Genomic DNA, 61,444 nt, shown 5'->3' with positions numbered 1-61,444 from the left:
ATCTCTCCTGTGTAGGATCAGGATAGAGATCATTTTCGTCTCCAGCCTGGATACTAGCCAGCTTTTCCCACAAAGAATCTCGTGATGACTCTGAGTAGATCTTCTGACGACTCCGCCAAGTGCCTTACCGCTCCGAAAGTGATCAATCGCCGAGGATCTCAAATGTATCACTTGAAGTAAGACTCGGCGATTAGATGCTGTGATTCTCGACCTGAAATGGAGGAATGATCTCTTTCAGCCAATATTTCCCTATTGACGTGGGCTGTAGGCTTGTCGGGCAAACGAAGTTGTCTCCAGTCTGCGACGGTTTACGATACAGCCGGCTGGAATGCAACCTGCTCGAGGAGTGATGGCAAAATATTATAAAACACAGACCGTCTTTGCTCTCGTCAGGGATCCGCTGCAGGACAACGAGGTCAAGCGAGCGAGTCCCGCGGTGATGACCGCGTCACCGCGCAAGGAACGAAGTTCCGTCGAGAGCGCTCAAATTCTTCGGGAAGAAGCCTCTACAGCGGCCTGGACAGCGACTCACCCTTTTTCCGCAGGTTCCTGTCGGGAAGTTTCCCTGATCAACATCGGGCTAGATTTATTCAATCTCCAATCAATGATATCTATCGTTTTTTGTGGACGGAATGTTCGATGTTGATTACGAGAAGCAATCGAGTCGCATCTCCAACCCGAATGGAGATCGGTTCTCGCTCTTCCGATCTGGACGAAAAAACGGATGGGCGCCGCTTTAGAGCTTCCCCAAGTCTGCCAGTTAAACGAATAGACCGGAGACTGGGAATCACTCACTTATCTGTCCGTAAGCCGTCCGTTGCTTCAACGTGTAGGCTCGTGAGCCAGGGAAAGCATTCGAAGGTCATATCAGTTGTTGGTGGTTTGTGTCTGCGCCGCCCTTGCGATTCAGAAATGGTCGAGCCGATCTGACCTGCTTAAAACTTTTGATAGCCGCCGGAGCGGGTAGAATGTAAGGTTTATTTCAGTAGCGATTGCGGTCTTGTTTCATGAGCCAAAAATCCGAAGGAAGCCCGAAATTGATTCGAGAGACTGGATGGGCGAGTCCCGGTCAGGCGAGGGGAGCGTGAGTGAACTTCGCGAATCTTATCGAACGCGGTAAGCACAGAGTATTCGCACGACTCGGGGGATGGGCTCGCTTCCACCTCAATGATGGACGTTACAGCTCACGTCTTGGACATCGGACCTCTAGAGAGAATCGGAAACCATTTGACAAGCTCCACCCGAGTCTTGCTGGCGTGATAAGGGAATATGCGAACTGAATTCCATCAGCATGATCTGCCGACGATCGCGCCCGCGAACGAGATTTTCCCAAAAACCGCTGATTCGCCGGTAAAATCGGATAAGCCCCCCTCTCAATACCAACCGACCAAGCTTTTAGAGACATCCTCTTCCCGGGAGCACCAAAACAGCCGGGGGAGTGGGGCGAACATTTCGAGAGAAATCGTCCTCCACTCTATCGGTGAATTAGCATCCATCGTGGAATCTTAAGTGTAGCCACAATACTAAAATTATGGTCAAAACGCACACGGCACTCCAAGACGTGCTGTCAGGGCAAGGGTGAGGAGGCTTTCTGGCTCGCTAGCGGCTGAGGGAGGGAAACTGTCAGACTAGCGGCTATCGCGCGGCAAATATCCCAATAACTTCTTCTCTGTTTCGCACAGTGCTATAGTCTTCGTTGAGCAGCTTCTAACTACTCGATCGTCAGACCGGTGACATCGCTGTCATTCCCTCCGTCGATTGTGCAGTTCCGTGCTCGAATTTCTCGAAGCTGCCAGCTGAGCAATCGAGTCACAGAGCAGGCTACCCACGATTCCCGGAGTCAAGCGTACCACTATCCAAGCATGATTAATCAAGTGAACTATCAATATCAAGCTGTGAGTACAAATCAAATTGAACGTTGAATCCTCACATCCAGCGGATGGCTCACTGCATTAGCAGAGAGCTCCAATGATATTTACATACCGATGATTGCCCATGATTCAAATTTGGAAACTTCTACTGATACCGTCGTGTTCCGGGACAAACATGTAGCGAAATCCGCAGCGGACCGCGCGAACTCTTTTCACCTCCGAATTTCGCTTCAATTTGAGGGAAACTTCCACTTCAATTCAAGTCATTAGCTCATGAGGGTGGCGAATCGGTATCGACAGCGCGAAAGACAATCGATGGAGGTCGCCGGGTCTCGACTCGACCAGTGTTGGGGCACAAAGAGCCCAACCATTGTCCGAAAACGTATCGTAGTTGCAGATGCATCATAGCTCGAGGCGCGAGTCTCGGGAAAGAGATTTTCGCTCGGAGGGGGGGCACATAATTTGATTGACCGTTGCGAGAGTCTCAGCGGCTGCTAGTTGACCCTCGTTCGGCTCGATATAAAAAACGCAAGGCAGTCGCGGGATTCTGATGGGGTTTGTATATTTTCCCAGAAAATTCATGTCAATCTCCCTCGAGCGATATTTGATCTGGTCGGATCTCCCGCTTTTTTGACGATTAGAAAGAAACGCCAGCGCAAGAAGAGCGGAATACTCTTTACCACAATCGCCCGGAGAGTTTCATTTGACCGCAGATTTTACAACATGGCGAGACATCGCCACTCTCGTGATTCTGATAACAGAAGCTGAAACAATAATCGAGAGGTGTCGCTAAGAACAACATTTATCAACAGAGTCATATAATGATGATCGCCGAATCACCAGCCTCCGTATTCAGTTTCTTATCGATTTAGCGGGACCCGATTCCACTCAGGTTCCGATAGAGCTTGCGGCTGTTCGAGGGGCCCAATTTTTCGGAACGCTCGCAACGAGGGGCGGATTGATAACTTCTCAGAGAGCTCACGGAGTCTCAGCTCACGGTCCATTCGTCTTGTTTGTTTTTCTCAAGCTCAGTAGGGTCTCGGGCCCTCGAGTAGGTATATTTGTCCATGAACATAGCTTGAGTACACCGCCGGATGCACTCAGTTTCCGGATACCGAATCCAGGTCGACGGTATTGATGCATCCCATCGACCGTCTAATCGCTCGATTTCCAGCAGATGATTGTGAGCGGAACAGAAGATCATTTTTCGAATCAGTTCCCCGCGATTTGGCTCGATGCATTGGACTCTTTCCAAAGTGCGCTCCACTCTCAGTTCATTCGTCCAGGCTTGCGAACAAAGGGAGAAATCTGTCTGGAAACGCCACGGTGCACCTTCCTGTCTCCGTCCCATCCTAGGAAGTCTCCCTCAACTCCCTACTCGCTGTACGTGATACCCAGGTAGAACCGAATATCAGAGTCGGAAACTCGCTCTCCGTCTGCCCGTCCATGCAGATTCATCTCTACATTCAATTCTGGACTCGCTGGAGAAAATCTCTACTTGTAGCCGAAGCAGTCCATTCGGGCAAATAATCCAGATCGTACCATCGAGCACCGCGTCGAGCCAAGTGAGGCTTTCAGCAGTGACTGACGGAGGGGTGCTCTTTGAGGCGGCGCAGATCTGATCGCTGCTTTCCTTCATTCGGAAAATTATAAGTTCTGATTGCGCAGCCGTGGCATGACACGAAACCCGAGGACGACTCGGGCCGTCGACCGAACTTGTGGAGTCTCCACGGAGGGGGTTCCTCTTCAAATCGATCTCCCCCGGAAGAGCAGCAGAGCTCGGCTCTCCAAGTGCGTTTAATCAATCGGTCGCCGCTCTTTCCCTGGGGGCGAGTTCGGCCAGCTTTCACTATCGCAAGAAAGATGTCAGATCAACCATGTTACAAATTGCTTCGCATCTTGGGGGATCGCCTCCCTTATGTTCATGACGAAAGCTCGACTCTTCAGCCCGCGCTTTCCGAGTCGCAAGTCGCAACTCTCTGGGGCAGACAGAGTTCGAAAGAAAAAATCATGAATCATGGCGCCCCCAGAAAGAATCATCCGATTCCCAGGCGGCGAAGCTATTAAGGATGGTTAGATCGTTCAAGTCTTGCAAGAACGAGTCGAAGTATCGGAGACGATGGACCCGACACACGAACCCCGATATCGGTTCTCTAATCTAAGGGTGAGCGCTTCCGGAGCGTCAGGTTTTTCTTCGGTCGCCTATCCGTAGGATTTTCCCCGGGTCGATCCACGTGCAGGTTGGTTTTGTCCTCGCGGTTGACATTGGACTAAAGTCGGTCTGGCGGGCTTGGATGTTCATCTGACTTGAGTCGTTCGAGGATAGAGTGTTATCTGGCTCCGATATTTTTCCGGATTTAGATTTTTTCTTCCTCGACTCTGAATAGGAGATATGGTCAGTGACAAACCCCTGAATGAGGCGGAGAAAGACGCCATCCGAAAGATGAGGTGACGTGGAGCTCGTCTATCAACCCTCTCGGATGTCGCCCTAGATGAAACCGATCGAATGAGCGAGGCTCCGCTCATCGACGTGTCTCACTTAGTCTAAAGAGGAGAGTTGGTGCGCGCCGGCGGTCAGATCGCGAGATCCAGTACTATCTTCCGCGGACGATTGACCGAATCACAGCCTCGTCAAATTCCGCACTAGCTGGGTGCTCAAGGTCTGATCCAGTCGGAGGATCTTCCTTCCACTTCCAGAGTGCGGGTGCTGCGCCCTTTGCTGCTTACATGCTGCCGGAAGTCCAGCCTTGGATGGTCGCGGCGGGCAGCGACCTCGTGTTCCGTTAGCCTCTCCCAAAAGAGCTCTCTCGCCTTTTTGATGAACAACTCTCACCCTCTTAATCAGCTGATGCTCGTAGCCACAGTGGAACACACGAAACTTTTTGCATGAGGCATCCGTATGCCGTCGGTGAGCTGAGAGCGTGCTTGATCGGATCTTCAGATTGGCTGGATGGCTTCCAGAATACCGAAACCAGAACCGGTGAGTTCTAGTTGAAGATTTATCTTACCGGCAGAGTGAGGCAACTCTCTTTCTGCCATAAATTCCCGGAGGGGCGATAGTGCTCCGATTCGAACGTTCGAGCGGACCTCGATGGACACTGGATACCACCCGGTGGAAATGATGGCGATCGAGAGTAGCTGTCAGTCGCGACAGCGCGGCGACTTCGCTACCGGAGTGGTGCGAAAGGAGCAAAGTCCCGGCCATGTGTATAGAGCTAGCCATCCATTTCCCCCTTCGAATGCGCTGGGAATATGTGACCATTGGAGGGCTTTGAATCCGCTGGAAATATTCATTCTCGCGATACGATAGCCCCGCATATTCCCAAAAATTTTGGAAGCTCGGACAATTATTCTTTGGGTTACTTCAATGCTTATTCGGGACCAGTCTCGTAAAGTGTTATGATTCGACCACTCTAATTTGCGAGGAATTTCCGGAGTGCCCCCGGAACTTGGCTAGATTCCGGAAAAGTCTTCACGAAGTAGCGGGAGTCGCGTAATGTTGGCTCCAGTGATGTTGGCAGGCGCCGCCATTTTCATCAATTATCCGGATAACATATGGACCGTGACGTCCAACCAGGACGCCGTGCGAATCAGCCTTGATCGTCCACTTATACGAGCAATCGAGATATGACTCCTGTTACGCGCGTCCTTTTATGAGGGGCGATATTAATTCCGCCTCGCATCGATCCAATAGTTCTACCTGTCCATCGGAGCGCTCGGAGTCAAATCCAAACATGGCGCGCGCTGTCCCCCTCGATTCGGGGCACAGCAGACTCATCGAGGATTCTCAGGCATTTCTCGCACAAGCGGCATCTCGATACAATCTGGGTGAACCTGTTCAACCTCATCAGATTAGGTGGATACCGAAATCACTCTGCGTATCGTATGCTGCGTTCAGCATCTAGGACTGCCGAGGCGCTCCACCGCTCCGCGAGGATTCAGATTAGACCATCTCCTCACTACGTGGAATATGTGCTGATGAACAGAAATTAGTTCCGTGAAAGATGATGCTTGAGATCGAAAAAAACGCGGCTGTGCCGTGAACAGGCTCGTTCCAAGAGAGATTCTTATTTCTCGCGGCCGAGATTAGAACGGAAGGAAAACTATGTCATGAGACGGTCGTTGACGCATCGAGTAATTTGTCAAGGGGAAGAGGACGTATTCTGAGATTCAATCCCTTAAGGCTCTACGCTGATCGCTGGTGAGAGTCGTTTCTGGCATCTTCCGGAAGGACCAGGCTCTGGACGGCTATCGCTCGCGTACCATATTTTCACGCATGACAGGTGTATAAATTATATGGAAGCGCCGTATTCATTTCGCTGGCCGCCTTGATCTGGACGAGAGCCGCATCGTCCCTGCCGCTCCCGGTCCTTCGAGCGCCGAGATCTCATACTCATGTTCCTTGTACGTTCGATATAATTGGGGAACTCCCTCCCTCCTCCACCATGATCTGTCGCGGGGTCACGCCTCGGGTTTCGCCTTCTGAAATTGCATTCTTCATCGTGTAATTTCGTTTATTGAGCCTAGTCATGCGGTAGACGGCGAATATCACCAATCAAAACTCCACCCGACACTCGTCGGTCACCTTTAGAGGACTTTTCTTTAGTCGGAGAACCCCGAGAATCTCGGCGCATGATGTCAGGCGGCGTGGCGGGAATACCTTTCCGACGAATTCCTTTGTTCAACGAGGACTGGTAGCGAGCAGGCGAACAAGATGTCGTTGATGATCAGCTGCATCTGACCAATTCGCTCATCATGTTTCCAGGGTCAAAAGGCTACAAATGTAACCTATCAGCAGAATAAGATCAGTCGCGACAGTCGTGCTAAGATCCTCGGGCAAAGGGGAGGCTTCCGAGGATGCACGATATGGTTCACGGGTGAGTTCAGTAATAAAAGAGTGTTATCCGCGACTTTGAGACAGCAGGTCAGTTGGAATACATTCGTTTCAGGTCTATCTGGGGCTGGCAAGACGACGCTAAGCTTCGGTCTCGAGGAATTCCTGAACCAGCAGGGCATCCCGAGTTATACACTAGACGGAGATAACATACGTCACGGATTGAACAAAAACCTCGGCTTCAGTGAAGAAGACCGTCAAGAGAACATCAGGTAATTCCCGATGAGTCGCGTCCCGAGCACAGAGTGAGGATTCATGGATGCACCGAGTCTGAGCAAGTCTCGCTCCCGGACGCGGGAAAACATCGGAGCCGAGGGACCCCTTCAAGCTATGGCCGCCTATCGAAATACTGATTTCTCGTTCGGTTCCAGACGTGTTGCCGAAGTTGCCAAACTCTTCGCGGACAGCGGCGTCGTGTGTATCACGAGCTTCATTTCGCCATTCGCAAAGGTGATTCCGTAATTCTCTATGCCAAAGAGAATAAAGCTATATTGATGTCCCTGCTCTCTTTCGCTGTCAACTCGTGCGGCCTCGACCCTGACTGGGGGTCGGAGTCGGTCTCGGCTGAACTTCCGGAATCCAGTTTTCCGATTGAGGGCGACCGGAATAATTCTCAGTCTCCTTGTTGCAGGACCGGCAACTGGCACGAGAAATTCACGAGCGAGACGGCTTGAAGTTCTTTGAAGTCTTCGTCAACACGCCTCTGGACGTCTGCGAAGGTCGAGATGTAAAAGGTCTCTATAAAAAGGTGAGATATCCTTTCGCGGCAACTGCCTCGAGCAATGTATGGACTCGAGGGTCCGATTTGTTGACCTCAAATTGTAATCCCCACACCGTTCCAGGCTCGCGCTGGCCAGATCAAAGGTTTCACCGGTATTGATCAGCCCTATGAGTCGCCTCTGAATCCAGAGCTCGAGGTCAGGACCGATCTAGAAACCGAGAGAGAAAGTGTCCACCGAGTCGTCACCTTGCTCCGAGAAAGGGTAAGTGATCGAATTCGTGTGTGGAATGCCGTCTCTGATGGGAAGCTCGGGAAGTTGAGCCCCTATCGATAAATCAACTAATACCAAGTGGTATCTCAGAAAATCCTTCCCGAGACCGTGGGCGATGCTGTGGATGAGCTCTTCGTCGCTCCTGAGAAGTTGGAAGCCGCCAAGAATGAAGCTGAATCCCTGCCCGCTGTGGAAGTAAGCTCCAGAGTCGCTGCTTCGACCTGATCAAATGATTCAACCCCTACGTACATATATGTTCTTCCCCCGAACCTAATTGAACCCGCGAATGGCGGTGAAGATACGGAGTGTAATGCACCTTCACCCTGCAGATCACCAAGCTCGATACCCAGTGGCTACAGGTGCTAAGCGAAGGATGGGCCACACCTCTCAAGGGTTTCATGCGGGAGAGTGAATATCTCCAATGTCTCCAATTCAACGTGTTATTCAAAGGTGAAGCACGGCCACGAATGAACGCCTATATGTCGCTCATGACCAAGAATATGTCGTCCATACAGTCACTATCGCGGGCATATTCTGATGCCAATGTCTATCATGTTCTTCTTCAATAATACTCTGGAATTTCAGAGGGTTTCACGAATCAATCACTGCCAATTGTGTTGCCCCTCGCTACAGAAGACAAGGAACGACTCGTGGACCAGAAGGCATTCACGCTCAGATACAAGGTAAGGGCCGGGAACGGGCTGCGAAACCGCATTCAAGCGACCAGACAGTGTTACTAGACGTTCGTTGCCCCACACGTTTCAAATCCGATGTTATTCCCTCGCAGGGGAAAGCGCTGGCTATCGCGAGAAATCCCGAGTTCTACGAACACAGAAAAGAGAACAGATGCGGCGCTACTTTCGAAATCACTCACCCTGGTCATCCGTACATAAAGGTAAGGTCTGGACTTGGATTGGAGGCATTCGCTTCTCCGTATCATCATTACGCACGGCGAGTTCTTCAACCCGTCATCGCTTGATCCGCGCTCCAGATGATTATGGAGAGCGGCGATTGGCTCTGTGGATGTGATCTCGAGGTTCTCGAAAGGATACGCTGGCACGACGGCCTTGATGAATACAGAAAAACTCCCAAGGTATGCGCGGAACTTGCCGACCCGAGGTCATAGGGAATTCGGAGTTACTCGATCTTCTCTCAATTTCCTTGATCTCGGTCTTCATCGCTGCGGTCGAGAGTGCTTTCGACCAGAATCTCACAGTGATCTGTCCATTTTTCGTCGTTCAGGAATTGAAGGCCCAGTTCTCGAAAATGGGCAGTGATGCGGTCTTCGCGTTCCAATTGAGGAACCCAGTGCACAACGGACACGCTCTGCTCATGCAGGTTAGTCGACGATGCGGCATATACTCACGACCTACGCTCGTCGGAGCGGGGACATCGAGCGATCTACTGATGGTTTGAGACCGGCAACTGAGATTCATGTTCTATGGCAGGATACCCGGAAGAAACTACAAGAACGCGGCTATAAGCGTCCGGTGCTCCTGCTGCACCCGCTTGGTGGTTGGACCAAAGACGATGATGTCCCTCTGGCTGTTCGAATCCAACAACACAAATGCGTTCTCCAAGAAGGGGTTCTTGACCCAGAGCTGACAGTTCTAGCGATTTTCCCGTCGCCAATGCACTACGCCGGACCGCGAGAAGTCCAATGGCACGCAAAAGCTCGCATGGTCTGCGGAGCGAATTTCTACATTGTTGGTGGGTGTTTCGGGAGTCATCTTTCACATTTCGATCTTCCTCCCGATTTTCGGCTGGGTTCTGACACCGGAAGTTTTCCCAGGTCGAGATCCAGCAGGAATGCCCCACCCTGAAACGAAGAAGGATTTGTATGAACCGACTCACGGTAGCAAAGTCCTCACGATGGCACCCGGGCTCCGTGGTTTAGAAATTATCCCGTTCAAGGTTCGAAATGATAAAACAAACTGATCTGTCTGTCCCGGTCGTTTCCTTCCGGATTCCATGGCCTTCAGAAGTGATTCGACAGACTTCATGAAGCATTCGATATTCCAACAGGTGGCCGCTTATGACAAGAAAGAGAAGAAAATGAGTCTTTTCGACCCTGCCCGGAAGGAAGATTTCGAATTCATCTCGGGGACCAAGATGCGTAGTCTGGCGAGATCAAATCAGGAACCGCCCCAGGTAGGCATCGAATTATAACTTAGAACACCACACAAGATCCAGATCCAAGCCGTCCTTCCGGTACTTGATTAGTGATCGGTATGATCACCAACTCATCAGACACAACTTCTCGATTGACTCCTCGAATCATCGTTCCAGGGCTTCATGGCTCCGAGCGCGTGGAAAGTTCTGTCGACGTACTACCAGAATCTGGTGAACAGCTCCAACTGAGCGATGTTGCATTCCGATTCTTTATTTTTTATATATAAGCTCATTTGGAACCCGGTAGTGCGACGCTCGCGGGCGTTAATCCCGCGCGGCGATACGGTGCTTTTCAACGTGCTCAGGTCGAGTCGCTTCCGAGAGAAAAAACGAGTCCTTACCGTCGCTTCCGACTCCGCGAGATATTTTGCTGCAAAAGTGAGGACCTTACCCGCGATCGACCTCCGCGTCTGAGGAATCGCCTCCTAGACTTCTTTCACCTGTCGAGGATATACAGAGACATTCGTGATTCGCAATATAGGTACAAGGGAGAGTCTTATCAATCCGTGGGTGTCTCCGTCGCCAACCCGGAAGTCCGGTGATGAGTTCATTGTTGCGCTCGCTGAGCGGTCTCCGCGGCGGATTTGGTTCACGGGAGGCAACGGAAACGCTCTTGACCACTTTCGAATTTGTTCCCTCTTCTTAATAAACACGAGACAATCGTTTGTTATCTCTCTCATTGTGAGCTCAGAACTCGGCTTTGCAGCGGACCAATAATATTTTCTGGAGCTCTATGTCCTCCACTCCGGAAAACCGTTAAACGAGTTGAACGTGGGACTTATTTTCCTGGCGGCCTTGCATCAGGAACAAAAAAGTCCCGACTTCGCGAGAGAATACAGCATCCAAACCCTTTCTCTAATCGTCCGAATCTCTGCATTCTCCCGATTTCGCCCTCAGACATCGAGACCTCCACCGGGATGAAACGTAGCATCGAATCGCTAGGCCTCAGACGTTGCCCCTTCACTGAGATGCGCCTTGCCAGTAGCTCCGGTTCGTCAGGGACAGGTAGATGTGACTCTTGCCGGCACACTGCCGAGAGAGTCTAGAGCTCAGATTCTGATTGAAAAAAATCTTCCTCGAGCGCGCTGATGAGCGTAGGCTTGGATGTATGCGAGTTGAGTCCTGCTGGTGTTGCTTTTCGGAATCTTGGAGTCCTTCCCCGCCTTTAGACAGACAGATTCATGAGGGCGAGAGGGGGCTCTGAATGTATCCTTTTCGGGGGTTTCCAGGAACGCGGCACGGAGTGCTTCATGATCTCCCTGAAGCTCGGTGAGACCCGAGCGCGCCCTACGAAGGCTGTTCGAGTGGGTTCCTAGGACGATTTCCCCACAGCCACCTCTGAGGGAAGTCGAGTGTGCTCGCCGACGAACGTTTGGGCTCCTCTAGGCTCATGAATTCAAATTCGCGCGCCTCCAGTGACTGCCAGCAGCGGCGGAGGCTCAGCATGTCTTCCAAAGAGTGTGCCGCCGACAATCCAGCGGAAAGGAGCCGCCGCTGGGCTTCGAGCTTTCAACTTTCCGAAGTTTAGCATTTGTGGGACAGGTGTAACTCTATCTACTTTTGATCGTATGGCGTGCTTTCGTGTTGGAGCGGGAACCTTATACTGAGCATCCGACACCTTAGTGAGGTACGAACTCGAATTTCTTTGGCAGACAGTTCCCCGCCGCGAAAATCTTAGGGAATAGGGCGTGATGGATCCTTCAGGTGTGAAGTCCAATTTACGCTATCCTATACTTCCTTCGACGATCAGACTGCTCTCCAGCAGTACTCTATAGGATAGGCAAACATCTCAGAGAAGCGCTGAGATATTCTGCCACAGGATCTTATATTCGTTGGCGCGTCGAGATAATCGAGAAGGTTTCGCGGACGTCTGATTGAGTCACAGATGTTACGGTCTGCTTGACTGGGCAACTCCGGCGTTCGTGGCTTCGCCCCTTCGACAGTTTCTGCCAAAAGGGAGTCGGGAAAATTCTATCTCTTGAGCCATCCTGAGTCAGGGCCCTCAAGCATCGAATTGAGTCCTTGGGGCGTGCGCGAGAACGTTTTCCCGATGGCCGTCAGCTACAGCTGATTTAACCTCACGATCGAGGTTTCATTCCCGTGAAGACTGCCGTTCGGCCGAAAGTCGACGGAGCCTAGCTGCGAAGCGGATTCTGGAGAATCCCAGAGCTGCTGTTTTCAAAACAGATTTTTGTCGTTATGGCGGAAATTGTCCGCGATCGTCACTGACGTTCATCTGTATCCTGCTGACTCCGATTTTGAACTGGAAATCATACTAGTCTGCTCAAGAGATTATCGAATCTCGGGCGACGACCTCTCCCCCCCTTCCGTATGAGTTGGACCACAATATGTTGGAATCGATTCGTCCCGGAGATGCCCTTCAGACCATCTTTTATTCAATCGATAAAAACGCAATAAACTGTAAATTGCCCCAACCAAATAATGTCTCCGCTTTTAGCCGTACCTGGGCAGTCGTGTGCCATGGTTAGCAAGCTGTGATCATTGCTGGACGGGACGTGGAAAAACTACGAATCTGTTCGTGAATGCTGTCTACGTGAACGTGCGCGAAAACCGCCTCTGGATTTTCTTAGGCATCGACATCATGATTGCCATGAATCAGGACGAGATTATTGCGAATACGAAGACCGTCATCCAGGTGAGCCCGGTATTACGTCCACATGATGACAGTATCTGGTGGCGAGTGAGCGGCTGAGCCGGTGTGTGAATCGAAAGAGGGAGTCCGGACGAGGCTGATCGATCTTCTTCCCTCCAGGGTCTTGAACAGCTCAAAAATGAGCATAACTCCATACTCGACGGCCTTTCCTCAGTTCAGGATGCAAACAACTCGGTTGTTGATGAGAAAGTAAGTCGGATAGATTGACCTCCCTCCCCCCGTAGGCTGCGAACGCGAGGGAGTCCAGCCAAGGGTATATGATGCGTAAATCGACGATTATTCATCATCAGAGATAGGAATGGGGAGTTTCCATTTTTGATAAGACTTCGATTTGGTCAAATCTTCCTTAGGCTACGTTCCTCCGACGGAAACTGGAATCTTTGGAGCTCGGCCTCGGTGAGGCACAGGTCATCATGGCCCTCGCCGCCCATATACAGCAGGTATGGAGAGAGAGGAGACCACTGGTTTCCCAGTTCCTGGCGCGAGTTCCGAGCTCAGAAATACGAGATGTCCCGATGCGACTGAATGATACCGTCTCCAGGTCGAAGCTGAAAAACAGAAGTTGAGGACGCAGGTCCGGCGGCTGTGTCAGGAGAACGCCTGGCTCAGAGACGAACTCGCAAACACTCAGCAGAAGCTCAGGAGCTCGGAGCAAGTCGTCGCGCAGTTGGAAGAAGAGAAGAAACATCTGGAATTCATGAATTCCCTGAAGAAGTATGATAGCGACTCGGGCGATTGTGATACGATGAGTCCTTCGAAAGGTCGAGAATCGACTGGCGCGACTGACGGAAGCGCGAATGCGGGAGAAGGAGAATCGACTCCTGTTGAAGGCCTGTCGAAGAGCGTTTCAGACGCTGATCTCGGTTTCCCCGAAGACGACAACAGCCAGGTTCGTGAAAGTCCTCATCCAGTTGTCTCATCGTCAAATATTTCCGCTGATTTTTCATAGGGCTCACCTGACCGGGCTTGCAGGACCACCAGCAATCCCAACAGCAGATCTCGGGCAACGAAATTCCGACACGTTTGAAAACGCTGCACAATCTTGTCATCCAATATGCGTCTCAGGGCAGGTCGGTATCGCGAAGGTCGAGCTCGTCGCGGCTGGGGACCCTGATGAAGTTCGTCTTTTTCCTCCAGGTATGAAGTTGCGGTTCCGCTCTGCAAGCAGGCGTTGGAAGATCTGAAGAAAACCTCAGGTGCGAACCATCCGGACGTTGCCACGATGTTGAACATCCTCGCCCTTGTCTATCGGGATCAGAACAAGTTCAGGGATGCCGCTGATCTTTTGAACGAAGCTCTAGAAATTCGAGAGAAGACGCTCGGAGAGAATCATCCCGCCGTGGCCGCGACGCTGAACAACCTCGCTGTTCTCTACGGTAAACGGGGCAAATACCGTGAGGCCGAACCTCTTTGCAAGAGAGCGCTCCAGATCCGAGAACGAGTTCTGGGCAGTGATCATCCCGACGTCGCGAAGCAGTACAACAATCTGGCTTTCCTTTGTCAAAACCAATCGAAATACGATGAAGTCGAACAGTGAGTATAGCGGACGAGTGACGGATGTCTCCATAGAGCACAGGTCGATCTCAAATCACGATATTGGGAGTAATTCTATGAACGCCTCGACAGATATTACCTGAGAGCTCTCCAAATCTACGAGAAGGCGCTCGGACCTGATGATCCGAATGTGGCGAAGACGAAAAACTCCCTGGCGTCCGCCTACCTCAAGCAAAGAAAATACAAAGAGGCCGAAATCCTTTACAAAGAGGTTAGCACTTCAGGGACGAGCAACGTCTCCTCGTCTGCCGTCAGGTGAAATAGGTAGTGCAATTCTGAGTGGGTGGAGGGAGTGGAATAGGGTTCGATCTCGGAGGTTGATACTCCGCCCGAGCATCGGTTTTTGGATTCTTGGTCTGTGATCAGCTTAAGTCTGAAACTGTTTAATTTTGGATTTATGGGGTACAAGTCGTTCCATTTACCCAAAGATGCCTGCACAAAACCCATAGTTGTACAGCGGACGCCCCGTCGCGCATACGGGATTTTTTTTCCGAGTGGTAGATAAGCTTCTCATTTTTCTCAGTTTTTTACCTAGCGCTTGTTGATGGCAATTTGATTCAGAACTACAATAAACCTGGCTATTTTGGTTCGTGGCGTCCTTCTTGCTAGCATTCACTCTGATGCAGATCTGGATCCGAAGTGTCGTCTTCCCATTTACTAGAATTAGGGAGCAGAAAATAATCAGCTCCATGAACAAAGGGGGAAGGTTGCCGAAAAGTCGAGGAAGACATGACGCATTCATTCCTCTCCCAACCTGTCGTACTTTCCTTGCTTTCACGCCCGGGGAGTCGAATACTCGAGCATTCAGAATTCGAAGACGCCTACCGCATGCAGAGCTGACCGTTTGCACACTTTGCAGGTATTGACGAGGGCCCATGAACGATGCTTTGGCCCAACCGATTCCGAGAACAAACCCATATGGGAGTTGGCCGAAAGAAGAGAACTCGACAAAGATACGGATGGAATCGCAATCGATCCCCGCTACAAGGAGACCGTAGACAACGCGATCGTGGCGGCGACTTTGGAAAACCTCGGCGCCATATATCGCAAGCAAGGCAAATTCGAGGCCGCAGAAACCCTCGAAGACGTGGTGCTTCGGGCGAGGAAAGAGAGACAAGTACGCAACCTCAATCGACGGACGGGGGGGCCATGAAGCGACGACCAATGAGCCTCTATGAGGGAGAATGGAGCGAAGACCATACGGTCCGACGGAATGAGCTACTTATCAGGTTCCAAGCGTCGAACTCTAGAAACGTGTTGCGCTCTCTTCCTCCCGAGAAGAGGAAACGGCTCGTGACATATGATATATATGCTTTCGGGAGTTTTCCCGCGAACCAGGCAGGATCGCTGTCAGATATGAGTGCCTTGCGAGTTCCGCTTGTGGCTGGTGCGGTGGAGATCTCGACTCGACGTCGATATATTCTGTCAGGATGAGAATCTCTAACCTTTCTATTGGTCAGTTGTGATAAGAGAAATGATTCAATCTTTTTCGGACGGAATTCTGGGGAATGCACATAACCAGAATCATCAGCTCTCCTCGCGGGAGCTTTCGTGAAGGTGGCCCGTCAACATCCATTGCGAATCCTTCGGATCTGCCACTCTAGTTCTGGACTGCAGAGTGCGCTGACTTTCACCCGGAATGCGTACGCTCGCCGCAGGCGTTCGCCAACTTTCTGAACGATACCTGTGACTAACTGTCATTGAATCCAACGGCTTCGCCGAACAAGGAGTGTGGGAAATTCATGGGCTCCACGTGATGTTGAAGGAACGTTTCCTTTGTGGAAAATAATAAATATTCTCCATGTCGTCATCTGGGTCGATTTCTATGCAGAAGAAAAACACCGCGGAGGCTGCTTCCGATAGCGGGTTTTCCTCGTCTCCACACTGCTCCATCTATACGTTCCTGGACGACACGATGCGGTTTCAAAACTACATACATATGAACAGTTTGGTACCTTACCCGCATTCTCAGCAATTCCCGATTTTAAAGAGGACCGATTTGATTATCATGTATTCGAACTGATCTCGAGGGCTCCGCGCCTCCCTTTGGACTGTAGAATCTAAGCTCGTCAAAAAACTGCTGTACTCTCCATAATGGAAGGTCTCCAACCTTTTCTCTCATCGGTTGACTGTGAGTTCCTCATTCTGGACAGCGCGTTCTGGGGATGCGGAAGAGCACCGAGGGAGCGCCTCTCCCCATACCCCATGTTTGGCATTTCCGCGCTGTAATTTTTATTATCGCCCAAAGGACCGGTACTGATACCGTCCTGTCTTCCTCCGCAAGCGAATAAGACACCGAACACCGTGCTCCAAGACTACCCTCTGCGTTTTCGAATTTTCCCGCCTCTTCCGCTGTCCAACAAAGTAAACGTCAAGAGCGCATGCGCCTGTTGTGTCGTCTTTTTCTCTCGTAGAATGACTCACAATATGGCCGCACCCCTCCTGTGGACGACGGACGGTCTCTTTACATTTGAGTGCAACTACGAGTTCCGTGTTCATCCGATTGTGTAGTGTCGTGCGGAACTGAAAATTTCGAGGTAAGTACCCAAACACTTGTCTGCGAATCGCATGGTATTTCCGAAGCAGACATCCCCGGGGTGTAAGACTTTCTATGGGTAAGACGTGGTGAATTCGGCATCAACAGCCCTTGGGAAGTCTTCTCTACCCTGTGGCGTACGATTTCCAATGGAGCCGTGAGCTAAACAGGAGAACCTGATTTCTCTCAAACATGTATTCTTCGCTCTACAGAGGCTGAACGATTGTTTTCCGAGTTCATGCCTGTCAAACTTGCTTCCGAAATCGACGCACCGATTCTGTGAAGGTGACGTCGAGTGGGTTCGACACTGAGACAGATGTTACCGGCTAGTTGATTAAAGTTTCCTCTGGCTCAGCTCTGCTCGTTCGTCAATGTCGGAATAGCGCTGTTCGTAATTGGAAGAGCTGGTTCCACCTGATTCATTGGAATATATTAGCCGTTTCTCCCACTTCGGTCCGTGGCCGTTTTGCGTGGACGACGTTTATGTGGCCGTGAGCTGAGTCTTACTTCTCAGCCACTTCTATTATCCAAGAAGATTAGCGTCTGTCCGGAATTCAACCAAGCGTTTCTCTGTAGCGGGAAGAAGTGAAGTGGTTTTCTGCCGCCTTCCCGAGATGAAACCGCTCTCGCTGCAGAAACTTCGCACGATGTCAACAAAATTCCATCCTCGGCTGCACCGATCTCGAGCGTGAATTTTTCTAACATCCTCCCGCAGCAGATCATTCACCCATACGTAGATCCCTCCGAATGGAAAATACTTTTCCCGCGTCGCCCAATACTTTTCGCGCGAGCATACCCGATCCAATCCGATGCTCCAACGAGCTCTGAACGATCGAAGAATGCGGGAACTTTCGCCGTTCCCGCTGTGAACATTGACTAGAAACTTTCTGGAACGCGCATATGTGTTACACAGGAAGCTCCGACAAAGCTGCCAAGGCACTCGTCGCCAGTCCTGATCCGTCGAAGTGCTTCCTTTCTGTACCTTTCCTCCGCTCACACGCGCCTCGGGTTTCCGAGTCAAGAGGCTCTCGACGCGTCTCTGCACGACTCAATCCCTGACACCCGCGGTATTCCTAGATGCGTCGGGGGAAATCAATGTCTCTACCGTCTCCTGGAATCGTTCGTTTGCATAGATGACACCTTACTAGGAATGTATCTCTCTTCCAGTTGTTGTGGTCGCTAAGTATGGTCGCCAAGCTGTGATTCGCTGCTCGTAGGGAAGGCGGAAAACCTTCGGGACTGACAGTTGATGGTATTTTCGGAAACGTTGCGCGCTTATCGTATCCGACGGATTGAAGACATCGGCAAAATGACAGCAATGAATCAGGACGAGATCATCGCAAATACAAAGACCGTCATCCAGGTAGGCTCAGAGTGTCGCTGCATCCTGATCCGCGCGATGGAGAGCACGTAGAAATCTTTATGGATCAGAAGCCGGTGGTGCAAGTGAATCTCAAGGTTCCGTTCCTTTCAGGGTCTAGAACAACTAAAAACGAACACAATTCCATCCTCGACGGCCTTGCCACCGTTCAAGATGCGAACAATTCGGTTGTTGACGAGAAGGTGAGTTCGAATGGAGCTCACCGCCTGAAAAATTCCTCATCCTGCGTCGGTGGAAGGAACGACGAACGTAGCAAAATCTTATTGAAAGAAGCCGTAGCGCAACGTCAGACTTCCGCTGGAGCCACTTATACGGAACGTCACGACCGTGTGATTCAAAACGGGCATCGACCCGACGAACCTGTTGCTACAGCCTCCATACTGGAGGAATCGACGCGATTCAGCTCAGTTTCAGCTCGCGGTTCTTGTCTCGATCTCACGCTGTTTCCTGCCCAGGGAATACGGTTCGGTCCCCGTCCTGGACATGCCGATGGCTCAAGAATTTTTACTAGTATTACCGCTTCTGGAACAGATTCCTCATTTACCCTCTTCTAGCCGAATTGAGATGAGCTGCTCATATAGAGAGAGGTTGTGGGAAATCACATTCAAGCGGGACCTCAATCTCGATCCGTCGATACCTCGACCTTCACCGAGTCTATAGGCGCTCGTGAAGATCGTTCTATTGCATTTTGTTGATTTCGAATGATTTCACCTATTCACAGGTTACGTTTCTCCGACGGAGTTTGGAATCATTGGAGCTTGGCCTCGGTGAGGCGCAAGTCATCATGGCACTCGCCGCTCATATACAGCAGGTAACAATAAGATCTCGACTCCAGTCTGTGGGAGAGCCCACTGGCGACTCATCGAATCTGGTGCACAACTTATCGCAATCAACTGTCCCGCTTTCAGGTCGAGGCAGAGAAACAGAAGTTGAGGGCACAGGTCCGGCGGTTGTGTCAGGAGAACGCGTGGCTAAGGGACGAACTCGCAAATACCCAACAGAAACTGCAGAGCTCTGAGCAAGTCGTTGCGCAACTAGAAGAAGAAAAGAAACATTTGGAATTCATGAACTCCTTGAAAAAGTATGATGGCGATTCGAAGGACGGTGATATGATGAGTGCCTCGACCACTGGGGATTCGATGGGCGCGAACGGCGGCTGCCCTAACAATAATGAGGGCGGATCAACGCCTTCAGGGGGCATGTCAAAAAGCGTTTCCGACATCGATCTCGGATTTCCCGAAGAAGACGAAACTCAGGTTTGTAGGGCTTCCGTTCAAGGAGCGTGGGCTCCGTCTTAAACGTCTCGTAATCGAGTTCGAGGGGATTGAGTGTGAACTCGAGCCCTCCGAATTTCAGGATCAGCAACAGGCCCAGCAGCAGATCTCGGGCTACGAAATTCCGGCGCGTTTGAAGACGCTGCACAATCTCGTCATTCAATACGCATCACAGGGCAGGTCGGTATCGCTCCTAGGCTCGATGATACCTGTGTTCTGACAAGACGGGAACCCTTGATGAACGAATTTAATTCTCACGATCCAGGTACGAAGTAGCGGTTCCGCTCTGCAAGCAAGCCTTGGACGACCTGAGAAAAACGTCGGGTCGCAATCACCCCGACGTGGCCACAATGCTGAACATTCTCGCTTTAGTCTACCGAGATCAGAACAAGTATCGAGATGCCGCCAATCTGCTCAACGATGCTTTAGAAATCCGAGAAAAGACACTCGGTGAGAACCATCCCGCCGTAGCAGCTACGCTCAACAATCTGGCGGTGCTCTACGGTAAACGGGGCAAATACCGTGAGGCCGAACCACTCTGTATACGGGCGCTCCAGATCCGGGAAAGAGTTTTAGGCCGCGATCATCCCGACGTCGCGAAACAGTTGAACAATTTAGCTCTGCTGTGTCAGAACCAGTCGAAGTACGATGAAGTCGAACAGTGAGTTTCACAGACGTCTGACGATGACTGCCCTCATGTCACCTAATTTATCTTCCGGGAACTATCGATCCCCGTCGAGTTTTGATCAGTTTTCGGCTTCTGATCTGAGTCCGCCCGGCATTTCAGGTACTACCAGAGAGCTCTACAAATCTACGAGACAGCGCTCGGACCCGATGATCCGAATGTTGCCAAGACGAAAAATAATCTGGCGTCCGCTTACCTCAAACAAGGGAAATACAAGGAAGCCGAGTTACTCTACAAACAGGTTAGCAGTCTTGAGGCGAACGGCGCAGCTTTTTCTGCCGCTAGCTGAAATAGAGAATGCCTGCGACGATAGGAAAAAAAACCAGCTTGGAGTGGCATCTGCCTGGGATTGAAAGTGCTCATGCTTCGCCGACAATTAATTTTTCCCGATATGTATTTAATTGTATGATACGTATACACGTATGCAAGCATGCATGAATGATCATTACTATTCGCTCCGGAGAGAATGGCGAATGTACGATTTTTGGTTTCAAACGATACATGCGATGGCGCGATATAGCACGGTAAACACCGTCGAGACGCAGGAACGTCTCCGGTGTTCTCGATTTCATGCTTATTCCCGTCTGGACTTGCTCGCATCTCATGTTGATGGCGATTCTCGCTCTGAATCACAATAAATCTGAAGGTTCTCCTCGAAAGCGCATTCTTTCTTCGCACCAACTGCACGTTTGAGACTCCCTCCCTATCTCCCTATCCATCCTGGGGTCAGAGTTGATATTCCGTGTTCGAAGTTTGTGGCTTGCGGTGACGCCTCGGTGTGAGTCTTGTCGCGAGTCGAAATCCGGAACGGAATATGAAATTGATTGCCCTCAAATGGGGATCGCACCTTTTGGGCCGAGGACTTATACGATGTGGGAGCCTCGTGAACCCGAATGCAGTGTCTGATGCAGAGCTGACCGAGTGCACGTCTTGCAGGTGTTGACGAAGGCCCACGAACGACGCTTCGGTCCCACTGACCCCAAGAACAAGCCCATATGGCAATTAGCCGAAGAAAGAGAACTCAACAAAGATATGGGAGGAATCGCGGCACCCACCGAACCTCAATACAAAGCCACCGTCGACAACGCAACCGTCGCAACGACCTTGAAGAATCTCGGCGCCATCTACCGTAAGCAGGGCAAGTTCGAAGCGGCAGAGACATTGGAAGACGTCGTGCTCCGCGCGCGGAAAGAGGAACAAGTTCGTAATCTCAATCGGCGGAGACGGGGAAGTCGTGAAGGAGTTAATGAACCTCAATGAGCATCGATTGATGTGACGGGGGAAGCTTTCATATTCATAAAAAAAGTTCGATAACAAACAAAAACAGGAAGATTAACAAAATGGTAGAGTGATAGATCAGGAGGGAGGACAGAAGATCAATGTCATAGTAGGCACAAAATCAAATGCTTTCACCTCATGAGTTCGAGGTCGAGTTCTACACGATTTCTAATCCTTTATTACTGATATTATTGATAATATTATCGTAAGTTTTATTCTCATCGAAATGATTATTTGTGAATAATTATCATGGAACGATCCTTTAGCGATAACTTTTATCGTCACTGGCAAAGAACGTCCGTGAGAAAACTGGCTGCGCTAGTGAGTCCGATCTTTGGAGTTTTTCCCAGTTTTAGGTAAAGTTTGCAGAATAATAAGTTATGACCCTGCGCCAGTACCGTACGCGCACAATGCGCAAGCTCTCTCTGTCATGAAGAAACTCTCAAATTAGAGGGCAGTCAGAATCCGTCGTGACCCTAGCAAGACTTGCAGCCATTTCAAATGCATTCAGAAGGAATTCTGCAGGGAAGCGAGGGTCAAGTCTGTGGAGCGGTTGGGAAATGATGACGTGGGGACGATTGTGTGAAAACATTCCCAAAAATCGGAGGCCATCTCTCATCTTGTGTATTGGGCTAGCTCTTGCGGGATTCGTCGAGTCAGTCGAGGAGAGAATCAAAACGAGTAGTCAAGGTTACCACCGGCCTCCGCCTAGGCTCGTCTGCGTCGATCCCCCTGATCGGAACTGAGGAGAGAGTAGCGGAGCAAAATGTTATATGGAATCAGGATACGTATGAATGTATCGCGGACGAGCTCAATCTTGACGTGCCGAGGAGAAGCGGCAAGCCGCGTCTGATGAGAATGGAAAATCTGTTAGAGAAGAATCTTTTTACAAACATGCGAGAAAATGACCGGAAAAAACAATGATTTCGAGACAGATTACCATTGCTTCCAAGAGGCAAGCGTCCACGGGGCTCTTCACCCTGCACAATGTCCCATCTTTGAAGTTCTAGTACTTATCTCTCCTTTGGAAGCAATCTCTGTTGCCCCGGGATATTCGCCCTTCCCTTAGTCGCAGGAGCTCATACGGAGGAGTTTGACAGTGGTTGACATCGGGACTATATGAAGCCGGCCTGCAGCCTTTATGCCGAGGCGGTGCATGTTCAAATTGTATTCAAATTTGTGCTAGAATTCGAATTGATTTTTGTCTCTTTTAGTGAATAAATTCCATGGCTGAACATCGATGCGCCTCCTTCTTGCAGATCATCCATAAGACGGGCTTGCTTCGCGAGCCTTGCCCTGAATCAAGCTGGAGGTTTCGTTTGGACGAGACGTGATGAATCTACCGTATTTCCACTAACTAGAGGGCATTGTCCATCGAGCGTCGAGCTCCCTATAACCGAGGACTTTGAGGAAATGTCGCGACGATGCGGAATTTTCCGCAACCGCTTATTCGCGCCTTGTGAGTCTGGGAAACCCGGGATCGATCTTTGACGGGAAGAGCTTCTCTTCAGCTCTCTACGGAACGGGAAAGACCTCCCCGGGCTGCGAGAGCACGTGAGCTAGATAAAAATTATTGAAAGTTGAATTTATTCCTCGATTATAATGTTCGAACATTGTATGCCAGTCCGACTAAGCCCATCGGCTGGCTACCTATATCGGAACGCCGATCACGTGAGATGCGGGCGGGATAAATCTCAATGAGACCGCCCCGCGGATTCCACCGGCCTGCACTGAAAGCATTCGAGCTAGCCGGAGATCTTTGTACATTTTCCCAACTCTCATCGGACGTCGCTGCTCGAACTTCCGTCGCTGGCGAAATCGATTCCGGAGAGCCCAAGCATGCTCCCGGAGGATTTCTGCGGATAATGTCTGAGGCGCAAGTCCTCTCGCGCGGAAGTCGACGGTGCGGCGATGCTCAATGAGACTTCCGAGATGGGAGCGATCAGAAGTGTACATAAGTAATTGTACGAATAATCATAAACGAACTTTCGAGTTGATCAGATGTAACGGCGGGTTCGGATAAAATCATTCGGAAAATGTGGTTTATATCAGAGGACTCTAGCCCTATAGGCCATCAGGCGCTCTTCCTTCATCGGTGGCTAGAACATGCGGTCTCTTCATTCGGAAGCGGCAAGTAAGGAGGACTCGAATCAGAGGCACGGGTATTCTTGCTTGACGTCGGACCAGGGAGGGGGGATCGCCTCTTGTTTCACTTGGTAAGTTTGATTGTAGAAATAGCTCGGGTTCTGCACAGTGGTCATCATTCCTTGAGGCTGAAAGCAAAGGAAAGATATGACCGATCATCCAGATATTTTTCCTGTAGCTCATCCGCGTACTCAAATCTATTCTCGTCGAGAAAAGGCATTGTCATTAGTCATTAGAGAGGTGCTCGCATACCTGGGGAGCCATTAATTGCTGCTGGTTCTCAACAACGGACTGCTCCCTGTAATATTCGTACAGAGTCGTAGGAACGCAGCCTTGATATGCTTCTGGTGGGTACATCGGGTACGCGGGAGGGGGTCCGTGCTGGCCGACCGGCCCGTGGGCGGCGTAGTCCATGAGGCGGAAGGGACCTTGTTGACGTTTCATCCGTCGTCGTCTCCTATTCGAAGGAACTACTGTGAAGAGGGATCTCTAGGTATGATTTTCCCAGCTTCGAAATCGCAAAAGCACGCCGATTGAAGGCGCTCCGGGGGAAGGAAAATAGATTCTTCTTACTTGTAATTGCCGTCAGGAAACATATCGAGGAACGCGGGGTGTAACGTCCAATCGTTGCCTTTCCCGTCACTCGCTCCTTCGCGTGGGATTTTCATGAAACACGGGTTGAGGGACAAGTTGTGTCTGATGGAGTTTTGCCAACCCTTGCGCTCCTTCTTATAAAACGGGAACCTTTTCATGATGTACCTGGCGATGAGAATCGGCGGGAAAATTTAATTGGGCAACCCGACGAGGAGCCAATTTAGATCGATCATCTTCCTCGCAAAGCCATCCAAGGAGAGCTCGGGAAGACTCGGGCCGTTTGTTGCTCGCGACTTCCCGGAGAGAACTTCTCCTCTTTCCAAGAACTTAAGGACGAACATACCGGTAGATTTCATTGAGAGTCCGCCGTTTCTTCGGGCTGTCTTTTATCGCCATATCGATCAGAGCCACATACGAATAAGGGGGTTTGTCTTCCTGGCGGGAATCCTGCGGAAATTTTTCCTGTAGTGCCGCACTCGAGTTGGGGTTGTCCATGCACGGGAAGTCGAGATCACGGCGCCATACGCGGTGGTTCATCTCTTAAGCAAGCGAGATACCGAGCATGGGAGGGACACCGAGACGAAAGTTTTCCGTACCTTTTTTTTTGGTCGGTACTGCTGCCGCTACTGCTGGAAGCGATATTAATGCTCGTATCGTAGTCGACGGAGAGCGTTGAGATTTCGGGGTCATCCCTGAAAAGGGTGGCATCCCTTGAAGCTCGGTCGATCTGCTCGAGCTTCAAAGGCTTGCTGTCGTAGCATTCGACTAGAGGCGAAGGGACGTCGCTCGTCCCAGGAGTTTCGCTCGTTTGTTGGAGGCTGCTTTCATTTCCCATCCAGGCATACCCTAGCAAAGAATAGTCGCACATTGAGAAGATGGCCCAAGGGGATTTGACGAGGTCGACCTTCCAGTCGATGAGCGGAAAAAAGCTCAAATGATGGCCATCACTCCGTATTCATGATTTCTCATTGAGTTCGAGGAGGCTGAACTTCGCAAACTTGGTAGAATCGCCGGCGGAGGATTTTTTCCGTCCGAGCCCAGATTGAGCCCGAACTTGATTTTCCACCCACCTCTGATGGGGGTCCCGGTTCCCTGTGTTATGAAGTCTAGAGGTGGGAGCGGTTGCAGGTGATGGCTGCTCGGTGGCTGCAGTATATGGTTGCCGTAGAAGACTTCGTATTGTGGATCGCTCGGATGGAAACCGTAGTCTATTCGCGGCTCAACCGTTTCAGTAGACGTCGAATCTGGAACTAGTAATGCTAGAGATCAGTGACGTATTCGATTCCCATCGCATTCCTTCTCGAACCCAGGGACGGATCACCGTTCGATCCTGGGTCAGAGTCAGACTCTGTCGCGAGAAACCATGAAACTCCGCGGAGTTCGATCACAACCTGTTGCACATGATGGGGCTAGCGCATCCCATCTAGAAGTTGCATTGCTCTTGCTGGCAGACTGATAGTTTAGCCGAGAATCGTATTTGCCTAAAACTGTTCTTGAGGGAAAAATCATCGAATTTATCCCGGAATAGCCGCACGACATTGAGCGGGGTCTCAGCACCGGAGCCCAATGTCCATGAATCCCATGTGTGTAGTGGTCACCTGCTGCAGCGCATCGGGGTAGTCGACGACCGTATGTTTGTGTGTGAGTGAGTGCGCCTCAGCTCGGATGCATGTCTACTCTCCCACTCAAGTTCAAGGGATTCGACACCGACGACAGATGGGCCGCTGCTCCTCTGAGCTCGGTCACATTCTCACCGGGTTGACGAACTCGGAGGACCTCTGAACCAGGAAGTTCACGTTGAAGTCTGCCTGCCGGCCGGCCGACTGGCCGGGCTGCCCGCCTGACTGAGGCCGGATTGGTCGATGCATCGTGGGACTTCACTACCGGGGTCCGCAGCTCCTCATAAGCTGGCTTCAGCGATCTCTGCCATTTGGATCCAATTCTCAGCCTATCCGACCGAGAGAGCCGATTCGAGCTCCATTGCATAACGGTGACTTCGATTCGACCAAGAACCAAAAACGGGTTTCGGAGTAGGAAGTTGAAACTTCGGCGATATTCGTAGCGACCCGTGATATCCGAGTTATCACTGTCACAGGATCGGAAGCCATTGGAAGGGTCTAGACCAGACCGAGGGGAATAAGAGTTCATCAATAAATTGGGACTGTGTGTATCGTAACTCATGAAGTAGCAAAAAAAGACCAGCCCAAGAGACAAGCGAACCGGAGCTGGGAGATTCCCTGAGTTTCGATCAGTCCAATTTTCGAGCCGCGTCGGACTCGGCTTTCGCCAGAAGCCTGGGTTATTCGTCACAAGGATAGTCTCTTCCGGGGGCTTGCTACCTCATTCCTGCTCCCTCCTTGCTGTGAGAAGCGTCCGGAAAGCGGATGATGGGAAGCTCGATTTTCCGAAGAGTCCCGGAGGACAATGGCTCGAGATACTCGAGGGCTTCCGACCTAGCTCTTGATGGAAATTAGACTACTGGCATCCCTCGTTCATCGAGGCCTCGAATATCGCGTTTACTCAGATTCTGGATTTGTACACCCGTTTTCCGTTGATCGCGACCCAATAATAATTATCGCGGGTTCCCATGATATGATTCTGTCTCACGTATATCCGTCTCCGAATCAATACGCAGCCAAATCGGAATAACTTCGTCCCCGATGTATCGAGCTTGGCACCGTATCCTTGGAGGCTTTCAGTTAATGGGTGGGAGCTCTTATAGCACGAAACGACATCTGATCCTTCCCCGCATTAGTTTAAGACTTCCCCAAAGTCCTCGGAATCCTCTGGCGACCCCTCCCGGCATTAGTTCGGAGAAGAATTTATTGCATTGAATTCGGGCGCCGAGTCCATGCGCTCATAATGGAAGCTCCAAGTTCCAGCGTTTCGGCCGTTCCGGGAGCTATATCGGGGCGCAGGCCCAATGATCTATCAATTATTTGTGTTCTCGAAACCGTGATCTCGATCATAAGCTCATCCAGGCTATCAAGATTGACCGTTTGCGCCTGGACACAAGGAGGGGATAATCTTGAGCACTGGTACCTCCGGAACGGCATAGGAGCCTCGGGAATAGAAAACGAATTTCGAGACTCCGTATGTTCCTTCATAGGCCCCATTTCTGATGAGGAGTCTGCATCGGCACCCGAACTTCCATTTTGCGGTGCAAATAATTCGATGTGCGAAAGGGGTTTGTATCCCCCGCGATAGCGACTCATTGTATCATCCGTCCGAGTCATGATCTCGCTCATGCTCTAGATACGCCATGCGCGCCGGGAGGAGAGAAGATCTCATGGGTCAAGTCGAATGAGATTGGGGGAGTTCGGCGCTCGAATAAATATCAACTCTGACAACCGGTCATAAAAGTTCGAGGTGTTCGATCCGTGAGTGTTCGGTCCGACGCTGTCTGCTCATCTGTCTCGCTGCGTCCATCAAACAGTCGGACCGTCAGTCTCTCTTCCTGCTATTTCATCAATCTGTTCGCCGACCGCAATTGACTCTTGGCATCGGCATTCTCCAGCTCACAATCAGTCAGGCAGCCCTCTGGAGCGCGAGAATTCTTCGGATTGAATCGAACTCACTTCAGATGAACTTTTTCCGGAGGAAACCTATGAGCTGAAAATGACCCCATCCATTCCACTTAATTTTCCTTTTCCATGGAAAACATATCGTCTCCATCGATACAGAATTTGTGTTGGGGTTCTGAGCGTGAATTCGTCCCGGACCTCCAGCCCTCAGCTACGAATCAAAAACACCATGATATCTATCACCGTGATTTCTCCCACGAGACCCGCAAGTTAAGAGACCTAATCGCTTTCTGTTGTTCAGATGACTTTTATTACAACTTCCTCAATTTAAGAATATAAATTTGTAAATACATAAATTTCGAAAAAAGGTTGAATAAATTATGGTCTTCGTCTGTGTCTTCCTCTCTCGGTTGCTTCGAATAATCGTCATCGCCTTCATCGTGTCCATCGTTTAAATAAGCTATTTCATTTACTTTAGTTGCCGTCAACGCCTTTGTCATGGCTCTCCGGGGACGGACCGAATGTCGACGACACCGCGAGGAACGTGAGTCTCTTCCACCTGACCATAAAGCCCTTCCTCCCTACAGTCGATTTTGTCTATATTAATATTTATAATTATGTACACTCGAGAGGTCAGAGCTAGAGATAGGAGGCGGATACGAAAGCGCTTTGTACAGTAAACACTTAAGGACATGAAGTTCGCCGCGTCGCTCCCTAGACTTCTCAGCTTCGCACCGTAGCTGTCATCTCATGGCCAGTCTCAAACCCTCTTCGTCTCCACTGGTCGAGGGGATGTAGGTTCGTCGAGAGGAGATAATTCGCTAACAGATTTCAACGCTTCCACGATCCCGAAACTAGACGCTCCATCCAGTTCCGAAAGGAGGTTCTACCGATTTCTCTTCGGGTAAGGAGGCACAACAAGCCGAAAACGGAGAAACCCGCGATACCCAGAGCTTGACACTCGAGCAGCGAATACAGTTCGCTTCTGACCGTGTCTCGAACGGTGAGAGTCGGACTCTCGGTCGATCTCTCGATCAACAGATCACTTGGGAGTTCTTCCGATGAGTAATTCGATCGATCATTGGATCAATGAGAGAATCGCTCGTAACAGTCAAATTGTCATAACTTGTGTCTAGTTTAACATCAACCGGCCTGAGTCGGAATCCGATACGCACTCGAAGGAATTCGAGCGTTTCCGAAAAGGTAAGTAGATGGGAGAGTAGACGTTTCTCGAAGAACTCAACCAGTCCGCTGGTGTGTCACTCTTTCATTACAGAGACCTGTGGTCAATCCGGATCTGGGTAGAGGACGAAGGACAGCTTCCATCGATATCAACGTCGAGAGATATATCATCAGGTGATCAACGAGCCTTACATTTTGGTATATCCAAACTACGCGATCAACTGGTTTCTTCTCCTCGGACGGGCCAACGGGCGAGTTCAAACTCACCGATCACACGACTAATAATCATTTTCAATATCATCATTATCATTAGTATACCTTCTTTTGAACCGATAACGAGAAAATAAGTCGGAACTCTCACTCCCGACGGCGTCGTGGCGCTCTGTGAAGACTCGTTGTCCGCTCGAGTGTTCTCACCTTCGAAGGAATTCCACCAGTACACGAATTACACTCCTCCATTTGGACAGTTCGTCCATCCAGGCACAAAGGATCATCTATCGTTCAGCTCCCTATGATGATGTGAAATAATAGAAGAACTCACTTCGAGCATAAGCTCCTAAAATCCAATGACTCACCGATTATAATGACCGACTCATATGATTCATATGTTCTCCCGTGTACGAGTGAGTGAGTGAATGGATGTATGTGTTCTCAATGAAATTCGAGGTTTTCCGTCTGACGTTCGCTGATCACCGTCGGAGTCGAGTTCGAGGTTCAGTCTCTGCATCTCTTCAGTCCCGCTGCGCATGGATGAATGACTTCGGAAAATTTCTAAACTTCGACCCTACGCTTCATCTGACTGTCGAACGGCCAGCGATCCGATCGCCAAATTCTCGTTCTGATTCCTAAATCACGTCCATGAGAGATTTCCAAATGTATATGTATGTATATGTAAATATAAATATGAAGATATTTTCTGTATGTATATGCTTATGTATATATGAATCTTCCCCTGGTCGCTTTAACCCCGACAGCCTTTCCTGCTACTCAATGGCATTCCACAGAAGAAGTCGTTGTTCCACAAGATGCATCAGAACACCCAGGGAGTGAGAGTTGTGCAGAATGTTCTCCGACGACGTTGTCTCCTCTGTTGAGTTGTACTGGGGGTCAGATAACGTCTAGAAAGCTCACCGGGATGTCGAGTAGTGTTTCGTCAGATCAATCATCGTCCCTGAATTAATTTATCCGCGAGGGGTCGATCGCGATGGCCGAGACCGTCAACACCGTCTCCCTAATACGATTCCGTGATAGGCGACCGTGGTAGATCGCGCATTCCTACGGTTTCTCTCGCAAAGCTCAGACTTATCGCAATCTGATTGAAAACGTCCGAGACCCGCCGCCTCCACGAGGCACACACCGATGCTGTCACCGCGAATTTCGTCCCGAAGCGCTAAAAGTTCCAGCAAACTTGAACTTCACAAAAGTCGAAAACAGTCCAATAACCGATCACTCACGGAGAGACGAGGCTCAAACAGCAGCGAATCGAAACTTCCAATCGAGCCTGTTGCTCGAAGCAGAATTCATTCTCCATGGGTTGTCGACCGCCATTCAATACGTCTGATTCTTCGAGTCTGACGGGAAAGCGCAAACTTCTAAATGACTCTGGGGAAAAGTCCGTTGGTCGCGGAAAGGGATGCACCATGTTTCAGTTCGTCCCGAATACTACTTTTCTACATGTGGGTTGTTTGTTAGACCGAAAAGACTACCAGAGATGGACTCGAACTCCGCAGCGAACGCAGCGTCTATCTTTGAGGTAACCGGCGGTTAAAAGCTATTCCAAGCCCAAATGCTCGACCGGAGCAAAAACCTACTTGTATCTCGATCGTTATCGTCGTTCATGATATCGTGATCATGTGTCGATAAGTAAGCGCTCCCACGACAATGTTTCCGTCATCCTCGTCGCCGGTGTAACCATCTCCAATACGGCATTCACGTAACGATGACGCTACGACGACCAATAACCGTCGTGACGATAGCGCAATATCTGCAGCAGCGCGAGCAGCGGTGATTATATCATCATCATTCTCGATATTTATATAATTTTTTTCGCGATAGAAGCGACAGTAATAGCTGTAGTACTAGTTGAAATAGTTGTTGAAAAGGCAGCAATAGCGATAGAAAAGGTGATCATCATCATCGTCGTTGTCGTCACCGAACCCACCATCGAGGTGACGATAATAAAAATACTATAATAATTATGATAATGGCGTTTTTCAACTAATCTGTTCCCATTCGGTCTGCGAGCACGTGATCTAGTATCTATTGTGCGGAATTGAAATCCGTTTTGCTAAACTCCCATTCACAACAAGAAGCCCACTTGTCGGCGATGGTCGACTTCAGTGTGGCGTCGTCGGCCGGGGTCTCAGCGATCGAGACCGTTTCCCAACATCCATCGTCAGCTCCGTGTTCATCGTCTGCCCAGTGGTCGACTCCCCGCGCGTTTCGAGGGTCCGTCTGTCGGTGTTCCCGTAGTTCTTCGCAGAGGCTTTCCTGGCTCTCCAGTCTTTCGACTGACCTCTTTAGAGCGACCAGAGGAGAAGGAGGACGATGGCTACAACGAACAGCGCGTGCCGATCGAGTAGCCAGTCAGAGGGCCGAGCGTTTAGCAACACCAGCACCCGAGTCGCTATCTTCTATCTTCATGTTCCTCTATCTGTTGCTTTGCTTCTACCGGTGCTAGTAGTTGTTGTCGTCGTCGTTGGCGGCGGCATCGTCGTAGATCTCATGGTTGTCGTCAGAGTGCGCGGAGGAAGCTGCTGCCGTCGGTATCGCTCTCTGTAAGGGCCCTCTGGCTCATCGGCTCTGTTCACGCAGCGGTTGCGTTGGCGACGTGGAGACGATGAGTGAGTGAACCCGGAAGAGGGAACCGCTCCCCGAGGGGTCTGCTCCATGCGGGGAGTTCAGGGAGAGGGAAACCACGTCAGAGAGCAAGGGCTTCCCTGATTTCGAGCCCTCCGGTCCCTTCCGCCTCGCCGGACCTCTTCCGCGTTCGCTGCTGCCTTCGACCACCACCACCACCATAAACAAAGCGAACAGCAAGGCACCCGCTCTGCCAGCGTTGGGCCCGCCGGCCGGCCGGTGGGCCACCCAGCCGCCGCGGATATGGAGAACGAAAGAGCGGATCGAAGTGCATGCACCTTCTCAGACCCAACCCTGTGAAGGGAGTCGAGAAAGAAAGAGCCGGACAGGCCCTGACGGCGCCAACGAACGCGGCGCCAATGTCCGTCCGTTCGCCTATCTGTCCGTGCGTCCGTCTATCTGGCGGTTACGTCAGAGCTGGCTCACGTAACAGCAGCCGGCGGCGGCGGCGGCCCTACAACGATGAAGAGAGGGTTCGACGTCCACCACAACACTCTACGAAGGCAGCATCGGCTACCGCCGATGTTTTGCTCGCTGGAGACGAGCGAAACAACGGCGGCAGCAACAGCATAGACGAAGGCAACCGCGGCGCGTTGAGCTTGCACAATGTAGCCAGATGAATGACTTCGACCAGGGTCGATGCCGGCGGGGACTTCGGCGACCGCAAAGGATTGTCTGGATTCGCGACTAGAAGCAGGCGCGCAGACTAGCCGGCCTCCTAGTACGGCGCGGCTGATCGACTGACGGTCCTGGAGCGTTTTTTTTTCGCATAAACCGATGCAGGTTTGTGTAGTCAGACAGACATTCAACTAGTTACATCGTTTCGATTGCGATCACGGAGGGGATCTTCGCTCTTTTTCGCTGATACAAGCGGACGGGAACAGGCGGTCGCCTCGGCAACGAACCAGATGAACGAGATGTTGGCGAATTCCGGCTCGGGGGAAAACGCGCGGAGATTATCCGTTCGATGGATTTCGGGAGCTTAAGGTTTCTTTGGTTTGATGCGAGTCCGAGGCATCACCTGGACTTGGCTCCAAGCGATTCGTGTGTCGAAGAGCAAAGTCGGAGGGAGTCGGAGGAGTTGCGATGGGTTGCTGTTCCTCCAAGAAGATGCCGTAATTTCTGTTTCTCCCCTCTTGCCTGCTCCATTGGAGGTTTTTCGAGGAGTTTTCCAATGATGATCTTATTATTTTCGGAGCGCGCTGTTCGAATCGGCGTGATTCTGTGGGTAGGCTCCCTCAACACTGTACGGTGTCGATCTCTAGCACAGGAGGCCGGGCGTGAGCTTTTCCTCGGAAAAACTCGGCCGGTTTTGTTGAGCTTGGAAGACGATTACGGGCCAAAACTCCGTGTTGGGAAGAGTTTGTGGAGGCTGGAGCCGGTGCGCAGGAAAACTGTCAAATTCACACTCACTCATTCACTCACAAAGGCGCGCACACCCACACCGGCAAGACAAATCGTCAGGCCAGACATCGTTCCGAAGGCAACACAGAGATAGTTTCCGAAGGCTCTACGAGTCACTGAGGAGGTACGTTTTACATTATTCTGTTGGGATGAGTCAGCGGGAGACTAGTGCGGACTTTGGCTTCGCTGCTACTGCGTCGTCGAGCTTGAGAAAATCCACAGCAAGCGAGAGCGTCTTATCCAAGCGGTTTAAGTACAAAAGAGACTCCTGTGGGTGTATTCCTCGCCGCTATATTTCCCTAGTCGTCGCCATCGTCTCCGAAATTTCAAACTTCCCAGTCCACTACGGGTCGGTTGAGAATAGTTCCTTATGGAGCGGAGGCATCTGAAGATGAGGATTTCGCAACTTGAGGTTCGACAACGCCTCAAGATGATACCGGGATAGATCGCGGAGCTTCGGTAACTGTAGAAGTAAATGATCGACGAGGCCCGTGTCGCACTTGATGTTGTTCGCCTGTTCTCGCGATGTTTCGAAATGAAGACATTTCAGTAGAGCCGAGGAAACCCGTTCGATTTCACCGGTTCCCTTTAGTCCGGGCCGCTCGGGCGAGATTAGCACGAACGCCGAGTACAGAGCCAGTTGCGTCTCGTCCAGTTTGAGTCGGGCCAATGACCTCACAAGCTCGAAGATCCCGCTGACGAGCTTCAGTTCGAGCGTGTCTTGCGTGTAGAAAACGTCGGCCGGCAACAACGTGTCGCCGTAGAGCACGCAATCCGAATCGACGTCGTAGTAACGTGTCATGCGCAGTAAGCACAGCTCGAAGCAGGCGGCTTTGAGCAGCACGATCTGGTCGTCCTGCGACAGCTTCATGAAGCCGGGGATCATTTTCGCGAATTCGATGATTTGCTGAATTAATGAAGTGAGCTTGTGCGAACAGTCGAGCCACAGTTGGTCTTGGCTCATCGATTTGAGAATTTCGATTTTAGCCGAGCTGATCGAGTTTGTGCGCAGCGCGTGAATTTTCAACGTGATCTCATCGGAGGTCAATAGACACGTACGCGAATGAGCGTCGGATATCGTCTTCGATAACAGGTCGAGGTGGGGTGCCTGGGGCTGTTGTCCCCCCGGTGAGGGCACCGACGATACCGGGGTGGGTGAAGGCGTTAGCGCACCTGACGACTGGCACACGTCGACGTCTTTCGAGGATAACGACGTCGTTGGCTCGACAGAGCGCGGGTTGGAAAAGTCCGATACGTCGAAACTGCTCGAACAGAGGTTATTGGAGACTTCGTAGTCGTTGACGCTGTAGAAATGGGTGCTGATCTCCTCGGGGAACTGGTAACCAGAATTACTGACCGGCTGCTGGCCCCCATGTGGCTGCTGCTGCTGCTGCGGCTGTCCCCCGAGCTGTTGATTCGTGGTCGAGGGAGGCTGATTGGTCTGGCCGGCTGAGGTGAACTGTGCGGAAGCTCCTTGTGGCTCGAATATGATCACACTTGAGTCGGGCGTTGCGTCGCTCTGGGTGCTGGCAGGGCGGCTCAATTGCGCTCGGTGGAAACGAACCTCGTCTTCAACCTTCTCTCGTTGTTTTTTGCTCATTCTACCGAACTTAACGGCGTCCCTACTCATCCCAAGAGCCAAGCATTTCTGTAGCCTGCAGTATTGGCACCTATTTCTGTTAACACGATCGACCACACAATTTTTCTGTCGAGGACACTGATAGTTAACCACAGAGCTCTGCGACCGTCGGAAGAAGCCTTTGCAGCCCTCACAAGTGATCACACCGTAATGAACGCCGGAACTTTTGTCTCCGCACACTTTGCAGGGAATAATCTCAATCTGCGATTTGAGCGCCTTGTTCGGCTCCAGTTTCCAGTTGGGCTGGTTCGACGGGGCCTGTTGGAGGAGCGTCATCCCGTCGCTGGAACTAACTTCGATGAGGCCCGCACTTGTCTGCGCCTGAACCCCCGCACCCGGCGGAGACTGGGCGGAGAGCTCCATTTTGGCGAACACATTCTGGGTAGACATCCAGCTCTCCGGGCTACCCATTATCTGTCACTCCGCGCGCACTAATTTTCGCAGGTTCGGGAATTCTGTCGTTCTCCACAAAACGACGGTCTCTCTTTTCACTTCGACGGAGGATTCCAATGTGTCGGAATTACATCGAGCCGATGTCGGAGCGGTCGCCGGTTAGAGGATCGGTCCGTCCGTGAATCCGCCCGTCAGTCAGTCCGTCCGTCTGTTCTTTGGTCCGTCGGTCGGTCGGTCGGACGGTCGGTCGGTCACTTAGTCGGTCGTGGTCAGTCGGATTTCAACACACAGAAGAAACACTGCTGCTGGTGCTGTTGTTTTGTTGCTACACGAATTCTTAGACGATCCGATTCCCGTTTGTGAACGTAGCGGGCACACTGTTTGGAGTCGATGCGAGCACAACAGCGCTCGTCGTTCACAGATGCTGCTGCTGCTGCAACGCGGAAGTACTAGCGCGCAGGTCATTCACATCGGGTCACCCTAGTCCATTGAACCCAGTCAGCGGTATCCGTCAACGTCTCCGCGCGCGCGCTACCGGACGGGCCCTTGACGTTTTTCGTTCGCCGCAACAATCAGCAAGGCCAGCCGACGGTCGCACTGCACCACGAACACCTGCTGATCACTTGGTGCGAGTTTCGCACCGATCCGACAATTTTTTCACGTCCCGCACCTCAGCCTTTCCGGCCCTCTGGTTCTACGGCTGTCACCGAGTACGGCGCCATTTTGCCTGCCGGGGATCGAGATCTACGTCGGTATCTGGGTCAGAAAAGTGATCTTTACCACTGATCTCTCCGATACGAATACACCCTAACACAAGAGAACTTAATTCTGAACACTTGGAGTTCGAGAGTCCGAGCCCGGGCCCGGTGTGCTGGCGCCACGACGAGCTCCGAGAGGGTATTGAGCAGGGATTTCGAGCCAGCAGTGAAGAAAATTGGACGAAAATTGTTTCGTTCGGCAGCCCACAGGCGGCGCTGTCCGACCCAGAGGCGGAGCATCAGCTGCTGGCCCGAAACAGCTGAAAGAAGGTTCCTGGACGGAAAGGGTCCCCCACAACTACACAGAGGCTCTCGGGTTGTGCGGCTGCCTCTAGGTCTGTTGCTGCTTCTCATGATGATGATGGTGTGTTCATGCAGGCCGCTGAACTCGTGAGAATGGTTCGTGACAGTGCCGGGTCCCGGGTAACGGGACATCTCGGCGGGCGAGGGGTTCCGTCTAGTCAGAGGAGGTGGGGGGGGGGCGAGGAGGAACGTTGACGAGGACGGTGATGCGTTCGCTTTCAGTTCCGAAGACCGATGAACTTCCCCTAATTGTTGCACCCCTTTCCTCCTGCCTTCCTTCTGACCAAAATTTCGCTGAACGGCGGAGAGCATGGCGCACATTATATTATCATCAACTTATCCCTCACATGACATCTCTATGATTTATTAGGAAATTTCACTGGCTCCAAATCATGAAATTATCCTGCTCGATCAAAGCTTAGAGTTTCGATGCGCGAATCCATCCAACTCTGTTTAGCGACGCTTTATATTCTTCTACTGTCGGACTCCTGCTTTCAACTATTTCGATCACTCTGAGTGCGGAGGGACTCTGGGTCGTTTACACGCTCGTTCCATGGGCTGAACTTAGCATAGATGAACATCCGCGAGAACTCACAATAGAGAATGCGTATCGTCGCATGGAGTTTGTAGTTGCCATGGATACAGTTCCTCATACGGAATTTTTTATCGCTAGTATCGTGAAACAGACTGACGGATGGACAGGCCGGGCGAACAGCTTGAAGATCTATCAGCAAGCGATTCTCGCGAGCCGAAAACAGGGCGACGTCATCTTCCAGTTTAGGTAATAGTATATAGATCTGAAGCATCGCATTTGACCGAGGAGCGGGAGTCTGATGCCGATGGCTGCTCTGGGATCGACACTTCTCACAGGAAGTGTTTCCAAGACGACGAAGAAGAGACGTATCTTGCTCTGTTTTGAGGAACTCTTCGCTTTGTTCTTTCTGGTATATGAGAGCCGATCCCATGGATCTCTCTTCCAATCTCCGGTACTGATTCGCACTCTCTGCTTCGACTAGGCGACTCGACGCAAACTCGCCTGGATTACTGTAAGTGCATAAGCTGTTTCGTCAGGGGTGAAGGTCATTTCGAAGGAAAGGTCGATCCACCACCGATAAGCCCATCGTCGCGAGCTATCTTGCATAAGCGCGTGGGAGCAAGTTGAACCCTGGACGATCAGTGCGAACAAAAGGTTCGCGACTGCCCCTCAAGCATGCTGACCGCTGATTCACTGAACTTCCGAAGAGATCGGGGCGGGACAAGCGCTCTCGGACGCCAATTTCTGCATTCGGTCACGGAGCGGGACCGGCATTCAGCATTACGTAAGCGTCTTTATGATACGTGAACTCCATGCAGAACAAGTCTGTATCACCCCATGTCCGAACGAGGAGGAAGCTCGGAGCACATACGGCCGTGGATCTCGTCTCGAGCCCGTTCCCGGTCAAGTTCCCGTTTGCGACACGAGCCTCTTGATCTCACCTCTCCAATCGAAGTTTATGCCATCAGTCCCGGCACATCGAATATGGGTTCGATGTTTCGAACTCCATTTCGCGCGCAGATCCGCAAGACGAAAGTCCCGCTGGACGTTCTCCGGCTCTCCAACGCCGGAATTAGATCCACGGGAGCGAAACCGGACGACAGATTTATTTTTTCAAAGGTGGAGGATGAACTCGGATTTTGTAGACCAGTGTCCAGTCACCATTTCGTCGAGTGTATTCCATCTCTCCGACCGGAGGTGAGCGTGAACTCGCCGCGGTCGGCGTCGATCGCTGACGTGGGGCCGTATCTCATTCTTTCGCTCGTAACGAACACAGACGTCAACACAAATCGCTTCAGAGCTTGCCGCCTTCGTGCGGTTGAACGGTTTCGGATTTCATGTCGGACGATTGGACCTTCCTCCTGATACGTAATGTCGTTATGGGCGACCGCTCCGGAATCCATTGGAAACACTTCGTGATTCAATGCTTATGGAAGAACGGCCGTGGTCGGAACTCCAACGAATACATTGAGGTTCGAGGACCGAGCTGGAGCTCTGGGGACCGAGAATCGGAAAGTCTCTTGGGAACTGGGAACCTTCGAGGACTAACGATTAGTAAAGCGAACAGTCAAATCAGCGCCCGGTGCGGCGATCAAGTCTCTGAAGACAAGACGGAGAATTTGAGCTTCTCGGAATAATTATTCGGTCGTCCGAGATTCGAAGCAACCCATGATCTGAGGCATTGTCTCGTACATGACTTCGAGAACGGGAGAATCACCTTCTCCGCTCCGTATCCTGCGGCTCTATTCCGGGAACCCATATCGGACGTCGCAGGTCAATGCCCCTTGTATATTATACTGGTCAGGATATGTCCCATCCGAACTTGGAATAAGGCTGATACGTCCGATGGGTTCCGTGTGATGATTCCATCGTCATCGAGTTTGTTGCCGTGCTGATGTCCACGAATTCGATAGGGGACCTCACGATCAGCTAGAGGGAACGTGCAGCGTCGAGCAGGTTCGGAGAATCACGAGGTTTCCACGGAATCAAGAGCCACGGACTGTTACGCGACTACACCGAGCGCGTCGGTTCTGGAGCCTCGAAGCTCTCTGACTCAGAATTTTCCACATGCTCACTTCCCAGATCGACTCGAATCCGCAGGGTCTACACTCATCCCAGAGCATCCTGGGAGACAACTGTCGACATTCCTGGGATGGACATCCGAATTTCTCGATGTCCACCCCATGTGAACCGCGAGAAGCGTAAGCGTCGCTCAGATCGCCTCGATACCCGTTGCTTTCCATTCCCGAGGCTTCTCCCCGTCCCATGGGACGGTCTACAGTTATCCCAGAGTATTCTGGCAGACAGGAAATCTCTAAGATCTGCTTTGGCTCAATCAGTGATTGTGACGAGATCAGAGATGCGCTCCGAAAGTCGCGTCCCCAAACTGTACAGAATCATCGTGACGCATTGCTGATCATAGTCCCAGAATCTATTGCGAAGCTTGTGTGGGTGGGGCTATTAGTTGTCCCCGCACCATTAGTCCTAAGTGACGCTCGCCAAATGATGGGATTCGTATGCGTGACGTGATATTCCTTAGTGATTGCCATGCTGGAACTTCCGCGGGAATTCTCCAGCTCAATGAAGTCTCGCTGCCGGATCCCAATCCGGTGAAGCGAGGAAGAATACACAACGGATAAAAGGAAATAACGTGAGGAATGTCTCCGATGCATAATTATCATTATCTACTTCAAGCCCCGACCAAGGGTAGGTGTCAGCTAATACGCCCGAGATCCGCAGTCGAGGGGGGCATACCTGGGAAAATGAGATATCGAGTCGAAGTCGCTATGAGTTCTCCGGAAATTATTCCTCAATCCATTGGTTCGGGAGCCATCGGGTCGTCGTCATTTTCGTCGTCGACGAAAATCACTGAATCGATTAACGACTCGTTTCGGCAATGAGTCTGAAAACTCATGATCACCCGTGACGGCATCCTGCCTGGCGAGCGAGCGAGTCAACTGCAGACAGCGAATCCATATCTGCAGAAGCGAGAGAGACATCATATCATCCAAGCGTGCGATCGCGATGAGTCGCTGGCACGAATGACGGAATCCGTAACCCTTTGACCCCAGCATCGATCGAATTACCCTGTAACCGTTGTCATGAGCAATCGTTGGAGGAGTTTTATGTCAGCGACCCTCCTCGTTCTAGAAAGGTATCCCTCACTGACGGCCATGCCGAGATTCCGGGCGTCGCATGCGTCCGAGTCCGAGGGCAGCCCATGATCCTCCCCCCGTCTCTCCGACATCTTCGTATACGCGATAAGCTCACTGTCAGGACAGAGACTCGAGCTTCTGTGTCCGGAGGTCAACAACCCTAGGGTGGGTAGCCATATTGGCGCAAGCTCCAGGGCGATATTGCTGATCAGGCAACGCATCATGCATATACTGGATTGCTCCATTCAATCCACGGCCCCGGCCGCTCTATGCCTCCGAATCACGCGTTGAGTCCCGTTCTTGTAGCCCAAGCTGGAGAAATATAAATTCTTGGAACGTTCCCAAGCGGTTCAAAGGGGAAGCTGTTGAAACGACTCTCCCCGGTCGAACGGGGGACTGCGAGTCCTGTTCCCGATTTGGCCCGATATCCCCGCAGTTCCAAATAATACCAGGGGGAAATAGTGAATTACTAGTTATTCGCGTCATTTGATCAATCACTCAGACAATCATTAGGATGAAAGGATCCGCGACATTCTCCGGTCTCTGGGTAAAGTAGGGAGAATAAAAAGAGGTTCTCTCAGGGCAGGCGGAATCAGCGGGCGAAATCTCGGCGGATAATTGTGCGGCAGTTTCGGTGCCGTCCGATCGTTTTCTCTCATTAGGTAAGCGTTAATCGACTCAGAACACGGGCGAGGGAAACAAGCATCGATGTCTCTGTGTCGTAGTTCTCGGTCCTGAGGGAGAGAGACCTGCTAGATTTTGAATTTCCATCTTTCCTCCCTGACGTCGCAAGGAGGACGAGCGAGAGTCATTTAGGTCCCGCTGCCGTTAGTATTCACCACCACGTCTGTCGGAACGAGCCCTCGGCAGCATAAGAACTTCAGACGAATCAATCGTTCTCCTCTTGTAGGTATCGGCGACAACGATCGCCATCGAATGATGATCCGAAAAGCAGCAGCGGTCTGCGTTGCCCTTGTATTCTCGCGAAACTCCGGGAACTAGATCCAGTGGACCATGTTAAGTGTTGATTGGACTGTTGCGACCGCCGATATGTCTCATAGGCAGGATCAGCGAACATGAGCATCGGGCGGAATGTGTTTGATGGGAGCCGGCTCACCCCGGTATCCGTCTAATCATCCCGAGAACGTTGGAGTTCCTTGGGGGTCGTTCTCCGGCCCCGTCGATTTCTGTGAACTGCCGACTCCTGTGATGATACTTGTATTCTCCGGGACTTTTCCTTCGGATCCCCCTTGCCCCCGCCCCCCTCGTTCCGATAAGATTCGTAATATATACTTGTCAGGCATTATGCACAGGCGTCGATGAGATCCAACGCCGGAATCGACGGGGATTGCTGTGGAGCTTCCGAGAGTTCCACGGAATCTCAGCCGAATCGACGGCTTGGGCATGAGGAATTCAAAACAGACATTGCTCAATACGAAGGAACCCTCATTGCGATATTTCTCTCTGTATGTCGGTCAAGATCGGCCTCGACGCCAGTCGCCCGCCTCGAAGAATCGACTACCACACGAGTGGCTGATCGAAAGAAAATAAAAGCGGTGTCCACACTCCTTGGGCTCCAGACATAGGCGAGGAGAAATGCGATCTGAGACTTGGCCATTCTCGAATGTAATGTCCGCAGAACCGTCAGGTCCTCTGAACTTCGGAGGCTCGAGTCAGCTATTCGCTGCACGAGCAGATCGTGGTCCTGTTCCTTGTTCACGATCCAGGTTATCAGGGACAGATCACAGGGCTGAACCCCGCGAACATCGGAAAAAACGGGAGAAAAAGAGCTCCGGTCACAAGGCTGAGTCGTCACACCGAGACGCCTGAAGTCATGAAGGCTCTTATCGTAGCAGCATCCTCTATGCGAGTGATTATCCGAGCTGATAAAAATTTTCTGATTGAGACTGATGATCGCAACGCTCCTAATGTGCCATCAGCCTAGACTCTGAGGGAGGACTGAATTCCCACAGAGAACGTATGCATTCGTCGGTGACAAATTCCAGTGGAAAAGCGCTGCAGAGACACTTGAGAATCCACAAGAGGCCCCTCCATGTAACATAGTCCACGGGTTGAGCGTTACACGAAAACCTCAAAAACGGTTTTCTGCTTTGTGGGTCGTCTGCAGACGCGTCGGCTGCCGGATCATGCTGGAGAAATGCATGGTGCTTTGATCAATATACATTCCACATCGGTCCAGAGAACGATCCCCGACAAACTTGATGGGAACGGTCCTTATTCAACTCCATTCAAGTATTTTGCTTAGCGTGGAATACTCGAAAATCTTGTAGTAGACTGAGAGAGCTTCTACGTCATTCGTAAATCGAGCTAGCATAGTTTGGACCTATGAGTTTTCTCGTTAACAGTTAACGATGTGCATCTCCCGAACAGTATGACTGCTGAATGAATCGACTACACATCACGACACTGATCATTTGGAAAAATCCTTCGCTGTACCAGCGGCGAAGTCAGGCGGAGCACCCCGCAAGCTCGAAGAGGCTGTCTTAGGTACGGAAGAGGCTTTTTCCCCGAGACTCACAGGATCAATCAAGATTGGGAGCAAACTAGCATGGGATCAAACTAGTATGGGATCATCTCTGGAAACCAATGCGACACCGACGCACCCGGTGCGGATCGCCGGAGGAACGCACCTGCCTTTCCTCAAATCCGGCTTAAGGTTCAAGATTTGGTTTTCAATTTTTCATTGCCGATGCTCGATGCGGTGCTGAACCGTGGAAGCGGGGCTGCACTTCAAGTTTTTCGTGGACATCGAAGAAAAGATTGACTCAAGGAAAGGTGAGAGGCGTATGCAATATCCAGGACGCACTTCGCCCCGTACCGACATCACGAGATACTGATAATCTGTCCTCATGTTTAGGCTGGAAACGTCTTGAACGCTTTATCTACTCACGTTGAAAGTGGTTGCGCTGCGTCGAGGAGCCGAATTCAGATCCTTGCGACTGTTCACACCTGTGCTCCATGCCGAAGGTGGGAAGGTATCGAAAAAGAAACAGTTCCTCTGCACGGGAAGTTCACGAGTTTTCACATCAGACAGACGAATAATCAGAGTTGGAGAGCAGACTCGGCAAAACTGAACCGCGAACAACGATTCTGGATGTCCGCTTCTGCTGTCACTTGCGGCGTAGAGAGGCGGCATCTCCACTTTTTACCATCTCCATAGCTCTCGGATCGCTGATGGAGGTGTCGCTTTCCGTTCGGTATCGAACTCTCCGTTCGCTATTCTCACTACCTTTATGAGACGTCGCGGTGGCGCAGTGACGACGCTGGAGCGACGTGAGTCTATCTTCGAAGAAATCGAATCCTGACAAAAAAACAAGATCTCGAATCTCAATCTTTTCTTGAGCAGTAAACAAAGAGCATCGGGCAATTGGAAGCGCCGGGAGACTATTCCTTCAAATCCTTCCCATATCTGCACGCCATGCCGGTTCCTATCAGGAAGATGAATGAGTGCCCCCAATAATTTCACGAGAGGCGCTGAGGAACTCCGAAGTGCTCTACATCTATTCCTCCCGATGCTGTTCGAGATTACTCTCTAAAGGGCTCCGGAGTGTAACTGCGTCGAGTATCTTCTGGGAACAAATAGAAGTTTTCCGGGAAGAACTTCTATCCTGGGACCATGGTCTCCTCATCTTTGCCCCGTTGCGCCCACAGGCTGCGCCTCTCTGCTCGTTCCTGCCCGGAAGTAGCGCTCTACCCTGAGCCAGGGCCGAGATGATTTCCGACTGTCGAAGTCGAGCATCTCTAGTGTGGGAGCTCTAGACCTATCAGAGCGATCATAGCATGATAAGAGACTATCGAAAGCACATTCCTCGTCTCCCAGGGACAGTCAGGACCTAATTACGGAGGCTGGTAAACTCGTCGACGAAGCCCCGAGCAGCAGTTCGACGGATCGGCGCGGCGTAGAGAAATGCGGGGTCTGTAGCTATCATGTTTCGACAGCGCTCCTGATGGATCTTTCCTTTTTCGCACGGCTTCTGAATCACCGCGCTCCCAGTGTTCGATATCGACCACCAGCATTGTAAGCCGAAACTTGGACTAGGGAATTCTCCGAAATTTCGAGCTCAGGAAGGATACTCTATCTCGACCCCTGGTTCTAGCTCCATACATAAAGCACCAGCTGACGCTGTCTCGCATGACCCGCTCCTTCCTCAGACCGAAGACTGGAACCTTCGCGGAAGGAGTGCGGATTGATTGTTTCTACTCGCTGGAATGATGGGAGAATGGATATTCCAAACAGCGGAAGCTCGCTGCCTCGATCTGTAAATTGGAAGCGGCTTGATAAGATGAGGACCTTTAGAACGGGTTCCCCAGTTCCAGATAGATCTATCAGCCTACCCGCCCTGATCTCGCAGATCCACATACGTCTGATCTATACGATGCCTTCCCGAAATCTCTCATTGAGGAGGACTCTCCCCTGGAATCCACAGGACGACGCTGTATCTGTCCGCTGCTTGTCGTGAGATGACGCCGCAGAACTCGTAGGCTCGATCTCGGATTCCGCAGCCCTTTCGTTTCAAAGATCCTTCCCTGGGGGTGATGAATCATAAGCGATATGTAGGGCTCAGGATCCAGATCTTCACATTTCTTTTGGAGGCTCTGCATGGAGGACGGAGGAGCTCATTCCGGGTAGCCTCGAGCTCCAGGGGCCTGCGATCTTCGCTCATGAAAGTATCTTCTGAGCGGGGACAATGCTGCAGGCTTGGTTGCTCGGGATCCCTCGGTCGAGAGAGCTATCCAAAGTGGAGAAAAGTAATCGTTAAGATCTTCTCGCCACTCAAGGGTATCGCGAAGAAGGTCCTCTCACCGGTGCGCGACCACATGCTTGGTGTAACCGCACTCGAATTGATCTAACCACTTGTTCTCTTCTTCTCCGTCTTCTCAATCGTCTAACGATCATGAGACTAGTTCAAGCTCAGAGGACCCTCGGCTTTCCCCGCCGGTACTTGGTTTGTTTTAGAGATCGCGTTCCTTCCCACGTTCGAAATTTATTTGACTCTCAACGTCAACAATCGAAAGCCGGATGAAATGGCAGTTGTCGTAGCGGATCATCGATAGTCGAGCCGAGCGCTATTGAGAACCCTCCCGAAAGAATCAGTGCCACCCTCACATATTAGGCGAAGTCTTCTCATAATCTTTGATCCCGGAAGGTAGACTGAACATGGCTCTCGATGCCATGCTCGTCTCCGAGACATGAGCATCTTTAGCATTGAGCCCAATCGACGCGGGGAAGCTGGTTCCATGGACAAGCTCGACCAAATATCCTGATGCTTCGACTCGTTGATGGCGCATCTTGGCGATCATAACCCCATTATTTCGCTTTATCTTGCTCCGGAAATCTCCGTCGGCGTTCCGGAAGTGCTTGAGAAGAACGTAATTTTTGCTTATTTTCGCTCTTCTCATACGGAGCGGAAGAGTCCCGGACTTGGTCATCGATTGGAGGACAGCAAGGGAAAAGCGGGACACTATTCTGCAATATTTTCCGGTCTTCCGAACGCGTCATTCATTCGGATCGCTTGCTACATCCGACGAATCGTAAATTTCCGACGCGTTTCTCCGACGTCGACGCCGTCGAATATATGGCTCCAAAGGCTGCGGTCTCCTTCTCTTCTGCGACAGCTCTGGAGCTTCGAAGCGGCCGTCCCGCCGCGCTCCGGAGCGAACTCGAAATCCGACAGACCTCGCATTGGGTAGAAAACGTGTTTTCTCTAAACTCTCCCGATAAGCGCGGAGCGCATCTGACTGCTTGAACATTCGATTGCGTTGAGAGATTCGAAGAGCTCAGCCGAAGATTCATGGGAGCGCGGAGAAGCGTCTCGGAATCAATCCGAGAATCAGGGGTGTGAAACGTATTCTATTTTCGTGTGGAACACTGTCTCCTCAAATGGGCACTGTTCCGAATAAATACCTCGAGGAAGTGCCGAGTTATGCTCCGGCCTCCGGCACTCATCTAGTTGCAGGGGCGATTTTTGAGGAGCTGAACACGGATAAATCTGAAAGCGATGAGGTGCTGCTCGACCGACGGAAAGGCGATATATACGTCGGAGCGCAGTGATGGATTTTCTCAGCCTCCCTCCACCCCTTCTTATCGTTTGTCCCATTATCTCCCCGAACCCATTCTCGACTGCTTTCTGCGCTGTCATTCCGAATGCTCTCAACGAAGAATGGAAGACATTCTATCTAGAGCTCGGCGATCAATAGGACGGCTCTCTGTGACATCTTCCTTCCACCTGACCAAAAGGCGACACAGAATGCCGCGACGACGACGAGACTCATCGCCGTTGGATTGTTTTCGAATTTGCGGTTGACGTCTCGACAACTTCTCCGATATGAGTTTCTTCGCGTCCTGTCCGCCGAACCGACTGAGCTCTCGCTGGACTGACCAGCCGCCTGCTCGCCCCTCTGACGCGGAGATCATTCGCCGCGCAGACTGAGCAACAGCAAGAGGTTTCCAGGAATCGCTTTTGACGGGATTGAAGACCGGAGGAATGATCCCGACGTGGATATTTCCAGTACTCTCAAGGCGGATCCGAATTCATTTCGGCATGGAACCCACCGAGCCGAGAAGCTAGGTGATCTAATTTTCATCGAGAGGCTGGGGATCGATTTTTTTTTCTGCAGACGATGACTGGACAGAAATTGCTCAGAAATAATCATTATCGTCAGCGGGGCTCCGGATGAAATCTCATCAAGAATGCGAACCGCATATTCCCAGATCACCGCGTCCGAGAACGAAGGAGAAAGTGACGAATACTGTAGGAGTCACTAAATAAGACAAACCTAGAACAGATCTACCCTCTAGTAAGCTTCAATATTCTGAAAGAAAAGAGACAGACTCCGAGGAGCTCCTTTTATTCGAAACACTTTGAATGAGAAATTATCAACCATGTCATAGTTACTGTACGACATTAGGCGCGCGGAGCACCGAGCCCATCCCTCACTGCTCAGAAGATGATGGGCACATCTCTCACGAAAAGTTTTGCTGGAGTATCCCGGGTGGGAGACGACGCAAAAGCTACGATGGGACCATCCTGCGCCGCAGGATCGCTACCAGTGCGGACCGTGTACCTGAAGGAATGGCGAAGCTAAATCGAACAGGTAATCTCAAACGAAGCATTGATCCCGTCTGGGTTTGTCCCTTACGCCATGAGTGATCCATGTCCCATCTACCCAACTGGACTGATCTATATGAACGACCGAAGACGGGTTCGGGACTGGCTCTACACTAACAATGAACATCGAGCTCAATATGAATCAGAGCTCACCTCGCGTTATTAGCTCCACCATTTATGTCGAAGTTCCTGTAATTTGCCTGGCCGTCTACGTCTGTGAAAAATCGATTTCCAGAAGTGTGATAAGGCACGCTGTCGGCATAACCATGCTGAGCTCCTTCGTGGGCGGCTCTGATCTCAGCGGATTGCCCCGCCCGTGAGCCAACCGCCAGATATTGGCTTCTGGAGAGTCCTTGGTCTGTGAGCGGACGACCGAAACGGTCTCTGAGGGAGGGCGTAATTCTCTTGCTTAGCATCTCCATCGATTGCGGGAGATCAGATATGAATAAACTCAGAAGAACTATTTAGAGGGAAGTGACAGAAGAGTCAGCGAGATGCATACCGGAAGTAATCTGCCGGATGTCCAGCGTCCTCATAGATTCTCAGTTGCGAAGGCCGCAAACGGTATCGTTCGCTCTCGTACTGTCTCAGTGGCTCGTAAGGAGTTCTGTATAAAGTCGAAGGAATAGCTTCATCTCCTTCCGGAAATATACAGAAGGGGTCCGCCTCAAACTCATTCCACTCGTTAGCTCGGATTGACTGCGAGCGACTGGGATGTATATCGAAGGCTCGCGAATACCTACCTACTCGTCTCATTACCTCAATATGTCCTTTTCGTGATGATCTCTCTCGTTGTGCCTTTGATCCAGAGGTTGCCGATAGGGTTGACGGTAGTATTCGTTGGACAGAAGAAGCGACTCCCTATGATCATGACTCGCAGAATGCACGTGTTGGCCCAGGGCACTTGCCAAACAGGTCTGGAATGTCGAGGACCTCCTTAAATTCGAAGCAAATTACGCTCCCATCCCAGTCGTATCGGGGATTCCGCGAACCGACTTAAAACTTGAACTTGGAGAGCCTATTCCGAGGAACGGACATTTCCGGGAGGTTTCAGAGTCATCATGGGTTTTACCAGAGTACCTAGCTCTTCTAAACAAGCGCGGTATCTTTGTGCGTCGCTGGGCCCTTCCCCTTCCGAATCCAGGGGAGGAACGCTACTCGCGCACCAAGAGACGTCCTCGATCCGTAAATTAGATTTTTTCATCGATCCCCCATAATTGAATGATGAGCTCAGTCTGCAGCCTGAATCTCCCCTCGGCCGGAGCTTAGGAACCCCCGTCATTGGGCTCGACGGAGAGACGCGCTCGTACATGTTCGGAGGCCACTCGAACGTCGGACGGATGCGACAGAGACACCGATGCGAAACGATTCCTTGCAGCACTGGAGGTCATATAGGAGTTTTTTCCGGAATGACGACCGATCGCAAGCACGAAACAACACCAATCAAAAATGCACTAACCGTGAGTATAGCTAAGGACCTCATCGTGACGATTCTCAGCAGCTACTGAACGAAGTTCTTGAAGAGAAAGCCATCAAGTACGCGGACCTTCCCACTGGGACTTGTGGGACGCAGCTACGGAGGCGGATAGACGCGCCGAGAGAAAGTGTCGTCCAAGCGTTCCATAACATTCCACACCACACAGCAGAAAACTCTCGGATGACGACCCCACGGGGCTCGCTTCCTTCCTGGATCCTGTCGGATCAATCGGATCAGGAAGATTTTCACCGAAGACGAAGCTCCGGATGGTTCTGTCGAGCGATCTTCAGCCGATTCTGAAGTCCTTCGCCACCTTCCTCGGACAAGGTTCGAGTCTCAGTCAGCTGCAACGTTTCCGCGCGATGAGCGCGCGAGGTTTCTCTGCGAGTCGCTTTCTTTTTCCCGAGTGAGTTCAGACGGAAACATCCACCGATGTTTCAATGTCACTTGTGGGCTTCCTCCGACGAGTCGAAGTTCTGTTGCTGAATATTCTGTTGTGTTCTTGGCTCAATCCGGTGGAATCAATCTTCTGTGGATTCTTCGGCCCTCATTCTTCTCAATTTTGTTCTCGCTCGGGAGCAGCTCCGGAAAGCGCCGCATTTTTAGCATCACGAATCGTTTCCGAATATTGAGCGAGATCCTCAGAGAACATTTCGGAGAGCGATTGCGAGGTTTTCCGTGGATTCCGACCGGTATTCCGGAAGTTCACGCGGAAGGTTTCTAAACAATGTTCGACGCGCCGAGACGTGAAGTTGCGCCTTGGTGTCCGTGACAGAAACGAGGTTAATCTCTGACCCAAATCTCCGAGAGTAAACAAGAGCTCGAGTTTCAAGCAAATTCTCAATGAAAGCGAGCGAGTATTCATGGAGATCAGAAAGTACAGAGGGAAATACGAGAAAAACTTGTGTCTGCCGTTCGCAAATGGCTCCGCTGGTGTGGGTTTCCTCACGCCCACATGCATTACGGTAATCATTAACTTGTGCCAACAAAATGATACAGGCCGAGCTCTCAGTGTTAATGCTCTCAGGAAATCAATGCGGACCCTTCCGCTGGATAAGTGCATGAGGCGCATGCAGAAAACTCTCGTGAGATCGCAATGACTCCTAAGGCTCACATTTGAGCAGCGATTTCAGATACTCTTAGCGGATTCAATTTCAGCGGGCTAGCGAGCCGAATGAGAAAATCTGTCTCAAATCGAGGGAAAATCAACACATTCGGTAAAGCTCCTTCAACCGATAGCTGGCATTTCGTCGGAATGCTGGGATTTCGATATATAACTTTCTGGACAATCTATGTAATTTGTTTCTGGACTATAGAGACCGGATGGACGAGGCTGTCCGCGACGGAAGACCGAGTCGACGGAGCGGTGCTACTTCCAATAAGCGCAGTCTTGCGCCGCTCTCCGGGCAGGCTCGAGGTTCCGCGGGCTGATTCTGGCAGAAGGACTATCTTCACCTCATCAGTAGAGTTGCTAGATTCCGGACATTTCCATTTTCCGACTCTCGAATAAGGATAGATTCGATTGCGGCATTCTTATTCTTGTCTTCCCCACATCGTCCGGCGACAGGGAAAACCCATCAGAGGCGATTCCCTTGTCGATGTGATCGTCGGTCTTCGCTCTTGCGGATTGTATAGATATGAAATGTCCGAAATTTAGGAACTCAACTCATCAGGGAGCATTTCCAGGATGCGTGTCACATACCCTTTGTCGACAATTTTTTCGCGAATCGTGGATGCCGTTTACCTGTGGGAAGCTAAGGAACTCACCCTTGTAGCTTCCGCGTAACCTCAAAGCTGCATAGAGATTCAAGAAATCTCTCGAGGAGAAGCTTGTGTGTCGCTGGGCAACGGCCGGTCGAATTCTGGCTCCAGATCCCCGCGGCCGTTACCCTTCCCGGCTCGGAGGAATGACACGAAAATTTCAGCGGCGTCTCCCGCAAAGACGAGAGAGAACGAATTTTATTCCTTGTTTGAAAGTTCGAATCGTTCGATGTCGGCGCGATACAACTATTCTGCCTTCCCAAAGGCTCGATCGGTTTATTTCACGTCATTTGACAGATCTTATATATTGAGATACATCGAGACACAGCAATAGAGACGGACAGGACCGACCCCTTTCACAAATAAATCGGCCGACACCTGATCCCATGGAGGGAATCGTCGGCCGTGCTCGCAAGCAGGCGGAACGTCGTCATGCCCACGTACAAGATCGGTATATCCGGCATCGCCTCGGGATGATTTCGAACACCTTGGAGCACTTGTCTTTGTACTTCGATTCTCCGTCGGGCTCTCCAGGGGCCCCCAGAGAGATTCTATCCCCGTAACCAACATTAAAGTTGCCTAACATGTTTCTTATGTACAAATAAGTTATTCCACAATGATCTCCGACAAAGCTCGGAGAAGGGCCTTTCCGATCTATCTTCACACAGAATCGAATACTGATTCTTCTCTACGTGGTCCAGTGTTTGTATGAGATTCCCGATCGCATGAGTCATTGGCACCGGCACCCGATCATGGCACTTAGTTTGTTCGGGATTTGGTCCCCTGCTAAAGGCGTTGCGTAATCTGCGTTATACTTTTACTCGTAGAGGAATGCAGGCCCTGCTTCGCGCCGGCAGCATTCGGTTGCGTTGCATGAGTGCGTGCGAGGGCGATACTGAGGCACTGAACCCACTCCTCCGTATGTTTGCTGCTCTTCGCTTTGAGGACGAAAGCCTTGTCGTCGGCCGTGAAAATCTCGAAGGCCTTGGGAATGTGCCGATTCCTCCCCTGAATGGCTCGGACCGACTGGACCTCTCCGATCGGGGTGTCCTTACTATCCGACGTCTGCGAAGGAGACTGTCCTCAGCGTTAGTGCCACCGAATTATTTCCCATAACTACAGTTTCAATACCCTCACGGAACCTTCTCCCAAGCCATTCCCTGGTGAAAGGCTCGGAGTCAGGGGCGGGAATTCGTTCCTCCCGGAAAGATAGACAACAGCAGAGGGACGGGAGGAGAAAATCGTTCCGCGATTCCCTGCGGGTTTTTTTGGAATAAATCCGAACAGGGGTGAACGGAATGGGTTTCTTGAAAGAGGTACTTACTAGCTCGCGGCATGAAAGGTTCGCCCCCGACAGTGTAAAATATTTTGTGCGCCACTGACGGAATAGTTTCCACCTTTTACGCTTCTCCTTCAGCTGGCCTTGTATCACGGGCAAGCTCTCCTGTAATGAAATGATGGTAGTTCTCAAATTCTCCGTCGTGGTCGGTGCCGATTCGGTTCGGCGGTACACAAAATGGTTCTCGATCGGTTTTTTTTTTTGAGGCGGAATCTTTTCGAAGGATCCATGATTCCGTGCCGTCAGTGGCCTCACCTGAAGGAAGCCATGGGCCCTATCTGGATGATTGCAAAGGAAACAAGCCCACATCTGACGTGTTCCGTTGTATTCAAAAACATCGAGGAAGCGGCGACCACGGAGCTCAGACATCAAGTTCTCCATATCCTGAATCGAGAAGAGGTCCCTTTAATAGAGCTACAGGAGAATTCGCGTTGCTCCACCCGATCATGGCGAAGCTCCGACATATGATATAACAACGCAGCAGTCCCCTGCCAGTCATGGGAACCATTATTTCCCGCGGCAGCGTTCCTGGAGGAGCTCACCTTTGCAGAGGGGAAAGCAGACGTGACCAGAGTCAAAAAACTCCGGTTGTCTTGCTTCAGGGAATCCCAGCAGTTTTTCAGAGCGCTCAGAGATGGCTCTCTCGTGCTCAATGCGGCTGGCGCCCTCGCTTGAATCGCCAAGAACATCACGTGGATCCACAAATGTGCGTTCTTCGTTTTACTCACGAAAAGTGTTTTATTGTAGAGACAATTTTCGCCTTTACCTGAAGAACAACATTGGGCTGTCAACGGGAAGCTCCCGAGTCACCGATCATCACGTACAGTCTTCGGCATCGCCGGAATCGAAATCTCGGAGCAACGAACCTTGGCAGCCGAAGTGCAACTTGGCGTATTTCTTGTTCCCGCGTTCTTCGATTGTGCATTTCAGAGGTAGCGGTAGTTTGACTAAAACCGTTTCCATGTACGCTTTGATTTTATCGAGGTGCTTCTCACAAAAATGTTGAACTGTATCTCTCATCGGCTCGAACGGCATCAAGGACGAGCCGACCTGCTCGTGCTCTTTAGAATCCTTCGTGTCTTTCGTACTGCTCGAACTGCTGCTTGTCGTTGTACTCGTCACGTTGGCGCTTCCGGTGCTGCTGTTCTTGCTCGCATGACGCAGTTTCTCTCTGCTCAGAGTCTTCTTGCGAGTCGAGCTCGAGGCGGTCATTTCGTCCGAGCCTTGCGGTGAGTTCTGAATGGGCTCCTCCATGAGCACCGGGATCGACATGCTCTTCGCCGAGGGCGGCGCTCTGTTCTTCGCCAGATACAGAACCGCTCGGCTCCCGAGCGCTCCCAACGAGCGGTGGATCTGTTGGCTCCCGTTCCTGGACCCGCCGTGCACATGCGGGAGCGAGCCGTTCAGTAAGGTGTGGCTCGATCCCAAAAAAGGTCTCGACGAGAATATCTGAGAACCTCCGGCTGTGGACGCGCCCGAAGCTGAGGACAGCATGACGTTCGACGGTAGAGTGTGGTGATGATGGAGGTCTCGGAGCGAGCCTTGCTGTCGTCTGATCTGCTGCAGGTAGAATTGCAACATCGAGGGCGATGTCGGATCACAGTGAACTTGATTGATTTTCTCCAAGGCCAGCGACGAGAGCGAGATGTTAGTGTTGTCGAGAACGGCTTTGATTTCTTTCAGAATGCAGACTTGTTGGGACGCGAGAGCCGTATCCGTCAGCTGGAGAGCGAGCATGTCGAGACTGATTCGGGCCATGTCCTGCAAACGAAGTATATGCGTGAGCGAGGCGACTCGTCTCCCCGAGCTCCCGCGATTTCCGAATGGCCTCGGCTATTGGGAGGGCCCAGGATCCTCACCCGATTCGTGTTGGCAACGTTTGCGTAAAGCCTCGCGAAAAGCGCCAATAATTTCCTGTTGTTCTGAGCGGCTTGTTGGACCTGGAATTAGCATCGTTTCCCCGTGAGACCTCTCCGAAATCAATTTTATTCCTGAAAATCACTTTACCCTTATGCTGACGAGGCGAAGAGCTCATCAGCATGAATTCTAGGAGGGCCAGGATCCTCTTTACCTTGGGCAGTATGTCCACGACGAGTTGGGGTTCGGAATTCGAGACTTCGACGAAGATCCTAAGGACTGTCGGAGCTGTGCTCTCATCGCTCAAATACTGAGTCAATTGTGCCAAATTGCCGTCCAACAACTGTTCGAAAAATACCGAATACTGAGTCAGCGTCGAGTCAAGGGTCAGGAAATGGGAATCGATCAGTTTACGTGGACTACGAGAGAATACGTAGCGTCAATACCGAAAAAAACTCTGTGGTCGACACGAATCATACTCACGCTTGCGTCACTTTTAGCCATCAGCTCGAAGAGTCCGAGGAGTGAGAGGCGATCATTGTGATCACATAGCGGGAGAATCGAGAGCAGAGCGGAAAGATGGTCGTTGATAGCGTACTCGTACTGCCTCAGTTGGTAGATCGATGGCAAAACTTTGCATAATGCATAATTACCTGCGAACCGATCAATGTTGCTCATCAAAAATCTGATCTCACCATCATCCGGAGTTTTCATAACCGGCCCTGTCTGATCGTTTACGGAAGTCAACCCGGGACCGAGCGATGTGATCGGACTCTGCAACAATTGGCTCGAAATTGTTTGGAAATTATAGCACGAACGAGTCCCTCACCATTGATTATGCTTTCTACTATGGGCTGGATGTGCGGAACCAGAAGATCCGCGTGATGTGTTGCTGCGAGGCAGAGATACCGAGTAACCGATAACGAAAGGTCTCGATTGCCGCGGTGCAAAAACCTAACTGTCACTCCTAGACTACGTTTCATCAGTCCAGGAGAGTTGTGTTTCTGTGGATGCAGAGGAGCGCCTAATTAGCTCAATGGAGTTCGACTTGGGACTTTTTTCAAGCAAGGCATCCTCTCCATCTCGGAACGAGGTTTCTGCATCCCCCTATTCCGGATCTCCGGAGTTTATCCTCGTCTCGGCCTGAACCTACCAAAAATATACAGCTCATCACGTCAGCGGCGACCTTGGCATGCGGCGGGTGTTCATCTTTGCGGGATGGTTTGAGGTCATGTTGCAGACAGCCTTCCAGCAGAGCTACCAGCTGGGCCGAGAATTTTTCCATCTCCCCCGAGTCCCTGGTCGCGAATAAAAGCGCTCACGTCAGTTTCGCAGGAGCTGCAATCATTAGCTGCGAACTCGGCATCTCCATGCATGCCACGAATTGAGTTTTCGGCATTCTTGCCGTATGCGATAGGTTCGATAAGTATACCTGATGGCCGCAATGACCCTCGCAAGGCAGATTTCGACGACACTTTGGGCATTGTCGTCTGCGGCGTATGTTGGTCGAATGACCGAGTCGCGTATCTTGAGCAGCACTTCAGACGCACACGGTAGCACCTCCTCATCTTCCAGGGAGAATAATTCGCCCGCTCGCGACAACTCCTGCCGACTCAACACTGTCAGAAACAATTCGTGCATCTGAAATGGACGAGAAAACGAACAAATCAAATTACGGTCCGAGAGTTTGCCACCGTCACTGACACACTTAAGGAACTGGTTTATCTTCACGGTCGAAATCATACGAGGCCAACGTCAGGTCCAGAGGGAGCATGGACGGAGCATGAAGACGCTGAGCATTGCTCGGAATGACTCGCTTCCGTTTCCGCGCCATGATCGATCCGAGAGCATAAGTCAGAAGACGAGCGACGTTCGCTCCGAACCGGCTGATCTCCATTGGAGAAGATTCATTCTCATTGTCCTATTCAAGATCGGATCCTCTACATCTATAGGAGATTGACGGGTGGGAAGCTTTCCCGAAGTTCTGCTCTCTGGCGCATCGAATGCTTCCTCCCGCCGGCGAGAAAAGAATTCGGGTGGAGGAACCTGCCTCTCGGGAGAGAAGTTTGGAGCAACAGGTCCATCTAGGTCGATGCTCCGAGCTACGCTCGAGAGCTCTCGGCAACTGCAGAACCTGGCAAAGACATTCCTGTGACATGGAACAAAGGGCTCACCTGGGACGGGGGAACGCTGCACCTTGAGCATTCGTTCCCGAAAAGAAGGAACGCGACCTAGTGAAGTATTCCACAGTGAACTTCGTTCATGAGCACTTGCAGACGATCGTTCACTGGGCGCTGATGTTTGTGATCTCTGCTCGGGAACGTCAAGCATCGAAGGCTCTCGGAGCTTAAGCATCGTAGCACACACGTTTTCCATGGGCAATGGTAACGTGGAAATTCGGTGCATTCGACAGCCAAGTGAAGGAGGTACCCGGAGTTCTCGTAAATTTGAATCGGATACCCCGGGCTCCTTCCGCACTGGAGGACCTTGTGGTGTTGTGAGTCAAAATGCGGTGAATTCATCCGTGTCACGTTCGGAGCTGGCACTCTCACCACCGAGGGTCGCCGAGGCTGTACTGTCTCTTGACATTCCCTGACCTCTTCCGAAAGAATCCGCTCGGATTTTATTCCATTCAGGTCAGGAGAGGCTCACGAGGCCTTCTCCAGTTCCCCTGAGGCCGTCACAGCTTCCTCGTAGGGACTTTCCGAAGAAGAACAAGCGAGGGTTTGAAGAACTGACGAGCTTTCGAATAATTCTTGGCTAGAACGCACCTCACAGCGACCACCAAATCGCCTCACAGCACCCAAGAAAATTCGCGGCAACGGGATATTCTATCTGGAGTCAACGTATGCTGGAGGGCTGCATTTTGCGGTGTCGCTCAGACTCGGATCGGAACCCGGGAAACTGTGAAGGTCCCTTGCTAGATAACGATCCATCCGAGTCTTCTTGGTTCTCGCCTAGAACCTACGGCGGTTGAGCAGCTCCCGTCAGGAGAGGCAAGAGCTCCTCTCCCGGGCTCACGGATGGAGGTCGGTGAAACCCGAAAGAAACCGTTTCCTTCTTTTCGTGGAGTCCTTCGCTCTAGTCCTGGAACGACTTCTCCAGGGGTACTTCTGATCCTCGACCCCGGTATTCGTATTGGCAATTGGCAGGCTAGATGTCGGACTCCTCACCGGGAACGCGCTCGAGAACGGGAAAGGCGGCAAGCGCTCGCTGAATTCCCTGCACGGATCATATGAAGAAGCCATATCGAGGAAACTCCCATTTAAATCCTCGCCGTTCCCGCTTTAAAACCGGAGAAAAAATCCCGAGCAGCAGAATTCTATGCGGACCGAACTTTGGCTGGGAAGGAATTCTGAGCAGTCGTCGTATTCACTCGAAGATACGTCGAGCACTCCGAAGCCTTTCAAGGGGATGCATCCAGGCAACGGAGCGGCCCGAGTCGACTCGCGGAGACTCGCGGGCTGTCTGACTCTAACTCGATGCCGACCTACTCCACGCTGCACATATACGTCCTTCTTTTTGTTCCCCTCTTCCGATGCTCATATGGCTTCTAATCGAGCCAAGCCCAGCCCCGCGGCGGACTGCGTACCACTTCGAGACGAACAGGATTTCATCTCTAGGTCTCCACATCGGATTCTCTCTCCACTTATGAAAGTGGAGGCTTTCTTGCAGCCAGCTGATGTCCATCGAGCCATCGAGTGGTTTATTTTGGTGCAGCAGCGAGCAGGGCAGCGCAGTGGCAGCAGCGCTACAACAGAATACCCTCTCTCCGAAACAGCACGAAGCAGCCTCTCCTCATATACAGACCCATCTGATATACGTTTATTGTACATCGTGCTCGGAGTTCTGGTTCCAGTTGCGACTTCCGTAAGCGAGTGGGAAGCCTCTGAGTTTCCATAAACAAAGAAGCCATGGCTGACTTACTGGGGTCTATCATGACTTCGATGGAGAAGGCACAACCGAAGCAAGTTCCCACCGACGAGAAACAACGCGATCTCATTAAAAGTAAGATTCTTAGAGAAGGTCATATCGTCCCGGTGACTCCTCCTTGCGAATTCGGATGTCTTTCGCCGAAGAGCGAATCCGCCTCCACGGAGTTCCATCGGAGGGGGAGCCTGGGCTGTGTTCGGAAGTACTCGGAGTTTGGACACGTTAAAAGCGCTCCGGGAGACTCCCATTACGAAATTCCTCCACGACGATCGTGCTCGTAATTTCCTATTTAAATCTTCGGAGTTCGATTCGTGAGACCGAACTTGGCGCGATAAGGTTCTATTTAGAGAAACATTTTTCGCCCGCTTTCAGAGCAACGAGAAGCCGCTAAAAAAGCTGATGAGGATCACCGCAACAAACTGAAACACTTCAAAGAAAAAACCGCACAGGTCATGGAACAGTTCCTGAAAGACGCCAAGAACCCCAGTTTCAATTTCAAACCCGTTCCCAAAATTTATCGTGCCATCATGTGAGTTCATCTGACGTCAGCGTCTCGAGTATCAGAATATTCCGTGTCCCCTGACCACTTCATTAACATAGATCCGACCGGAACATTCTCAGACACGACGTCGCAGAAACTAAACGACTGCCGGCCTATTCCTTCGGAGAGGAAGACATCGATCGACACGTCGTTATCTTCAAACCCGAACATGCGCCATGCGAAGATCATCTCGCGTGTCTGAGGAGAGGCGAGGTGTGGAATCCGTTGAAAGCGGAAGAGCAGAAGGCTCTGCGCGAGCAGATGGAGAAAGATCGGGAGCAGGCTGAGTGGTTGCAGAAGCTCCGCAAATCGAAAGGCGATGCGGGCTCATCAGACTGCGCTAGCGATAAATACAAAGCGAAATACGAGAAGTACCTGGGGAAAGAAGCTGGTCTCGAAGCCGCGAGAATCGCACAGCCGAACAAGCAGTTCGGTTTCGGTGAGTTTCGAAACGACAATTTTTCTCCAGGCTTAATCAGGGAATTCCCTTGAATGGATCCATGGATCCATCAATCTTTCAAAACTTCACTCACATGGTCTGATTCTACCGTCTAACTGGGAGCCCTGGAAATTTCAGTTCCTTCCGAAAATAAGAAAGATGCGAGAACAATAGAACAGGTTCTGGCGGACAACCGCGCCAAACGGCGGAGAATCGAAGAAGTCCCCGCAAATGACGAGGAAGATCGCACCGAAAGCCTCCCTCAGCACTAGATGAGGATAATTACTGCATCGTTGGTCGGACTAGACTAGGCTACCCGACGCTAGAATTAATCATTGTCGGGAGTCCAAAGAGAAGTTTCCGCTACTGAAAACTCGAAATCAGCGAGAGCTAAAGGAACAGCTCCCGGGCAAGGATCGAGTGTCAACCCCCAGTGCGGAATAAGGAATCTCGTGATCAACTTGTCAGTCTATCCGAGCGGACATCTACGGAGCACAGACTCCAGAGCACCTCCGACCTATTTGATTGATTTCCGCCTGCATTCGGTAACTTCGTCTCGAGGGACTGGGGTAGCTAGCTCAAGAAATCATTGCTACGCCGATCGAGTTTTCGCGACAATTACACTGAAATTGAGACGCACACCTTTGAAGCAGCTCTCGGCATATAATTTCACCGCAATCCACTCAATCGACCTGCTCACGCTGCGGGACCCCGATTTGTCTCCGGATCAAGTCGCTCTCGGACTCAAGAGACCGAGTCCGAGGACGACGTGAACCCGGAAACGGGTACCCTCACGATGGCAATAAGTTAAGGGGATCTACCGAGCGGACTGTTGTGTTGAACGCCGCCGGAACAATTATGAATGAAGAACAAGGATCGCTATGAAACGGTCTGGGATTGCAGAAAAGATCCTCGGAGGATGGTCGTCTGGGATCTCTCTCCGACCGAACATAAATATATGTTGTTGCTCGAAAAGAATCGTTCATTTCTTGATAAGAGCTCACTCAGCCCAGATACAGCGGGAGACCGACATAAAGGGACGCTGCACGCGGAATGAATGAGTTTCTCGTGGGAAAAGTTCCTGATCTGGGAGCGATCTTCATATTCACCATCAATTGTACAGCCATGGGTAACGGTTTTATATAAACAGTCGCGGAATGAATTACTATGATTCCCGCTCATAATGATATACGTCTGGGACGAAACAGAACAGAAGAGCACGGAACCTTGCATCCCGACTCAAAGTCTCGAGCGTCTCTCTCATTCTTCGTCGTCAGGGTCCGGAGGAGGCGCTGGTGCATTCGGGTTGAGGATGAGTTCTGGATCCACTCCCGATAACATCATCTTCTGTTGAACGCCAGGTAAGGGCACACCCTGTAGCGAAATGATTCTTTCATCGAATGTCCTCGAGAGAGTACTAGACGTTTACATTCAAGGAGTCATGCCTGACTCTATCACGGTGAAAAATTGGTAATATACTAGCCTTCTTGAGCATGTCGAAGTACATCCGGAATCGAGGATCCTTACAAATCGGCTGGATCGCTTGCGATTCCGCACCTCCCGGCTCTTCGAGCGGTGCGCTCTCTACAGCCGCCGGAGCCTGGGAAGGGGCAGGCGAGGAAGGAGTCGGTTCTTGATCCGATGTCGATTTCGTCGGTTGCGTCGTGACCACCGGTGGAGGCTGTTTGACGGGCTCGGGGTCTGGTTCGGGAGTTATGCCATCGGTCATACCCGGTATCGAATCCAACTGCAATTTCGTCAATTAGCTACTTCTGATCCTTTCGATCTGCGTCATATCGAGGGCGAGGATCTTCGGGCGTGATTCAACTCGAGAGTGTTGGAGGGCAAACCTTTGCTTCGAGTATGCAGACTCCGGCTTCGATCTGCTGCAGCTGCGTCAGCACTTTCTCAAGCTTCCGTTCAGCGGCCCCTGACAAACCATTGAGGAGTTGTGACGATCGCGAAAGATAGTGATTCAAGAATGTCACGGTGTGTTTTTGAGGTATCGGAGGCACCTGGAAAGGCCCTTGATAATTCACTCGACCGGGGAATTGTTTAATGGATTCGGAGCGAATATTCAAGAGATCTCGCCTCCCCCGCGAACAAAATGACATCCCGAATCGGAATGATGAGACGGCATGGTCACCTTGTTCAGATCAACGCCCGAAAGAGGAAGTCCGTCTTCATCCATTATGATTCGAGTTCAGGTCCTTCCGCCTTGAGACGTCGGAGGGAGTTGACTGATATTGACGCCTTAAGCGGGACTTGGCTAGAAAAAAGCGATTACGCTGAGCCACCCGACGGGCGATTCCAATGTTGAAGATTGGGACTCTGCTCCGTGGAACTCCTGAACTATTATTCCGACGGAGAGAACTACGGCACATTCTGGATCTGAAATACTCGGACTTCGGCCGATGGCTCCGAACAAGGGTCTCAGATGGAGTCCCAAGTAACAAATGCCTCCCCCACAAGTGTTCCATTCCAAGCCAGGGGAAATTTTGTCTACACTTACGTGCATTCGCGAAGTTCGAGAGTCTCGGATCATCCGCCTACTACATCAGAAAATTTGGATGACTGTGGTAAATGAAGACATGGATCCTCAGCACTTTTTTTTTCTCTCGTCTCTATGTCATAATCACTTTTCGTCTACAACCAGATGAAGTGCAATATGGTAGACCTCAACGTCAGCCGACAGTCACGTTGTACTTTACCGGAATAGAGGGGAACGGGAACTCCTCCTCTCCTCACGCCGAATCGCGCTCGAGTTCACCGTTTCGCGGGTTAGCGTAACGTGAACCGTTGCCTACTCATACCTGCAGGCTGGGGGGTCCTTCGGATTGCGTGCGCTAGGGGGACGATTGTCTTCCAGGATGGAGTCTGAGAGCGCCCCCATCGCTGCTGCGTCCATTTTTCTTCGGGCGAATAGGGAGGCAAATATGCGACGGAACGGAGCCATAAGACGCGCTTCCAAATGGAAGTCCGATCGCGAGTATCAGTCCACTCCAATGGAGCGGCGCCCGAATTAGATTTCGATAACATGATCTCTGCTTTTCTAATATATACTTAGACTACGAGTATTCAATTCAGTATCGATCCGCTGCACTTAACTCTGTCGGAGATGTTTGCGGAGAGCCGGGTCCCGACCAGCCCGCGCCATCCTTCAGG

The 61,444-nt window shown here is 51.2% G+C and overlaps 8 protein-coding genes across 8 annotated transcripts; 4 read left to right on the top strand and 4 right to left on the bottom strand.

Annotated features, from left to right (window-relative positions):
- Nucleotides 1–4,741: 4,741 nt before the first annotated feature.
- Nucleotides 4,742–10,594, top strand: Papss (3'-phosphoadenosine 5'-phosphosulfate synthase). The gene is made up of 16 exons (XM_029111616.1): nucleotides 4,742–4,851; nucleotides 6,637–6,748; nucleotides 6,821–6,977; nucleotides 7,137–7,215; nucleotides 7,397–7,513; nucleotides 7,608–7,748; nucleotides 7,848–7,952; nucleotides 8,087–8,207; nucleotides 8,343–8,440; nucleotides 8,545–8,652; nucleotides 8,749–8,850; nucleotides 9,000–9,095; nucleotides 9,206–9,467; nucleotides 9,550–9,671; nucleotides 9,783–9,908; nucleotides 10,047–10,594. Exons 1-16 carry the CDS (start codon nucleotides 4,822–4,824, stop codon nucleotides 10,116–10,118), a joined length of 1,848 nt encoding a protein of 615 aa, XP_028967449.1. The 5' UTR covers nucleotides 4,742–4,821; the 3' UTR covers nucleotides 10,119–10,594.
- An 849-nt stretch (nucleotides 10,595–11,443) lies between these two features.
- LOC100905581 (kinesin light chain) lies at nucleotides 11,444–15,917 on the top strand. Its single transcript, XM_018639736.1, has 9 exons — nucleotides 11,444–11,556; nucleotides 12,388–12,585; nucleotides 12,703–12,792; nucleotides 12,954–13,043; nucleotides 13,145–13,492; nucleotides 13,576–13,673; nucleotides 13,741–14,136; nucleotides 14,230–14,368; nucleotides 15,017–15,917. The coding sequence occupies exons 2-9, from the start codon at nucleotides 12,532–12,534 to the stop codon at nucleotides 15,308–15,310; spliced, it is 1,509 nt and encodes a 502-aa protein (XP_018495252.1). The 5' UTR covers nucleotides 11,444–11,556; nucleotides 12,388–12,531; the 3' UTR covers nucleotides 15,311–15,917.
- Nucleotides 15,918–17,942: 2,025 nt separating this feature from the next.
- On the top strand, nucleotides 17,943–21,405 carry LOC100905727 (kinesin light chain). Its single transcript, XM_029111617.1, has 8 exons — nucleotides 17,943–18,067; nucleotides 18,175–18,256; nucleotides 18,796–18,885; nucleotides 18,983–19,330; nucleotides 19,431–19,528; nucleotides 19,614–20,009; nucleotides 20,136–20,274; nucleotides 20,970–21,405. The coding sequence occupies exons 1-8, from the start codon at nucleotides 17,943–17,945 to the stop codon at nucleotides 21,291–21,293; spliced, it is 1,602 nt and encodes a 533-aa protein (XP_028967450.1). The 3' UTR covers nucleotides 21,294–21,405.
- Nucleotides 21,406–23,461: 2,056 nt separating this feature from the next.
- Nucleotides 23,462–24,587, bottom strand: LOC100908649 (forkhead box protein E4-like). The gene is made up of 4 exons (XM_003743877.1): nucleotides 24,394–24,587; nucleotides 24,030–24,215; nucleotides 23,709–23,910; nucleotides 23,462–23,584 (listed from the first exon to the last, which is right to left on the bottom strand). Exons 1-4 carry the CDS (start codon nucleotides 24,585–24,587, stop codon nucleotides 23,462–23,464), a joined length of 705 nt encoding a protein of 234 aa, XP_003743925.1.
- Nucleotides 24,588–33,362: 8,775 nt separating this feature from the next.
- LOC100908510 (probable nuclear hormone receptor HR3) lies at nucleotides 33,363–35,069 on the bottom strand. Its single transcript, XM_029111620.1, has one exon. It carries the CDS (start codon nucleotides 35,067–35,069, stop codon nucleotides 33,363–33,365), a length of 1,707 nt encoding a protein of 568 aa, XP_028967453.1.
- A 15,265-nt stretch (nucleotides 35,070–50,334) lies between these two features.
- On the bottom strand, nucleotides 50,335–55,617 carry melt (ventricular zone expressed PH domain-containing protein melted). Its single transcript, XM_003743875.2, has 12 exons — nucleotides 55,541–55,617; nucleotides 54,799–55,007; nucleotides 54,520–54,664; nucleotides 54,196–54,370; nucleotides 53,850–54,019; nucleotides 53,581–53,709; nucleotides 53,369–53,449; nucleotides 52,376–53,270; nucleotides 52,052–52,275; nucleotides 51,765–51,893; nucleotides 51,495–51,614; nucleotides 50,335–51,235 (listed from the first exon to the last, which is right to left on the bottom strand). Exons 2-12 carry the CDS (start codon nucleotides 55,005–55,007, stop codon nucleotides 50,957–50,959), a joined length of 2,556 nt encoding a protein of 851 aa, XP_003743923.1. The 5' UTR covers nucleotides 55,541–55,617; the 3' UTR covers nucleotides 50,335–50,956.
- A 1,687-nt stretch (nucleotides 55,618–57,304) lies between these two features.
- Nucleotides 57,305–58,960, top strand: LOC100908225 (sperm-associated antigen 7 homolog). The gene is made up of 4 exons (XM_029111610.1): nucleotides 57,305–57,406; nucleotides 57,647–57,828; nucleotides 57,921–58,279; nucleotides 58,418–58,960. The coding sequence occupies exons 1-4, from the start codon at nucleotides 57,305–57,307 to the stop codon at nucleotides 58,549–58,551; spliced, it is 777 nt and encodes a 258-aa protein (XP_028967443.1). The 3' UTR covers nucleotides 58,552–58,960.
- Nucleotides 58,961–59,352: 392 nt separating this feature from the next.
- On the bottom strand, nucleotides 59,353–60,937 carry CCDC53 (Coiled-coil domain containing 53). The gene is made up of 5 exons (XM_003743855.2): nucleotides 60,792–60,937; nucleotides 60,426–60,548; nucleotides 60,130–60,294; nucleotides 59,763–60,026; nucleotides 59,353–59,653 (listed from the first exon to the last, which is right to left on the bottom strand). Exons 2-5 carry the CDS (start codon nucleotides 60,468–60,470, stop codon nucleotides 59,540–59,542), a joined length of 588 nt encoding a protein of 195 aa, XP_003743903.1. The 5' UTR covers nucleotides 60,471–60,548; nucleotides 60,792–60,937; the 3' UTR covers nucleotides 59,353–59,539.
- Between the last annotated feature and the right edge of the window lie 507 nt (nucleotides 60,938–61,444).

This window comes from Galendromus occidentalis, unplaced genomic scaffold (genome assembly GCF_000255335.2).
Source record: "Galendromus occidentalis unplaced genomic scaffold, Mocc_1.1 scf7180000077452, whole genome shotgun sequence".
Classification (NCBI taxonomy): domain Eukaryota; kingdom Metazoa; phylum Arthropoda; class Arachnida; order Mesostigmata; family Phytoseiidae; genus Galendromus; species Galendromus occidentalis.
This window is presented reverse-complemented; position numbering and strand designations above follow the sequence as displayed.

Coding starts and splice junctions, on each gene's coding strand:
- melt (XM_003743875.2), bottom strand. CDS start 55,007: ATGCACGAATTGTTTCTGACAGTGTTGAGTCGGCAGGAGTTGTCGCGA. Junction 54,665..54,798: donor AGGGTCATTGCGGCCATCAG/GTATACTTATCG, acceptor ATTCGCGACCAG/GGACTCGGGGGAGATGGAAA. Junction 53,271..53,368: donor ACGTTGCCAACACGAATCGG/GTGAGGATCCTG, acceptor CTTCGTTTGCAG/GACATGGCCCGAATCAGTCT.
- LOC100908510 (XM_029111620.1), bottom strand. CDS start 35,069: ATGGGTAGCCCGGAGAGCTGGATGTCTACCCAGAATGTGTTCGCCAAA.
- Papss (XM_029111616.1), top strand. CDS start 4,822: ATGGCTTCCAGAATACCGAAACCAGAACCG. Junction 7,749..7,847: donor TCACCTTGCTCCGAGAAAGG/GTAAGTGATCGA, acceptor GTGGTATCTCAG/AAAATCCTTCCCGAGACCGT. Junction 7,953..8,086: donor AATCCCTGCCCGCTGTGGAA/GTAAGCTCCAGA, acceptor TTCACCCTGCAG/ATCACCAAGCTCGATACCCA.
- CCDC53 (XM_003743855.2), bottom strand. CDS start 60,470: ATGGATGAAGACGGACTTCCTCTTTCGGGCGTTGATCTGAACAAG. Junction 60,295..60,425: donor CGGGCGTTGATCTGAACAAG/GTGACCATGCCG, acceptor GGGCCTTTCCAG/GTGCCTCCGATACCTCAAAA. Junction 60,027..60,129: donor TCTGCATACTCGAAGCAAAG/GTTTGCCCTCCA, acceptor ACGAAATTGCAG/TTGGATTCGATACCGGGTAT.
- LOC100905727 (XM_029111617.1), top strand. CDS start 17,943: ATGGTATTTTCGGAAACGTTGCGCGCTTATCGTATCCGACGGATTGAA. Junction 18,886..18,982: donor TCGCCGCTCATATACAGCAG/GTAACAATAAGA, acceptor TCCCGCTTTCAG/GTCGAGGCAGAGAAACAGAA. Junction 19,331..19,430: donor CCGAAGAAGACGAAACTCAG/GTTTGTAGGGCT, acceptor TCCGAATTTCAG/GATCAGCAACAGGCCCAGCA.
- LOC100905581 (XM_018639736.1), top strand. CDS start 12,532: ATGATTGCCATGAATCAGGACGAGATTATTGCGAATACGAAGACCGTC. Junction 12,586..12,702: donor ATACGAAGACCGTCATCCAG/GTGAGCCCGGTA, acceptor TCTTCCCTCCAG/GGTCTTGAACAGCTCAAAAA. Junction 13,493..13,575: donor CCGAAGACGACAACAGCCAG/GTTCGTGAAAGT, acceptor CCGGGCTTGCAG/GACCACCAGCAATCCCAACA.
- LOC100908225 (XM_029111610.1), top strand. CDS start 57,305: ATGACTTCGATGGAGAAGGCACAACCGAAGCAAGTTCCCACCGACGAG. Junction 57,407..57,646: donor GAGAAGGTCATATCGTCCCG/GTGACTCCTCCT, acceptor GGTTCTATTTAG/AGAAACATTTTTCGCCCGCT. Junction 58,280..58,417: donor GAACAAGCAGTTCGGTTTCG/GTGAGTTTCGAA, acceptor TGGAAATTTCAG/TTCCTTCCGAAAATAAGAAA.
- LOC100908649 (XM_003743877.1), bottom strand. CDS start 24,587: ATGAACCACCGCGTATGGCGCCGTGATCTCGACTTCCCGTGCATGGAC. Junction 23,911..24,029: donor TTTCCTGACGGCAATTACAA/GTAAGAAGAATC, acceptor TTCGAATAGGAG/ACGACGACGGATGAAACGTC. Junction 23,585..23,708: donor AGCAATTAATGGCTCCCCAG/GTATGCGAGCAC, acceptor CTTTGCTTTCAG/CCTCAAGGAATGATGACCAC.